Source organism: Dendrobates tinctorius, unplaced genomic scaffold, assembly GCF_039654945.1.
Source record: "Dendrobates tinctorius isolate UK_male_01 unplaced genomic scaffold, ASM3965494v1 ptg000063l, whole genome shotgun sequence".
Taxonomy (NCBI): Eukaryota; Metazoa; Chordata; class Amphibia; order Anura; family Dendrobatidae; genus Dendrobates; species Dendrobates tinctorius.
The window spans coordinates 21,330,906-21,402,994 of NW_027361731.1; positions in this window are offsets into that span (position 1 = coordinate 21,330,906).

Below are 72,089 nucleotides of genomic sequence, written 5' to 3' on the forward strand. Positions count from 1 at the left end.
ATATCTCCTATCTCCCCTCTAAAACCCCCATCACACACAGCGAGATCGCTGCTGAGTTACAAGTTTTGTGACGCAACAGCTATCTCGCCAGCGATATCGCTGTGTGACACTCATCAGCGACCGCCCCCCCGCCGGGTATCGCTGATCGTGCTCAAAAGCCCTGGACATTTTTTTGATCGTTGGTCTCCCGCTGGCCAGCACGCATCGCTACGTGTGGCAGGCGGGAGACCAGCGATCAGCGAGCTGGTATCCAAGGTAAACCACGGGTTACTAAGCGTGCGCGTCGCTTAGTTACCCGCTGTGTACCTTAGATACCAGCGTGCTGGTGCAGGGAGCTGATAACCAAGGTAAACAGCGGGTTTCTGAGCGCCGCGCTTAGAAACCTGCTGTTTACCTTGTTTTCCAACTCCCTGCACCAGCACGCTGGTATCTAAGGTACACAGCGGGTAACTAAGCGACGCGTGTGCTTGTTACTCGCGTTGTCGCTGGTCCTGATCGCTGCTAAGATCTGTCTGTTTGGCAGCTCACCAGCGATCATGTAGTGACACACCAGCGATCCTGGCAAGGTCATATCATTGTCGAGATCGCTGGTGCGTTGCTATGTGTGACGGGGGTCTAAGCTGAGAATCCAGGAGCTAAGGTGCCGGGATTGACACCTACCTCCAGCAAAAGCCCCTTTGTGCTTACAATACTGGTATATCCAGTTTCACCCCTTTTGTCAACTAAATGTAACTCTACTGCCTTATTGATTTCCCTTATGATTTCCTTCATACTCTACATGAGTTTTTTGATGATGAAGAAGATTCCCACCAATAACATTTCCCACATTCTGAACATAAAAAATGGTTTCTACCCTGTATGAGTTCTCTGATGTGCAACAAGCTTTGATCTCAAATTATAACATTTCCCTCATTCTGGACATGAATACGGCTTCTCTACTGTGTGGATTCTTTGATGTTTCACAAGATCTGATCTCTGAATAAAACATTTCCCACATTCTGGACATGAATATGGCTTCTCCCCTGTGTGACTTCTGTAATGTGTAATCAAAGTTGACTTCTGGTTAAAACATTTCCCACATTCTGAACATGAATACGGCTTCTCCCCTGTGTGATTTCGCTGATGCATAAGGAAATTTGACTTCTGGTTAAAACATTTTCCACATTCTGAACACGAATATGGCTTCTCTCCCGTGTGGATTCTTTGATGTTTAAGAAGTGTTGATTTAACCAGGAAACATTTCCCACATTCTGAACAGGAAAATGGCTTTTCTTCTGTGTGAATTCTCTCATGTGTGAACAAGCTAAATTTATGTTTAAAATATTTCCCACATACTGAACATGAATATGGCTTCTCTCCTGTGTGACTTCTCTGATGTCTAACAAGTGTTGATTTAACCATGAAACACTTCCCACATTCTGAACAGGAAAATGGCTTCTCCCCTGTGTGACTTCTCTGATGTATAAGCAATCTGGATTTATGTTTAAAATATTTCCCACATTCTGAACAGGAAAATGGTTTCTTCTCTCTGGGAATTAATTGATTCTCAACATCACTTTTGCGGCTTTCATTTTGCTTAACAGTCTGCGATGAATCCAAATAGGTGACTGATTGAAAAGGCTCCGATGACTGATTTTTGCTCTGAAGGGCTGGAGGTATAGCTGGAATAATGGCATGCTTTTCATAGGTATCTGGTTTGACACCACAGTCACCTGCCAAGAATAAAATGGATTTTATTATTTTTCATTATCAATGCCTTATATTTTATATCATTTCTATATACATAGTTCTATACAACTCAAAGATAATGAAACTATGACCTAAGACAGTGGTGAGCCACCTGTTCACAAATCCCATGGTACTGAACCTCTAAAGTACAATCAACAAACATAATACACAAACACACAAAAGTTTGAAGCAATAAAGGGAGGATTAAAAAAAGAGCTTTATTACATTACAATCTATAGCAACAGATACAAATATACACCATAACAACATGTAAGATTCTTAAATGGGTATTCCCATCTCTGATCATCTATCCCAGTATGTAGTAGGTGTAATAATAACAACAAGCAAAAAGGCAGCAACACTTACCTGCCCAGGTCTAGAACAAATGCACTGCAGGGTGCAGCCAGCCCATAAAGCAAGATGTTAGCAACACAGGTGCAAAATACCAGATTAAGGCTACTTTCACACTTGCTTTTTTTTGCAGCGCGTTTTTCCCGCAAAAAAACGCATTGAAAAAACGCATACATAAGCATACAACTGCTGCGTTTTTTTCAAGCATTTTTATGAGCATGCATGAAAAAAACGCAGCGTTTTTATGCGTTTGTATGCGTTTTTAGCGCGTTTTTACCGCGTTTGCGTTTTTTTCCAACATTTTTAGGTGGCCCCTCACACTACCCAAACCATGACTTTACTAACCCTAACCCTGACCCTAACCCTAACCCTGACCCTAACCCTAACCCTAACCCTGACCCTAACCCTTAACCAAATCATACTTAACCCTAACCCAAACCCTAAACCCTAAATAACCCTAACCCTAACCCTGACCCTAACCCTAACCCTAACCCTGACCCTAACCCTTAACAAAACAATACTTAACCCTAACCATGACCCTAACCCTAACCCTAACCCTGACCCTAACCCTTAACCAAACCATACTTAACCCTAATCCTGACCCTAACCCTGACCCTAACACTAACCCTGACCCTAACCCTTAACAAAACCATACTTAACCCTAATCCTGACCCTAACCCTGACCCTAATCCTTAACAAAACCATACTTAACCCTAATCCTGACCCTAACCCTGACCCTAACCCTGACCCTAACCCTAACCCTAACCCTGACCCTAACCCTTAACAAAACCATACTTAACCCTAATCCTGACCCTAACCATGACCCTAATCCTTAACAAAACCATACTTAACCCTAATCCTGACCCTAACCCTGACCCTAACCCTGACCCTAACCCTAACCCTGACCCTAACCCTAACCCTAACCCTGACCCTAACCCTTAACAAAACCATACTTAACCCTAATCCTGACCCTAACCATGACCCTAATCCTTAACAAAACCATACTTAACCCTAACCCTGACCCAAACCCCAACCCTAACCCTGACCCTGACCATAACCCTAACCCTAAACCCCCTTAACTAACCCTAACTCTAACCCAAACCCCTAAATTCCATGGTTTAAAAAAAAAACGCATATGCAAAAAAACGCATACATGAGCATGCCAGTGCGCACATATGCGCATCCATAGGCTATAATGGCCATTTTTAGCGCAAAACGTGCGCATATGTGCGCATGCGCTTTTTTGCAGGGCCAAAAAATGCAACATGCTGCGTCTGGAAAATCCCAACGCACACCCCAAAAAAACGCAGCGCATGAAAATCGCATACATGCGCTTACCAGCGCGCAGGTATGCGCACCCATGTTAAATATAGGGGAAAAAACGCATGCGCAGGTGTGCGTTTTTTTCCAGCGCTAAAAAACGCAAATGTGAAACCAGCCTAACAGCCACTCTCCACATACCCATTCCTGGAGGGGGTGACTGCCCAGTATACAATTGCACAATGAGGGTCCGCATAGGGTACCGTTCACACAAGGGAACTGCATGGTGTCTGGTTCACAGCCTATTAGTAACGCCCCTACTATTCGATTAGGCGGGCTGGCCAGTACCCTCTCAATGCGTCCCAGTGTGAACACCCCTCATACGAGACCAAACGTGTCTGGGCTTGGCTGCACCCCGAAAAATGTAGTGCAAAAAATTTTTTTTACCAATTAGTGAGGTATTAGCTGATATTTTGGCCAAAATTTTTGAAGACCTGAGTCTTCTTCAGTGGCTTTGCTATTTAGTTTAGTGTAGGGACCCATAAGCGTGAGGAACTTTGGCGCAGTTTACGGGCTCAAGTATTTTGGCCAAAATATCAGCTAATACCTCACTAATTGGTAAAAAAATTTTTTTGCACTACATTTTTCGGGGTGCAGCCAAGCCCAGACACGTTTGGTCTCGTATGAGGGGTGTTCACACTGGGACGCATTGAGAGGGTACTGGCCAGCCCGCCTAATCGAATAGTAGGGGCGTTACTAATAGGCTGTGAACCAGACACCATGCAGTTCCCTTGTGTGAACGGTACCCTATGCGGACCCTCATTGTGCAATTGTATACTGGGCAGTCACCCCCTCCAGGAATGGGTATGTGGAGAGTGGCTGTTAATCTGGTATTTTGCACCTGTGTTGCTAACATCTTGCTTTATGGGCTGGCTGCACCCTGCAGTGCATTTGTTCTAGACCTGGGCAGGTAAGTGTTGCTGCCTTTTTGCTTGTTGTTATAAATGAATTTTTGAAGACCTGAGTCTTCTTCAGTGGCTTTGCTATTTAGGTGTAATAATAATATTAGGAAATATGAAGTATAGTTCTTCTGACTCGCTGTGTTGCTCACCCCATGTGCAGAGCTTTTCACAAGCTTAGGTATCCATGGTTACTACCACTGATACAGTGACTGTTAGTTACTAGTGGTTATAACCATGGATACCCAAGCTACTGCAATGCCCTGGACATGGGGTAAGCGACATAGAGAATCAGGAAAACTATACCACATTTGTAATTTGAGGTATTTGCTATTATTACACCTCTTATACTTTGGGATAGGATATTGGAAATGAGAGTACCCCCTTAAGGCCTTCTTTACACGTCAGTGTGTCCAGTACGTGTGGTGACAGTTTTCATATGGTATGGAGACACTTAAACACGTAGACCCATAAAGGTGAATGGATCTGCGCACATGTTAGTGTGTTTCCACGGACCGTGTGTTTGTGGGCAAGGCACGCTGACATGACTGTTTTTAGCAGCAGAACGGGCCACAAAACGTCTCGCACACGTGCACACTAATGACACAAACAATTTCATGGAAACGATACCCATTCAAAACAATGTAATAAACTGATTCAAGAAAACACTGTGGTATATTTCTATAAAATGGGTCTGCGTATGGACATAAAAGGACAATCGCTGAAAACATTATTGTGATTTATCAGAAATCGGGAAAGCAATGGGATAAAAGTCAATTGACCACAAAAGCACATGGGCAGACTTGCGGCACACAAAGGGGGAAAAGACCATAGGGATACCAGGACAAGTAACAATCTACCTTATATAATATTGGCAAAAAGATAGCTATATATGTATACTATGTCCGGTCGCATTACTTTGATTTGGGATAGTGCAATATACTTTTGAACCATACCATTATGGCTATATTAAAGTCACTCTTATCCCTATGGTCTTTTCACCCTTTGTGTGCCCCATGTCTGCCCATGTGCTTTTGTGGTCAGTTGACTTTTATCCCATTGCTTTCCTGAATCCTGATAAATCAGAATAAAATTGTATTTTGCATTTTCTTAAGTGATTTTGGACTTTTTTGATCGCTCCTTTTTCTATCTATACACTAATGACACATTTATGACATCCGTGTGTCATCAGTGACACATACCGGCGAATGGGAATCAGAGGTACTGTTCATGCTGATCCCCAGCTCCAGGTGTTGAATACAGCTCACATTATTGTACCCTGCTTTGCCTGTGATCAGGGCCAGCAGGGGACAATATTGAGAGTTGTATTCAGCCCATGCTGTCTACATAATTTTAATCTAAGTATAAAAAAAAAAATCACATTATACTCACCTTAAAACCTAATCCAGTGAAGCCATTGTCCCCTGTAAAGAAACAAAAATGAAAAAACAACAATATCCCTCAACTGTCCAAAATTGAAAGAATCCAAAGTGTCCCAAGCCGGAATCCATCTGTGCAACATTTGCTTGTCAGCAGTGACCTGAGGCGACCACTCACATTGAAAAGCTGGGGAGAATGACTCATTGCATCCTGATTTCTCAAGGTGAACTGCAATGATCTCACGGAGGTCATCACAGTTCATAGGCCCACTCTCGCTGCAGGGAGTAATTTTCCTCTGCTCTTCAGCGGGAGTGGTTGCCTCATAACCCTGCATCAAACTCATCGCACCCAAAAGAACTACAAATATTGGCTGGTGACCTTTATCCACCCCCAATTCGTCAAGATGGTTGGACCATCATTGTAAATAAGCCCCTGTACTTTGCGTCACTCCCACCACATTGTAGCTAGTAAGCTGTTATGGGCAGGGTCGTCAATATCTTTGCACTAATTATTGTATTATCATTAACTTTGTTATGACTGTTGTATATGAACTGTTGAATTGTAAGGCGCTGCGGAAAATGTTGGCGCTATATCAAGATTATTATGAGCAAATGTCGCATAGATTGGATTACAGCATTGGTAATTCGATTCTTTCAACCAAATCCTTTTTTCCCCACTGTATTTGATGTAAAGCCGGAAATTCATCTGCCCCGTACAGTAGAATCACAGCGTGATGTGACAGAATAGAACAGATAGATATAAAGAGGTCAGTCACACATAATTAATACAGTGTGTGTACTAATTGCATGGGTTTAATTTTCATAACCATCACGAGGTAAAGCAGATGGCAGGGGGCTGATGTTTATAGCCTGGGAAGGGGGGTAATGCCCATGGAGCTTCCCAGGCTATTAATATAAGCTCTCAGTTCAATACTTAACCTTTACTGGTTATTATAATGGGGACCACCCCAAAAAATGACGTAGGGTCACCCTATAATAACCAGCAAAGGCTAGGCAGACAGCTGCGGACTGATATTATTAGCCTGGGAAGGGGCCATTTATAATGGCCCCATACTAGACTAAAAACATCAGCTCTCAGCCACCCCAGAAAAGGCTCATCCACAGGATGCACCAAATCTGGCACTTAATCTCACTCTTGGGCAAGTGGGTTGATGGTTGGGGGGGTTGATGACACCTTTGTATTGTCAGGTGACATCAAGCCCAGAGGTTAGTAATGGAGAGGTGTCTATAAGATGTCCCCTTTACTAACCCCATAGTCAAATTGTATATATAAAAAAAGCCTTTGTATTTGTAAAAACATACTGAGAATTAAGTCCTTTAATTGAAAGAATGACACAGACTCCTTTAACAAACCTAAATTAAACCATACTCCCATCATCCACAGTCCGCTGAAGCTAATGTCCCCTGTTACAGAATTAAAATAACAACAATATTCCTAACCTGTCTGCTAAGAAGATAATAATCCATTTATCCCACATTGCATCTTGCTCTGCTACATCCAGACTGCATTGTTGCATGATGCGACTGTACAGCATGCCATCTAGCAGAGAAACTGAGCTGCATGTGCATGCTCAGCTCAGTGTCTCACAGTGAACTCTTTTCACCTCACTAATGTCTCAGCAAGCATGACAAAGTGCTCAAGCTCGTAGTGACATCAGTGAGGTGATGAGAGTTCACCGCGAGACGCTGAGCAAGCACACACAGGTCAGTGTCTCTGCTGGATGGCAGCCTGCCATGTAGATGTAGCAGGGCTAGACCCTTCATGGGACAAATGGATTATCTTCTCGGTGGACCGGTGAGGAATATTGTTGTTTATTATTTTAATTCTGTTACAGGAGACATTGCCTTCAGTGGACTGATCGATCATGTGAGTATGGTTTATTTTAGATTCATTAAAAGGAGTCTGTGCCATTCTTTCAATTAAAAGCTTTATTCTTGGTGCGTGTTTTTTTATTCAATTGGGGGGAGTCTTATTGACACCTCTCCATTACTAATCTCTGGGCTTGATGTCACCTGATGATACCAAGGTGACATCAATCCTCCCATCACCCCACTTGCCACAGCACCAGGGCAAGTAGTAAGAGCGAGGACAAGTGTCAGAAGTGGTGCATCTTATATATTCTCCATTTCTAGGGTGGCTGAGAGCTGATGTTTTTAGTCTGGAATGGGGTCAATGTCCATGGTTCCTTTGTAGGCTATTAATATCAGCCCGCAGCGGTCTGCCAAGCCTTTGCTGGTTACTAATTATAGGGGGACTTTACATCATTTTTTTGAGGGGACTCCCATTTTAATAACCAGGAAAGGCTAAGTATACAGCTGTGAACTGAATTTAATATCCTGGGAAGATCCATGTGTATTACCCCCTTCCCAGGCTATAAATATCTGCCCCCATCTGTCTGCTGGTTAATAAACTGTCGCTGGACCCCACTCCATATTTTTCAGAAAATAATTTAGTAAGTAATAAAATACATGTAGAGCAAGCTGCACAAGCACTGTACTGATTCTATATGTAAAAACTTGCAAAACACAAGCCGCGGAGACACCATCACGTTTCTCAATGCAAGCAATGACTGGCCAAGTCTTTCCCCGGGAAGGAACAACCACGGGAAGGGCAGTCTCCAATGAAGGAAACCACCTATGCCAAAACATGGTATCCATCCACAGACAGCTGTTTCGGGATATTGCCCCTCATCAGTGTGGAGTTCAGCTAATTTCCAGGTGCTGGTATGTGATACTGATGCGGGCACATGGTTGCCACATGTATGAAACACAGACACATATCTCCGGGCCAGTCAAAATTGTTGGCACTATGCCAAAATATGCTTTCGGCCATGACGGTATTTGTAGTGTTGGATGCGTCCTTCTGTCTGATGCCGGTATAGACTGCGCCTGTGCAGTGTGTCCAGAGTCAGAAGGACGCATCCAGCGTTAATAGAGGTGACCCTGAGGATGACGAGGATGGAGAAGGAGTGTAGCGCAGGAGATTGCGGTATGCGTAGGGGCTGACCGAATACGTGAGGACTTGCCACGAGCTTCGGTGAGGCTGGAAGAGGAATGTTGGGCCGGAGTCAGCCCCTGTACATGGCGCGATCTCAGGAGCTATTTTATTGAAGACAAATTCACACACAGTGTCTTAAACAAAATGGTGCCGAATAGCACGGTATGACCATGCGCTGACTCCAACGCCATTTTATTTGCAGACAGTGCGTAGCAGGGGAGCGGGGGAAAGGTTTTTTTTGTTTCTTTGTGTGTATGTATAGAACAGCAGTGCATGTAGGATGGAGGAGTATATAATAGGATGGGGGATGCACATACCAGGCTGGAGGAGCATATACCAGGACTAGCTATTGAACCAGTTCTATGCCCAAATTGCGAGCAATTTTATTGGTACATTTTTATGCCATATTAACCCTTTCAAGACCTTACCCTTTTTCGTTTTTGATTTTCACTCCCCTTCTTTCCAGAGCCATAACTTTTTTATTTTTCCGTCAATATGGCCATGTTAGGTTAGGGCTTGTTTTATTTTTTTGCAGGACAAGTTGTACTTTTGAACGACACCATTGGTTTTACCATATCGTGTACTCAAAAATGGGAAGAAAATTCCAAGTGCGATGAAATTGCAAAAAAAGTGTTATTCCACAACAGGTTTTTGGATTTTTTTTTACCATGTTCACCAAAAGCTAAGACTGACCTGCCGTTATGATTCTCCAGGTCATTACGAGTTCATAGACACCAAACATGTCTAGGTTCTTATTTAAGAAGTGAAAAAAATCCTAAGTTTGTTAAAAAAAAAAATTTGCACCATTTTCCGAGATCCGTAGCGTCTCCATTTTTCGTGATCTCGGGTTGGGTGAGGGCTTATTTTTTGCGTGCCGAGCTAACGTTTTTATTGATACAATTTTGGTGCTGATACAATCTTTTGATCACCCGTTATTGCATTTTAATGCAATGTCATGGCAACCAAAAAAAAGTAATGCTGGCATTTTAACTTTTTTTTCCTTGCTACGCCATTTGGCGATCAGGTTAATCCCTTTTTTTTTATTGATCAACCGGACGATTCTGAACGCCAAATAGGTGTAAGTTTGATATTTTGTATTGTTTCATTTTGAATGGGGCAAAAGGGGGGTGATTTAAACATATGTTTTTTGTTTTTTTTTACTTTTGGCATGCTTTAATTGTATCCATGGGAGACTAGAAGCTGCCAAAACCTGATCGGCTCAGCTACATACAGGATGATCAGATCGTCTGTATGTAGCAGAATACCTCACTTGCTATGAGCACCGAGCACTGGGCGGCGCTCACAGTAAGCCGGCAATGACAACTAGAGGTCTCCAGGACACCTCTATGGTTGTCAAGCCAACCCTTCGATGACCCGCGATCATGTGACCCCCCATCACATGATCACACGTTAAATGCCGCTGTCACCAGCAGCTGTTCCAGGCACATGTCAGCTGTTCAAAACAGGAAAAGATGTGGGCTTCTGCGGTGAGCCCAAATCAAAGGGGGAGACACGACATGTGCAGTACTAGTTCGGCGCATGTTGCGAAGGGGTTAAAGGGAATCTGTCACCTCACCAGAAATAACTTTGTTAACCTGCAGATATGCAGTCAACCTGCAGGTTAACAGTGTTAAGCTAGTTTCACACTAGCGTTTATGTGCGCAGTGACGGCCTGCGCACGGCTGCCGCTAAGCCCCGCCCCTGCCGCGCCTCTGCCGGTAGCTCCGCCCACCGGCGCATGACACTGCATGCGCCCTGCGTCCCCTATCTTCATTACAGAGGGCGCAGGCCGTGCGCAGTATGCGCACAGTCTGCGTTTGGCGGCGCATGCGTCCTTTTGACGGTGCGCCGACCTGCGCCAAACGCAACCTGCTGCAGTTTGGTTGCGTCGGCGCACCGTCAAAAAGGCGCATGCGCCGCCAAACGCATACTGCGCACGGCCTGCGCCCCCTGTGATAAAGATAGGGGACGCAGGGCGCATGCAGCGTTATGCGCCGGTGGGCGGAGCTACCGGCGGAGGCGCGGCAGGGGGCGGGGCTTAGCGGCGGCCGTGCGCAGGCCTTCGCTGCGCACATAAACGCTAGTGTGAAACTAGCCTTATTATGAGGCCTGGTGCCCGCACGCAGCCAAATGTAAAGGGGGAGAAAATGATCTATGTTCTTAGCAGTATGGTCATTGCAAAAAAGTTTGCTCATTTCTGCATCAATATGTTTATTCTTCCCAAGTGAGCTCATCCAACAAACATATCACGTAAAGTAGGGTATCAATAATCAATTGTGTACAGAAGGTATAGAGAAACACCTTTGTACATAGAAGAACTTCACATGCTGCCATGTCACGTCTCACCATGACTACTCTGTAATGGTCTTGTACTGGCATGCTCCTGCACTGTCACTTTTCTAACCAGCCTTCCCAATACAGTCCATGGCTGCGCTGGTGGAGATGCTGCACTAAATTTACAGGGTCACTTAGTTCATTGTGTAAGAGTCAAATTAGCCAATCTGTTATTACCAGAGCTAAGTTGTTACCCGGTTTTGAGTAGATTATTACCAGACCCTACTTCTAAATCCTTTCCTGATCGGCCTACATATTTCTTGTAGACCTCAAACCTGTCTTGCTTCTCACTTAAATGTCATTCCAGGACCGGTGCGGCCAGAAGAAATTCAACATATACAAACGTGATCAAAATTATTGGTACCCTTCGTTTAATGAAAGAAAAAAAGCGTAGTTACTTACCATTAATGGTATTTCTCTGAGCCCACGACAGCACCACGGAGAGAGGGGATCCGCCCCACAGGGACAGGAAACCTACAGATAAAAATGGCAGTACCTCTCTCCCGCATCAGTTGTTTTACAGAGCATTAATGGAACTTCAGCTTAATAATAACATGAACAACTTTAAGAAAAAATGTCTATAATCATTAAACTGCATAGAGACACCACGTGACTATTTGCCTAAACTGTATTTACAATAAGTGCGCAACCCACACGTGTAGGGAGGGAATATACGGGTGCCGTCATGGGCTCAGAGAAATACCGTTAACGGTAAGTAACTACGTTTTTCTCTTTCCCCCATGACGGCACCATGGAGAGAATTGCAGAGACTATCAATTAGGGGGGACCACTGCCTCCAGCACCCTTCTACCAAAGGTTCGATCTGAAGAGGTGGCTAGGTCCAGTCGATAGTGGTTGAAGGAGAGTACCAAGTAGTGGCTCTACATAACTGCTCAATCGAGACGCCTGCTCTCTGCCCCGGAAGTTGACCCTGCTCTTGTAGAATGGGCTGTTATTCTGTCTGGGATGTCCACACTCTGTGACGAGTATGACAAGGTGATGGCGTCTCTTATCCACCTCACCAGCATGCTCTTTGATGCTTTCCGCCCCTTTCTTGGCCCCTGGAAGCACACAAAAAGAGACCTATCCTTTCTACACTCCCTGGTGGCCGCTAGATATTCAATTAGGCATCTCCTAAGGCTGTGTGCACACGCTGCGGATTAGGTGCGGATTCATCCGCGCGGATTTTGTAAAATCCGCAGGTGAAACCGCAGGTCAAAAGACCTGCGGTTTTACCTGCGGATTGCTCTGCGGTTTTGTCCTGCGGTTTTTCATCTCCTCAATAGAGGAGATGGCAAACCGCAGGAGAATCCGCAGAAAGAATTGACATGTCAATTCTTTCTGCGGATTGAAAACCGCAGATAATCCGCGCGGAAAATTCCGCACCGTCTGCACTGCGGTTTTTGATTCCCATAGGGAATCATGGTACTGTACACCGCAGCAGAAACTGCTGCGGGTCCGCAGCGGCCAAAACCGCTGCGGAACCGCAGCAAAATCCGCAGCGTGTGCACACACCCTAACATCTAATGTGTGTAGAGTTTCATCTCCCTTGTTTTTGGGATTGGGGCAAAAGGAGGGGAGGGAGATTTCTTGAGTTCTGTGGAATCAGGACGCCACCTTCGGCAAATAGGCTGGGTCTGTCCTAAGTACCACCCTGTCATCCAGGATTTTAGTGGTGCCTCTTGTAAAGGTTCAAAGGGAGGCCAAGTCAGTTGTATAGTGCCCCTAGTGCTGCCACCTGAACCTTTAATGTGCTGGTAGCTAGACCTTGCTCTAAGCCTTTTTGCAGGAACTCTAAGATCTTTGATACAGGTACATTCCCACTCGAACTTGCCCTTGATACCGAAAGGAATTTCCTCCAGATCCTCCCGTATAATTTAGTGGCTACCGGTTTTCTACTCCGTAGCAGGGTAGACACTAAATTTGGGGAGAAACCTCTGCTGCGTAACAGAACCCTTTCAAATTCCATGCAGTCATATGTAGATTCTCCACCAGAGGGTGCAGCACTGGGCCCTGTTAGAGTAAGTTCGGGATGTCCAGGAGAACCCAAGGGTTGGAGATTAACATTCTCCTCAACCAAGAGAACCAAATTCTTCTCGGCCGGAAGGGCGCTATTAGGATTACCCTTGCTTTGTCCTCCCAAATCTTCCTCAGAACTGATGGCATTAAGGCTATTGGTGGGAATGCATATGCAAGGGGAAAGTGCCAGGGGATCATGAGGGCGTCCAGGGCTACTGGATTCCTGGAGGGGTCTACGAAGCAGAAGGCTTTCACCTTCCGATTCGTCCTGTTGGCAAATAGGTCTATATTGGGTTTTCCCCATAGTTTCGTGATCTGGTTGAAAATTTCCTGGTTCAACTCCCACTCGCCCTGTCTCAGCTGTGTGTGACTTAGGATGTCCGCCATCACATTGTCTACCCCTTATGTGTAGTGCTGCCTCTGCAAACTGGAGAATTGACTTTGTCACTACCATTAGGGCGCTGGATCTTGTACCCCCCTGATGGTTCAAGTAAGCAAGTACCATGCGGTTGTCCGAAATCACCCTTACGTGGTGGGTCCTGAGGGAGTCCAGAAAATACAGGAGGGCGAGCTTTACCGCTAGCAGCTCCTTCATGCTTGAGGAGGCTGCCTTTTCATCCTCTGTCCAGACCCCTTGAGCTACTTGGTAGTCCAAGTGAGTCCCCCACCCCCTGGGGCTTGCATAAGTAGTAAGGACTCGAGATACCGGTATCACCCAAAGGACCCCCAGGATAGGTTTGATGGTTCCGTCCACCACTGTAGTGAGTGAGCTGTTTCGGGTGAGATGTCTAACCATCCTTCTAAATCTACGTTAAGGGACATTTCTGCCGCTAGTGTTTCCCACTGGAGGTCCCTTGTATGAGCTTGAGCTCACTGAACAGCTGGCATACAGGCTGTCAGTGATCCTCAGTGTTGCTACTGTATGAGCAATTGCTCCTGCTGCTATTTGTTTTATGTGTAGCATTTTCCCTTCCGGGAGACCACACTCTTGCCTGAGAGACTCTATGGTGATGCCCAAATACTCTTGTACTTGGCTCTGAACCATCCGGGATTTTGGCAGATTTAGCAGCCAACCTAGGCTGGTCAGGGAATTCATAGTCCTTTTCAACTGTTCCTTGCAGTGAGACGTGGAGTTGCCTATCACTAGGAAGTCGTCCAAGTATTTTTTAATCAAGTAGATTTTGATTAAAGAAAACATTAGAATACAAACTTTCAGAATACAATCGTTTTCAAACTAAACAGCCCCATATAACAACTCCCCCCACCCCCAAATAGATCGCTTGTATTGTCCATACAACCTTCTTCTGTAGAACAAATTATAGGTTAATTATATTATTCCACCTTTCGTAGCATTACAGGTGGCACCCCACATATTCAATTTCCCTTGAGGCTACAACCAACATTGTCAGCAACCCTATCCATACTCCAGTCATGGCGTCCATAACTTTTCATACAACACCAATTTTCCTGTTTTTTTGTAGACCCCCTTTTCTAACAATAGTATTTTTCACATATTTGAGATATTCTCCTCTAGACGGCGGTTCCTCCTTTATCCAACTTCTTGCGATCACCTTCCGAGCCATATAGAGTAGTCTGGCTATCGCTGTCTTCAGAGTTATACACTCTTATCTCCTCCATAACACCCAGCAAGCATACCACCGGATCCCTTGGAATCACACATCTGTACGCTCCCTCCACCCGACTCAGTACTATCCAAAAAGAAGACAGTCTTCGGGATATCCACATCATGTGGAATATACCTGCACATTAATTTCGGCACCGAGGACATTCAGACGTAGGTTTAAGGCCAGCCTTAAATAAGATGTCCGAGGACCTGTACACTCTGTGTATTATATAAAGCTGAGGCAGTCTATACGGCTCGCTTAATGACAATTATAGTATCCACTCCAAAGCGGATTCCCAGATCTCATCCTCCAAGGGGCCCAACTCACTTTCCCACTTAGCTCTTGCACCTATTGGAAATTTTAATAGAAAGGTATGTAGCAGATCTCCATACAGAGAGGATATAACCCCCCTTGTACACCCATTCCCACATACATACTCCAACACTATATCCCCCTGAATTTCAAGGTGGCCACTCCTATTCTGAGCAATAAATGCATGCTTCATCCGTGCATAATGGAACCCACCCAAAGCTCTAAGCCCAAATTCCGATTGTAACTGAGTAAAAGATTTCAGCCCTTGTGGGTCCACAATCTGGGAAACATATTGAATCCCTTGGCCTGCCATTCCACCACCCCTCCCATAGCCCTGAATTCTGGTAAATTATCCCATATCGTCGAGAACCGGGTCAAGCCAGTAACCCCCCGAATTTGCTTAATCCTCCTCCATAATTTATGTATCAGAGACAATGTGGGGTATATTTTCCCAAGCATCCTCAGTGAGCCATCCTCCAAGCATTGAACCACTGGACATCGATCTGTCAGTTTTTCCAATATGTGCTGTATCACCTTGGAAGTCGCCCCAAGCGCCCACCCCCTCAGGTGCTGACACTGGGCCGCAAGGAAGTATATTTCAGGATTAGGCAAAGCCAAACCCCCATCATCTTTAGGGCACTGAAGGGTCTCCAACCTAATACAAGGGTGTTGCTTCCCCACACCAAGCCCCTGAACAGGGCGTTTGTCTAAATTTCCCCTGAGATATCCAGACAGGCGCATTATGCAGGATATACAATATTTTAGGCATCAGAATCATTTTAATTAGGCCCACTACCGACAAGTGCAATTTAATCCAAGCTCCTATTTTAACCTTGAGGGTTCCCAACATGGGGGTCAAATTTTTATGTAAGTAATCTGTGATTGGCAGCGATATCCATATTCCCAAGTACTTAAATTGATCCACTACTTTAAGTCTGCCCTCCTCTACTGTTCTTCTCAATCCCTCTATTGCAGGGTTCCCCAACTCCAGTCCTCAAGGCCCACCAACAGGTCATGTTTTCAGGATTTCCTTAGTATTACCCAGGTGATAATTCCATCACCTGTGCAATACAAAGGAAATCCTGAAAACATGACCTGTTGGTGGGCCTTGAGGACTGGAGTTGGGGAACACTGCTCTATTGTACCATCCACCGCAAACAGATTAGATTTGCTCCAGTTAATCACCAATCCTGACATCCTCCCAAACCCCTCAATAAGCTTTATGGCATTACCCAAAGATGTTTTTGGGACACACAGATAAGACATCATCCGCATACAACGCAATTTTTTCTTCTAACAGACCATATCTGAACCCGGAAACCTCCCTTGATTGTCAGATTTTTGCGACTAATGGTTCCACCGCCAGCGCAAACAGAAGAGGAGAGAGCGGATACCCCTGCCTCATCCCTCTATGTAATTCTACAGTATGGGATAGCACTCCATTCACTCTAATCCTAGCCAACGACTGCTTATATAGTAGCTGGACCCAAGATATGAATTGCGGACCAAATCCCAAACGAAGAAGGACCTGCCATAAATAGCTCCATTCCACACTGTCAAATACCTTATGGGAATCTACTGATGCAACCACCCTCTGGCCAGAGTTATCAGCTTGCAACTGTATATTCATAAAAAGCCTTCTTCGATTGACAGCCGTAGACCTGTCGGTCATAAATCCAGACTCGTCCGGATGTATTAGCTTAAAAATAATACCCGTCAGCCGAACCGCCAACACCTTGGCCAGGAGCTTCACATTCGTTGTAAGCAGCGAAATTGGTCTGTATGATTCTGGCATTTGAAGGTCATTATTCTCCTTTGGGAGTACGACTGTTATAGCTTCTCTCATAGACAAAGGCAAAATACCCTTACTTTTTGCATTCTCCAACACAGCCCTAAGTCTTGGTATTAACACCTCTTCCATCCCTTTAAAAATATCCACTGGAAGCCCGTCCGCCCCAGGTGCCTTTCCATTCGTCATTAACCCCAAGGCTCTACTCAGCTCCTCATCAGTGATGGGAGCCTCCAAACATTCCTTATCCTCATTCTCCAGTCTGGGGAGTCTAATCCCTTCTAAAAATACCACAGTATTCTCAACCGATGATGCCGTCCGAGAGGAATACAGATGTGTATAGAATTCAGTGAAAACATTCAAAATGTCCGAATTTTCAGACACCTTGGTGCCACCCTTTGAATAGAGAATGCACGTGTGAGGTACTCCTCTGGGCCGAAGCCACCAGCGACAACACGCGTCCCACCCTTTCCCCATACTGATAGAAAGCCAGCTGCTGAAATTCCCTTCTCCTCTCGGCTCGTTCCAAGAAGATTTTATCCACATTCTTTTGGGCTTCCTTCATTCTATTCCTAGCCTCCGCTGTATTGAGTGTCACCATTTCGTCCTCAGCTTTCTTTAACTTTTCTATAGCTTCTTTCTCCGACTGCTTTGTCCTTGTCTTACATCTACTAATACCTATAAACAGTAACCCGCTTAGATACGCTTTCATAGCATCCCAGACAACAGACATTTCAGCGCTTCCCTCATTTATGGTAAAATATTCCACCACCTCCCGTTGTATTCCCGCTAAATCTGGGCTAAGTATCCAATAGGGCGAATTTTCCACTCTCCCTTGCTCCCGGCCAGTGTCTCTGCCGACCGCAAATCCACCTCTACCGGACAATGGTCTGAGACTGCCCAAGGTAAATATCTCACCTCCCTCACCATTGGATCCAACATCTCATTTCCCAGAGCCATGTCTATTCTAGACAGGGTGTCATGTGCAGGTGAATAGCATGAGTACCCCCTTTCCCCAACATGTCTAACCCGCCACAAATCTACCAACCCAATCTCCTGTATATAAGTGCCAAATGGGGTGACATGACTGTGTCCTATTTTGAGTGTTTTTGTTTTTGTCCCAGAAGTCATCATATATGTTATTAAGATCCCCGATAACCAGAAGAGGCATACCCCCCCCACATCCAGTCAGCTCCATCACTTCTTTGATTTTCCTACTCGAATATGGAGGTGGGACATACATGGCGGCCACACACAACAGCACCCCAAACATCTTACATATCACAACCACATATTGTGCGTCCGCATCAATATGCACTTCCACTTCCTCATACCGTGTCCCCATGGAAATTAATACCGTCACCCCCCTAGAGTACATAGAGAAGGTAGAAAGATAAACCTTTTGTATCCAGTTCCTTCGCAGTATATCGACCCTCTCTCGCACTAAGTGCGTCTCAAGTAAACATATCATCGAGGCCCTCTGATCCCGAGCATACTGAAGAACAGCCACCCTCCTGGCCCTATTTGCCATGCCTCTTACATTCCAACTAAGAACTTTCATATGGTCCCCCATAACACCACTTAATAGACTGTAAATTAACCTCTTTCCCCCATACAAGCAGTCCTTTCCCCCAGCTCCCACCACCCCACCCTTCAAATTCCCATTTCCCACCCAATTCCCCTCCAAAACATATTATTCTCTCCCTCATCGAGAGTGGGGCCCCTCTAGCCCAATGCAAACACTCTATTGTCCTTTAACACTTACTCTCGCAGTAAGTCTTCCTCCGCACTCAACCTCTCCTCCCGCCTTCATGCAGATTGTACAACTTAACATTATTATAAACATACTTAAACCACTGGCATTGTAAATGTACAACAAATCACAACCACATTACCCCCCTTCAACCCATCCACCCCCCCAACACTTTATTCTAATGCAGCGTCCTCCGACCGACCACATGGCGCAGGCATATTCAGCTCAATCATGATACAGATCAATGCATAACCGCATATATACGTATAGTTCCGACTCCCATATTTCAGATGAAAGAAAATGACTCGAATCCGGAACACCGCAGATCCTCAGTTTCCATTAGCCTGAAGTTTCTTGGCATTGAGGTCAATCCACTGGGTAGCATCCTCTGGTTCTAGGAAAAAAATGGACCCTATCGAAGGCCACCACCCTGAGCTTCGCAGGGAACAGCATAGAATATTCCACACCCAGTTCCCTCAAACGCTTCTTAATACCGGTGAACCTCATTCTCTGCTTTTGGACTGCAGCAGAATAGTCCGGGTATATTGCAATCCTCTGTCCATTAATTGTGAGATCCTCTGATTCCCTGGCTTGCCTGAGGATAATGTCCTGATCCCTATAGTTCAGGATTTTAGCAAGCATAGTACGGGGATTGGAACCAGGGGCGAAGTCGTCCAAGTATGGAACTATTAGGACGTCCTGCTCTCTTAAATGTGCCATGACCTCTGCTAAGACTTTTGTGAACACTCTCAGGGCGATGGCCAGCCTGAATGAAAGAGCTTTGAATTGGTAGTGCTTTATTTCTCCCCCCATAGTAACTGCTATCCTGAGAAATTAGCGGTAGTCCATGTGTATGAGGACGTGGTAGTAAGCGTCTTAAGTCGAGTACAGTCATGTAACAGGATGGAAACTGCATTTTTACTGCAGACTTTATTATTTCCATTTTGAACGGATGAATTATCAGGCACTTGTTTAATTTTTTCAGGTTCACTATTGTCCTGAATAGAAGCCTTCTCCTCTTTCTTGGTGAGGGACCTCTTGCAACACTGATTTCTCCACCAGGGTCTGAATCTCCTGTTGAATCGCAGCTTGCTCTTCCACTGACTGCATCTGTGGGCTCACTACAAAAGAGGGTTTGGGTGAGGTGTGGAAATTTAATTTGAGGCCTGTTTTATGATGTTTAAGATCCAGGGACTGTTTGAGATCTTTTCCCAGGTTGGGAAGAAGAGGGTCAATCTTCCTCTTACCTGAGAGACACCTTCATTGGGGTTGCTTTTGTCTGCTGGTTTCCCGAACATGAACCCTTTTCCTCTCCTGTCCTCCCACTTATCCTGGGAGTTTTTAGGCGGCTTTCTCTGGATAAATTTCCTGCTCTGAAACCGTTTGAAGGGAAAATTGAACGGGTTGGGGAAAGACCTTTTTTTCCCCTGCTTTGTCAAGGATATCGTCCAGTGTGGGACCGAAAAGAAACTCGCCTACACAAGGAATGGAGCAAAGATTGGATTTGCACAAAAATTGAGCTTGGTTTGAGTTGGTACACATGCAGCATATAAATGCATGTTCACATGGCCAAAAAGCATACAAAACCTACAAAAGACAAAATGAAAAAACCCCTGCTATAATTAAATAAGTAAAAAGCAAAAGTGCATTTAAATCATACAGAGTTCTTAGTAATACTGTATTTGATCAAACATAGCATAAAAGCCGTCCCACCATCGACAAGGTGACTCTGTGGTCGGGGCGGTCCTACACTGTCTAGTATTAATAACCTTATCATGTGTCAAAGTTGACATCTGTGTGAATAAGGGCAGACAAGGACCGGGTCCCAACCACTGGACACCAGTCAGGGGAAGCCTTTAAATACAATTTCCAGCTCAGGAGAGGGAGGCCACACCCCAGCTTGCACAGAATGCAAAAATACAAAGAAAAAACATGCAAAAATACAAAGATTGGATTTGGTCTGCAGGTCCCCCCCGTCCAGCATTTGAGCCAGAGTGCTTTCCTTGCTGCGTTCGAGAATGGGGCCGCTCTAGCTGTCAGTCAGATCGAAGCCGCGGATAGATCCGCCAAGAAAGCCGCCGCTCCTCTCAACAATGGAACGGAGTCTAGAATTGTGTTCCTTGGGGGTCTTATTCTTCAGTTGGTCCTCCAACTGATCTAACCATGCCATCAGGGCCCTGACTGTACATGTGGCGGCTATAGCGGGTTTCAGTCCTCCTCCGATTGCCTCCCAGGAACCCTTCAGGAATGTCCTTCAATGTTCCCATGTCCTCGAACGGCAGGGTGAATTTTTTTTGAGGTTTTTGCTATGGTCACATCCACCTTTGGTGTTTTCTCCCAAAATGAGCAGGTTGGATCTTCGAAAGGGTATTTCCTTTTAGGAGCTAAGAGGCCCTTTTTTTCCCATCCTTTTCCACTCCCTCTGTATTAGCACCTGAATTTTATCGTTCATAATCTACTGAACATGGCATCCTGAATGGTTCTTTTGGGCCTGGTGTCTACCACCCCCATCGTGGCTCTAATTGCCTTTACCAAGTTATCTGTTTCTTCTATGTGGAAACAGCTGCGACCCTCCTCCTCCGAGGAGTCGCCAGACGGACTTCCTGTACCTGAAGAAGGTTTGTTCTCCCTATCGCTGTGGTCTGACTCGGGGTCCCTGCTCTTAGCCTTCCTATGCGGTTTATTTTTTCCCTGTAGGGATTTGAAGGTATTCTCTACTTGATATTTGATCAGGTCGCTAAGGTCAGAGGCGAAACTTGGGGATTCTTTGCATATCGTGTGCTCAATGCACGCTTGGCAGAGCCTTTTCCCCCACACCGTGGGAAGCTCCTCTTTACAAAGTGGGCAAATCTTGTGGTTGGCCTTTTGCGTGCACTTCTTCCCCTATAAGAGAAGGAGGACAGGCCCTAGCTACAGTATATACATTCACGTAGTTCACTTACCCAACAGGCCAAAGAAGGATACCGAGTTTGAAGGTGTCACCGGATCTGCTGAAGGCTTGTCTTTTGGGTCCCCTGCCCCACTGGACTCCTTGCTGCGCCGGGACCCCAAGGAGCTGCTGCTGTGTCGCTGACTCTGGCCCTCCGAATCCTTCTTCCGGTGTTGCTGCTGTTGCGGTGATTGCTGCGGTTGCTGCTGGTGCCCCGTGTCTGAGGACATGTCCCGTAGCGGTTGCTCATCTAGAGGCTCGGTGCTCATGCTTCCAGTGGATGCAGCATTGTGACCTGCTATGTGCGTTTAAGTATTCCTGCTCCACTTCTGGCCACTGCCATGTGGGGGAGCTCCTTCCGGGGGCGCGAGGCGCTTCTGCATCTCTTTTCTCCCAGAGATGCTTAGCGCCGCACCCGACGTCATCTGGTGGCGCATGCGCCCTGCCGCCCCCGGTTCCCAGGGATGCATTGCGGCCCGACATCATCTGGCGAGGGCCCTCCCCCCACGGCGTGCACCATACCGCCGCTGGAGTACCCGGCTCCCAGGGATGTATTGCGGCCCGGCATCATCTGGCGGGACCCTCCCCCCTGCAAGTGCGCCATGCCGCCGCTGGCGCACCCGGCTCCCAGGTATGCCTTGCGCTCCGGTCCGGTGTCATCTGGCGGCGCATCCCCGCGGGAGCACACCACCGCTGCCGCGGGGATCTCTGTCGTGGCGACACGCTACCTGGATGGCAAGTCCTGGGGGAGCCCACCCTCATCTCCTGGTAGAGGCGGTCTTCTGGAACAGCTTCTGCCGCCTCTTCCCCGCACACCCTGGAGGCCCGCTGACCCCAGCGGTGGCTCCTCGGGTCACCACCCCAGCTGGGACAAGGAACCCCCGCTGTCATCATCCAGACTGGTAGGCCCCGGCATCCATGGATGACAGCGAGTCCGTAGGTTCCCTATGGGGACAGGAAACTGATGCAGGAGAGAGGTACCACCTTTATCTGTAGGTTTCCTGTCCCCGTGGGGCAGATCCCCTCTCTCCGTGGTGCCGTCATGGAGGAAAGAGAAACCCACAATGGTCACAGAAATAACTTGAATCTGACAAAAGTAATAAATCAAAAATCTATGAAAATGAACAAATGAAAGTCAGACACTGCTTTTCAACCATGCGTCCACAGAATTTAATAAAATAAAACTCATGAAATAGGTCTCACTACAATCAAACGATTCCTGTAACTGTCAATGACACTTCTGCTCCTCTCGACAGGTATTTTGGCCCACTCCTCAAGAGCAAACTGCTCCAGTTGTCCCGTGTTTGAAGGTCGCCTTTTCCAGACGGCATGTTTCAGCTCTTCCCAAAGATTTCAATAGGATTTAGGTTAGGGTTCATAGAAGGCCACTTCAGAATAGTCCAATGTTTTCCTCAGCCATTCTTGGGTGTTTTAGCTGTGTGTTTTGGGTCAATATCCTGTTGCAAGACCCATGACCTGTGACTTAGACCAAGCTTACTGACACTGGGCAGCACATTTCTATCTAGAATCCCTTGATAGTCTTGAGATTTCATTGTATCCGGCACAGATTCAAGACACCCTGTGTCAGATGCAGCAAAGCAGAACCAGAACATAACAGAGCCTCCTCCATGTTTTACAGTAGGGACAGCGTTCTTTTCTTGATATGCTTCATTTTTAAGTCTGTGAACATAGGGCTGATGTGCCTTGCCAAAAACTTCCATTTTTGTCTCATCTGTCCATAGGACATTTTCCCAGAAACTTTGTGGCTTGTCAACAAGTAGTTTGGCAAAGTCCAGTCTGGCTTTATGATTTTTTTTTCCCAACAATGGTGTCCTCCTTGGTCGTCTCGCATCAAGTCCACTTTAGCTCATACAATGACGGATGGTGCGATCTGACACTGATGTTCCTTGAGCTTGACGTTGACCTTTAATCTTTTTAGAAGTTTTTCTGGGCTCTTTTTTTACCATTCGTATTATCCGTCTCTGATTTGTAATAAATTTTCCTCCTGCGGCCACGTCCAGGGAGGTTGGCCACAGTCCTATGGATCTTAAATTTCTGAATAATATGTGCAACTGTAGTCACAGAAACATCAAGCTGCTTGGAGATGGTTTTATAAGTTTTACGTTTAACATGTTTGTCTATAATTTTCTTTCTAATCTCCAGAGACAAATCTTTCCTTCGCTTCCTCTGGTCCATGTTGAGTGTGATACACACCATGTCACCAAACAGCACAGCGAGTATCTGTAGCCCTCTATACAGGACACTCACTGATTTCAAGATTGTAGACACCTGTGAAGCTAAGTAGTGGACACACCATGATTTATCAAGTCCCTTTTGTCACATTATTCTCAGGGGTACCATCATTTCTGTCCAGGCCTATTTCATGAGTTTTATTTTTTTTTAAAAAAGCAAGGTCTGACTTTCACTTGTTTACTTTCATAGATTTTTTATTATTACTTTTGTCAGATTCAATTTTTCTTGTGACCATTGTGGGTTTTTCTGTCATTAAATGAAGGGTAGCAACAGTTTTGACCACGTGTGTAATTACAGTAGAATCTGTGACTTCTCTGCATTTAGTGGTCACTACTCACCTGGGTAGTCATATGTAGGAATCTCCTCTTTACACCGCTCATCACCCCTCACATATGTCTCTGTAGTATTAATATGGGTCAGATCTTCACCCTGAAACAAATATTGTAAAAGTAACAGACAGATGGAGAAGTCCCATCTATGATCAGCTCTAATCCTGCCATCTCCACCGCTCTCATTACACAAGTATAAAACATATAATACTGGTGGATAAAACAAGACTGAGCACAAGACCTTCACAGCCGCCTACACATCATAGGGGAGATCTCATGGCACCTTCTCTCCATCTACCTGATGATCCTGAGGAACATTGGGATCTTCTTGGTTACAGTCCTGTGGAAGAAGAGGACGGGGACATCTCTCTGGTGTTGTCCTCTTACTGGATAGATCTGGAGGAAACACATACAGGGACTGAATTCATTCTTTACATACAGATAATTATAGGCCGTGTGTATTTAGTCCTGTCTATTACCTGGTGATGTGAGGGGCTGGGGAACCTCCATCATGACGTCCTTGTATACATCTTTGTGTCCTTTTAAATATTCCCACTCCTCCATGGAGAAATAGATGGCGACATCCTGACACCTTATAGGAACCTGACACATACAATGATACTGTCATTCCCCCAATCCCTTCATAGTGTTACTGTATAATGTCCCAGCATTCCCAGCAGTGTCACCTCTCCAGTCAGCAGCTCAATCATCTTATAGGTGAGATCTAGGATCTTCTGGTCATTGATATCCTCACGTATCAGGGGGTGAGGTGTAGGCCCCGTGATTGGGCTCAGGGGTCTTCCCCTTCCCTCAGACACAGGGTCCTGACAGCGCTCACTAGAGGTCTTCTTCACTACTGTGTAATCCTGTTATGGAGAGACACATTAATAAATCTCACTACAGATATTTCCAGAGTCCTCACCTCTCCAGTTCTGTCCATCTGTAATTCCCATAGATAAGAATGATGTAATGTGACGTCATCAGAATCTCTCACCTCTCCAGTAAGCCGGAAGAGGATCTCTAGGGTGAGGTGTAATATCTTCTCCATCTTGTCTGTAGCCATCCGTTAAAGTTTAAAGTAAATCGTCTAGAAGATAATTATACCGATTGTGTCTGCCAGGATCCTAAATGGAAGGAAGATCAGCTGATGAAGAATCATACAAAATACCATGGGAAAACAAGATACAGGAGCAGTGATGCTGGTATAGTGTAAGGACATGTGCACACCGTGTCATGTCAGGTGGACATGTCCTGTAACCAATCCGAAAAAGTGCAAAAGTTGGACCATAATGCACAAAAATGAAAAAACAACTCACTATTCATACTTTCAGTTTTTCAACTTCTATTAACCCCTTCAGGTTTCTAAAGCTGCAAAACAGTTACAAGAAGTGACCTGAAAACAGCAGATAAAACGCCAAGAAATGGCATCTCAGGACCCCGTTCGTTCTGAGGACCAGAGAGGGTGTCTATAGTGAGGTCACAGGACTCATTCTGTTAAGAGTCCATGAAAGAAAAAAGAAAAAGGATTGTCCAGGAAGACATCAATGTCCAGTGTACAATACGGGGAGTAGAGATGTGCAAACTTGTCGGAAAAAGTTCGCCAACCTCAAATTCGGCACGAACGTAGCACATTCAGATTAGTGTTCTAGAGCAAAGTTCGCACACATTTTGGTAAATGATCGCGTTTCAAATAATGCTTTTGATAGGTGTCACGGGGTTACCGCAACAGAGAGAGTATCCAGAAGACCGCAAGGTCTAATTGCTCCTACTCCTGTTCTGAAAAACATTTTAATGGTGTTTTTTTTCTTTTGGCAGAACAGGGGTTAATTGACCATGTTGGAAACTCTGAGCTCTCAGCTGTGCTCAGTTAGCCATTCCAATCTGGGTCCTGATTCAAACCCATGACAGAGCTAGCATTTTTTCATGACTTAGAAGAAGAGGTGTTCACATGACAAGGAGTTTTGGAGGAGTGATCTCTGACTGTTGCATGGTTTGTAAGTGTGGTAATTTCCTTCCCTCCTCTACTTTGTTTTTTTCACCATCCTCCACTCCCCGGTGCATTCCTCTGTAATATGTGAGTGAATATTTGTATGCATGGTGTTTTCAGTTTACCCTTATTTGTGTAGCCTATTTTGTAGGGTTGGTGTATTGCGGTGCACAGTAGCGCCCCTCTTCCCTGGGTGGGTGAAAAGAACAGCTGGAGGGCTAACTCTGGAGACAAGGCAAGGGTGGCCACCCCAGCATCTTCACCCGCAGAAATATACCAGGGAAAGAGGGTGTGATAGGGCACCTTTAGTGTTAGGAACTGGGAAGGAGCTCATTGACCCGCGTCACCTTACAGATGAGTCGTGACATTACGACTTTGGTTAGGTGGGGGGGCCGTGTTTGATGATGGAAAGGGGTGAAGAGTGGGGAGAGGTTAGATTAGTGGCGGTCTGTACGTTTTATAATGAGCTTAATGTGTGTATTCCAGCAGCCAATCAAGGCACAGAAACCATTAACAACGTCATGACACAAGGGCTTCTATCATTGGTGAAGTCACATGTCCCTCTCCATATAAACAGCGGACATGCTTTGCTGCCGCTATTTTCTCAGTGTAACAGTGATACAAATGAGACAAGTATGAGTGACTGGGTTACGATAGGTATCCAGTTTTCAGAATTGGTGATTATGGAAGTCATGCTGATCACATGCCACCATCTTAGAGCGTTATGCTATGATCATAAAGAGTTAACTTTGTGACCAGCAACATATGGGGGGAACTTTGAACAGTGACAGACAACCTTGATTGTTAGAGGACTTGCCAGTGGCAAACAGATCTTGGGTTGTAATCAGTAGCAAACAACCTTCAAACATTGTGCTATTGTTAAGAGACATGCCAATGGCAAATAAATCTTGGGTTGGTGCAAACAAACTTTAAGATTGTAATAGTCTATAACAAACAGACCTTGAAGTCTTGTGCTGTTATCAAGACAACAACCAACTGTGCAATTGCAAGATACTGATGATTCAGCCTAAACATACTGCACAGATGTAATAGGGAGGATGTGGGAGTTATGTATAAAAAGGCGACCCTGTGTCAGCGAGGTAGGGACATTTCCAGAAGGTATCATGGATGCACGGCTTCTGTGATGACAAGACCAGAGTACTTCCTTCTCGCTGACACTGTGGTCCCTCCAGTGGAGAAGTGATGTTACAATACTTGGTAATGTATTGATGCTTATTTCTCTATGTACTATAATTCATATTAATTGTATGATTCACATGAAATGAATTCAGCATTATCCTGATGTAATCTTAATAAATTGTTACATTATTGTTTTACCATAAAACTGTATTCAGTGTGCCTAATTTGTATATTAGTGAGCGTTACGTAAGTAAGGGCGTACCCGCCCTGTCACTTTGATGTGGTAAAACAAACAGCACAGAGAGGTCGCTCCTGCAGGTTAACTTGTCATATACTTAGATACGATCCTGTCCTGTGTGAAATCGACCTCTCAGCATCAAACAAGCTTGTGCCAATAGTGTTGTGCATTCAGTAGTCCACATTTCCTACTCAAGATCATTTGCAACACAGATTTAGCCCAGTTAGGACTCAAGAGACCCCATTTGCTAATCAAAATCATTATAGCTAATAGGGTTGTGCAGGCCACAGTCCACATTTCCTACTCAAAATCATTTGGGCTAATAATGTTTTGCAGTCCGGACTCAGGAGGCCCCATTTGCTAATCCAAATTGTTTAGGCAAATACTGTGTTGCAGTCAGGACTCCAGAGGTCACATTTACTAATCAAAATAGTTTGGGATAATTCTCTGATGCAGGCACCAGTCCACATTTCAATATATTAATCTTTTGTGCTCATTCAGTGGTCTAGCCACACTATATCAGACAATAAATACTGATTTTTAAATTAGTGACAGGTGACTTACAGGTCTTGGCCCAGGGTTGTCAAACAGCTAATTAAAAGAGGTAAAGGGTACAGCCAACATGAGTGGGAAAAAGTAAGGTTGTAGTGGAAGGGGGAACAGGCTGGGTGTTCGAGGTTTATGTGGAGTAGGTGGTAATGTTGCTGAAAGCTCTACTGAACAAATATCGTCCTATCCAAAGACAACTGACAACTTGTGTTACTGGACAGAATACTCAACTCCCTTTCTTTGGCAGCCACACAGTGGTACGCCTTGTAGATGAGAGCCAGAAAGAGCATGTGCTCCAGTAGATGGCAAGTGCTGCATCAAGTGGCCTCTCCTCCTCTTCCTCCACTTTAACATGACACACAGTACAGGGCTCAGAGGTGGCACCAGAATTACCCTTGTTTTTCCCCCGCAATAAAACTCTCCAACCGCCCAACTCACCCAGAGTACTAATCATATAATTGCAATGCAATTGATCAGGTGGATGAGTGACAGGTGTAGGCCTGGTGCTGAGCCCTGCCAAATTCACGCAACAAACATGTTGGGAGTCCAAACATTTCCAAAAAAATAGGGGCAGCCACCACTAAAGTGTCATCAATTTCCCCAGAGTAGAAATTGTATAATGAGGCTCTGACACTCCTTCCACTACAGGCAAGCCACCAGATGAAAACACAACTTAAGAATCGCCACAATTCCAAAATTTGTTAGCAACAACAGAAACAATAGCAACAGCAGGCACAGGATCCACGACAAAGGTGTCACATACTACAGTAACGCAAGATCAATGCAGCCCACTGAAAACTACACAATTGCCCAGTCTGCGATTGGGGTGCACAAGTCTTTGGAGATTCAAGACTTGTTCATCTTGACGAAAGTTAGGCCACTCAGCCATTTTTGAAGACCAAAATGCAAAAGGGTCCAAATTCCCCCTGATGGTATTGATGTTGAGCTGAAGATACTCCTGCACCATCCTCTCCAGTCGCTCAAGTGATAGACTTGCACTCTATTCTGCTGGTGCACGTGCTGGTCTAAAAATGTATGAAATGAGTCACAGAAATTGCTTATGCTGTTTACACTGCTGTTGCTAATGTTCTTGCATGTTCCCAGTGTTGGAACTCTGTAACTGTGATGCACCAATTGTGCGTGACTGCTGTCTTGGGGAAAACCACTCAATTTTGTGTACAAGCATGTTTCGATACTCCAGCAGCATATGCGCATACCATTACAGGGGGGAAATCATCTGGCAAAATTTACTCTTGTACCGTGGATCTAACAGAGTGGCAACCCAGTAGCCAGCACAATTGCTAATCCTAAAAATATGGGCATCATGTTGTAGTGCAGCAAAAAGGTGCTCATATGTGGGGCGCTTCCATGAGGTCTGAGTCTATGGTGTCTTGCTGGCAGGATAACACTCAAGCTTGCTTCCTACATCCTCTCCCACCAACCACAAACAACAGAGAGGGGATCATTATTCTATTCATCTCCTGACTGTTGCATGCACATCACCTCTTCCTTCTTGTCCTCCTCCATTCATTCCTCAGCTCCTGCACCTTCACTAACAGTTTGTCTGGTACCATGACCCCCTCTCCTCGAACGCTGTTATCCACCCTCCCATGGCACCCGCTTGTTCGACAACAGTCCGCAACTTTGAGATATTGACATCACTTCCGCATCTTCCTCCCCTTCCTTTGGGATCACAACTTCCCGCAGACTATTGAATGTGTGCTCCAGCATGTAGATGACCGGAATAGTGATGCTGGTGATGGCATCATCAGCGAAAACCATCTTAATAGCCATTTCTAAGAAGGGTGCAAAGGTCCTTCATCTGTGCTCACCAAGCATGCGTGATTTTCACCACATCTGTACTACGCTGGACCAGGCTATGCAAAAGGTCATATTGCAGCAGGGCTTGTCACTGCTGCCACAGTCGCTGCAACATGAGGAGAGTGAAATTCCACCATGTTGGCAGATTGCATATAAAACATATAGTTAACCGGTAGGACGAAAGACGTCTGTAGCGATGCAAGTCGTTGACCTGCATGGTGCAAATGACGGAAGTGACAACAAAGCGACCGTGCCTGCTGCAGCAGCGCATACAGGCCAGATAATAGTAGCGATATTTCTGTACCTCCAGGTTGAGGACGTAAGCCATGCAAGGCATGTGTGTAAGGTTGATCCCGCAGTGGGGAAGGCAACATGTTCGCACCGTTATCGCAACACCATTTCCTGCATCCAGTTTGTGTGGAGACTTACATTGTTCAAACTCGGCCTGGATAGCTGTCCAAAATTCTTTAGCTGTGTGACTGCGATTTCCAAGACATATTTATTTTAACACTGCCTGATTTTGGAGAGACCCGGCTATGCAGTACGGAGGAACTCTGCAATGTTGGAATAATAAACTTTATTTTTATATAGCGCTAACATATTCCGCAGCGCTTTACAGTTTGTACACATTAGCATCACTGTCCCCAGTGGGACTCACAATCTAAATTCCTTATCAGTATGTCTTTGGAATGTGGGAGGAAAAAGGAGTACCCGGAGGAAACCCACGCAAACACCGGGAGAACATACAAACGCCTTGCAGATTTTGTCCTTGGTGGGATGCGTGTCTCATTGAGAGAGGTTGAAGGCGTAGGTGGAGGCCCTACAAGAGGTCGAGAAGACAATAGCAGTGGAGGAAGTCTTAGATACAGAGGTTTGTCCCACAAGCCTTGGTTATTGTATAATATTACAGGGTATATACACTAGTTTCCTTAATATTGCGTTGATCCAGGGACCTAGTCTGATTGCCGTATGTGGAGTCGGGAAGGAATTTTTTTTCCCCAATGTGAAGCTTACTGTTTGCCACATGGGTTTTTTTGCCTTCCTCTGGATCAACATGTTAGGGCAGGTTAGGATAGGATATGGGTTGAACTAGATGGCCTTAAAGTCTCCCTTCAACCTTAATAACTATGTTACCTTGGCTTCTAGTGGTTTAGTTCACCATCCCTTATAGTGGTTCATTTCTCCATCCCCTGGTGTGTAGTTGTTTAGTTATCCAACTCTAGGTGTTTAGTAGTTTACTTTTCCAACCCCTGTTGTCTAGTAGTTTACTTCTTCATCCCAAAGAGCCCTGCAAGCCTTGGGGATTCCAAGACTTACAGAGCAGCCCCTTCCCCCACAGCCACTTAGTACCTAATCAACAAGATGTAAAGACTAGCGTAGAACAAAACGGGTCGGTCAAATTCATAAATCGTCGACTATCCAGGTTGGTGACCAGAGCGCCAAAGTCGAGTTTCAAATGATGCTTCCAGCGCCCTTTTTCAGCCAATGATGGAGGACGCACACTGTGGGCAACGCGATGACATGGGCATCAGTCACCACCATCTTTGCGAAAGGCATGCAAGTGATTGGCTTGCTTTGTGTGGCGTCACACAGGCTATACAAGGGCGTGCACGCCGACCGCCAGCTTACTTCTGCCGATATTAGCATTAGGGAGAGGTTGCAGTTGCTGATTCTGAATAAGGGAGAGCGTTAGGCAGGGAAGAACAAAAAAACTGCTTCTGCTGTTAGCCATTTCCACTGTACAACCCAACAGTTTGTGTGCAGTGACAGGGGATGCTATATTTTGTGTGCATCAGCTCTGTTGGTTATTAGGCTGCCTTATAAGGCTCCCTGATAGCTGCATTGCCGTTTGCACACTGCTTTTTTAAAAGCAAAAATACTTTTCTTCCTCTTTTCTGCACAGTTACCAAACGTTTATTTTTCCACACTTGTGTGCAGCAGTCCTGCTTATTAGGCTGCCTGCTGCCATACTTGGACTGAGAGCATCATTGTCAGCCTTCTAAAATCTCTAGGGAGATTCAAATTCTCCACAATACTATATACACCTTGTACAGTGTTTTCCAGTACCATATAGCTGGTGGTATTTTGGGTACATTTTTCCAAAAATGAGGAAGTATGGTGGAAGAGGCCGTGGAAGTGGGCGGGGGTTGCCAGCTGGTACTGATGGTAGTGGGGGTGGTGGTGCATCTGCTGGTAGTGTGCAAAAGCACAATAGCACCTAAGGCAGGTGTTGAGCCTGCGTCATCATCTGGCTCCACAAGGCCTTGAAGGCTCCCTTTTCTGGGAGTAGGTAAACCGCTTTTAAAGCCGGAGCGTCAGGAACAAGTTTTGGCTTACATTGCTGACACAGCCTCCAGCTTTATCGCCTCCTTTTCTGAAGTTTCAAAATATAAAAGCACTGAGTCGTCAGTGGAGGCTCCTGGTCAGGAACAACACCTTTCCTTGTGTCCTTCACCCCTAGCAAAAGTGATGGATGCGGCAGGTCACACTACAGATTACTCCATGGAGCTGTTTTCACATACCATGCCTGTGTTATCAAGTCAAATCATGAATTCCCCAGTCCAAGATGAATCTGACATGGAGTACACTGATGCACAGCCACTGCTAGATTTTTCTGCTGGTACATTCACTCAGAGCACTACATTGTCCTCGCAGTGTACTGAGCCAGAATCTGACCCTGATGAAACTCAGGTGCCCCTTCCCGCATACTATACCACCATACACGTTGACACAGAGGAAGGTGCACATGAAATTGAAGAGGAGGTGATGGATGACCCAGTTGTTGACCCAGATTGGCATTCATTGGGGGAAGAGGGTGCCGCTGCCAATAGCTCAGAAGAGGAGGATCCGCAGCAGGCATAGACATCGCAACAGCTGTTATCTGGCAGGCCCATAGCAGTCCAAAAACAGTTTACAAAAACCCAAAGAGTTGCAGGACAGCTTGGCCAGACGGTCAAATTAGCACAGCGTACAAGGCCTCAAAATGTCTTCCATAGTAGGAAGAGTGCAGTGTGGCACTTTTTTTAAACAAAATCCTAATGATCAGGCAAAGGTTATCTGTAAGAAGTGTACAAAGACCTTTAGCCGAGGGAAAAATCTGAGAAATTTGAATACCAGTTGCATGCTTAGACATTTAACCACCATGCACTTGCAAGCGTGGACGGACTACCAAACCTCACGTACCACATGTGCACCTGCTCCGAATGAAGGTAGTCAGCAACCCTACATCGCTTCCCCACCGTAAGCCCACCGGTTAGCACACCACCAGCAGCAAAGGCCAAAGCAGTCAGGGAATCACAATGTTATTGCTACGAAAGACTGAATCTAGGCCATCAACAAGACCACCAACGCCATCACCAACCCTCATCACAGTCCGCCATGTCCACCGCTAGTTCCATCATATGCAGCTCTCAAGTCCAGCTCACCCTACCAGAGACTCTCAGTAGGACAAGAAAGTACTCATCCTCTCATCCGCGTACACAGTGTTTGAACGCCCACATTGCCAAACTAATCTCGTTAGAGATGATGCCCTACCGGTTGGTTGAAAGCAAAGCTTTCCGCGAGCTCATGGCCTACGCAGTACCATGCTATGACCTACCCAGTCGCCACTTCTTTTCTCGAAAAGCCATCCCAGACCTCCACCTGTATGTGTAAACAAACCACTATGTATGGACAATTATGTTATAAAAACGGGAAGACTAAATATATATAAAAACAGCCTTTAATAAATCGGATTTGGCAATCGTAAACAATGTGCAAGAAAAAAGTGCCTAAGGCATACCAATAGTTAATGCAGAATCACAACATACATATATAAGGATAATTCCTGAGATCTGTCAAAAAAATATTTAACATTGTGCAACGATATCGTGCATATAATTCATATCATCGCACAAAATATAAATAAAAATAGAAATAAATATAAATCATCGCACAATTATAGATATGAATTATATATATGCACGATATCGTTTACGATTGCCAAATCCGATTTATTAACGGCTGTTTTTATATATATTTAGTCTTCCCGTTTTTATAACATAATTGTCCATACATAGTGGTTTGTTTACACTAAAGAATCGAATGGGTTCCATTCAATCTTTATGACACATCAGGAGGATTGGTCTCCTTTAAATTGAATGTATGCACTATTTGATTCGAATATAATTATTTGATTATATGAACATTGGTGCATGGTTTCTATTCATTATTAACTTTATTTCCTCTCTGCTGTGTCTATTTTGTTACTAATACTCCACCTGTATGTGAAAGACCGCATTGTCCATGCACTCAAGAAATCAGTGAGTGAAAAGGTGCACCTCGCAACAGATGCATGGTCCAGTAGGCATGGCCAGGGAAGTTGCGTGTCCATCACTGCGCACTGGGTTAATGTGGTGGATGCAGGGTCCACAGGGGACAGCGGCGGTGGGACAGTGCCGCCTAGCCAACGGTATAGGAAACAGTTGGCTGTAGGGGTTCGACCCTCCTCCTCCTCCAGAAGCAAAAGCTCGTCCACAGAGCGCAGTCGCATGAGCACTCCATCCGCAGCTTCCAGTATTGCACACGAGGCGTCCCACTATCGAGCAGCTAGTGGTAAGCGTCAGCAAGCCGTGTTGCAGATGAAGTGTTTGGGCGACAACAGACACACAGCGGAGGTACTGGCCGACTACTTGCAGCGACAAACTGAGTCATGGCTGGGCAGTCTACATCTTGAGGCAGGCAAGGTAGTTAGTGATAACGGCCGGAATTTTGTGGCAGCCATAGCCCTTTCAAAACTCACATACCTTGCCTGGCTCACACCTTGAATCTGGTGGTGCAGTGCTTCCTCAATTATCCGGAGTTAACAGCCCTGCTCCATAACGTGCGAAGACTGTGCTCGCATATCCGCCGGTCGCCCGTACACTCCAGTCGTATGCAGAAGCTGCAGCGATTGCTCCACCTTCCCAAGCACCACCTAATTATCGACGTTGCAACATGGTAGAACTCCACCCTGCACATGGTTCAGAGGCTGTGCAAACAGAGGCAGGCTGTAATGCATTTGTGCAAAGATACACGGGCAGGCAGTTTGAGGGCAGACATGGAGCTGTCTGGTGTGCAGTGGTTGAAGCTGAAAGACCTCTGTAAAGTCCTTCAGTGTTTTGAGGAATGCACACGGCTGGTAAGCGCAGACGACACCATCATAAGCATGAGCATCCCACTTATGCGTCTGCTCATGCAAACTTTGACGCACATTAAGGAGCAGGCATCTGCAGCCGAGGAGGAAGAGGAGGGAAGCCTTGATGACAGTCAGCCATTGTCTGCTCAGGGAACTCTCCTGGACGAGGTGGAGGAAGAAGAGGAAGAGGATGATAGGGATGATTATTTAGGGGAGGAGGATGCTTCTCAGGGGGCAAGAGAAAATGTTGGCGTGGCAAGGTCAGGTACAGGCTTTTGTGCATGACTGGAGGGATGTTGATTTGCCAGAAAGTGCTCCTCCACCCAGCACTCACAGTGCATCATTGACACCTGGAACATTGGCCCACATGTGTGATTATGCCTTGCAGATCCTAAAAAGGGACCCCCGCATTGCCAAAATGATGAACGACGACGACTACTAGTTGGCCAGCATCCTGGATCCATGCTATAAAAGCAAATTCCAAAACATCATGCCACAGGAGAACCTAGAGCTAATATTGGCTAACAAACAAGCAACTCTGGTAAACCATTTGTTTGAGGCATTCCCAGCACACAGCGGCGGTGATGGCTCTCCCACGAGCCGTAGGGGGCAACATGGAAGAGGTGTTCGTGGTGCACACAGCCGAAGAGGCGTTGGACACAGGGGTTTCATGACCATGTTGTGGACTGATTTGGTTTGAGAGAAAGCAGTGGAGACTTCTAACGTGGCCAGCAATGAGTCCAGACCTGAATCCCATAGAACACCTGTGGAGGGATGTAAAAATGGCAGTTTGGAGAAGGCACCCTTCAAATATCAGGGACCTGGAGCAGTTTGCCAAAGAAGAATGGTCTAAAATTCCAGCAGAGCATTGTAAGAAACTCATTGATGGTTACCGGAAGCGGTTGGTCGCAGTTATTTTGGCTAAAGGTTGTGCAACCAAGTATTAGGCTGAGGGTGCCAATACTTTTGTCTGCCCCATTTTTGGAGTTTTGTGTGAAATGATCAATGTTTTGCTTTTTGCTTCATTCTCTTTTGTGTTTTTTCATTTAAGACAAATTAAATGAAGATAATAATACCAAAGAATTTGTGTTTGCAATCATTTTCAGGAAGAAACTGAGTATTATCTGACAGAATTGCAGGGGTGTCAATACTTTTGGCCACCACTTTATATACCTGTTATCCGGCGATACTGTACCCTTTCTCAACTTTCTACAATCTTGTCGAATCCATACTGGGTCTGAGACCATCTGAGTATGCCTCCTGATTAGAGATGAGCGGTGTTCGAGTCGACCTGTTCGCCAAGTTCAAATTCGAGCTGTTTTGGGCAGTGTTCGAGCCATTCGTTGAACTCGAACACTTTGCTTAAAATTCGGCTGTTCGAGAACGGTTGGATCACCAAAAGCGTAACTTTATTTTCACATTAATAATGGTTTTCAATGTTAATAGTCAGTTTCATGGCATAGTAGCGGTGTCTGGTAGCCAGCGGTGTAGTGCACCTGTCAAGTAGCTACACCGTGTGTGTTTCTAATAATTTTTTACCGCATCTTGTCCAGAAAATCCTTTTGAACCTTGTAGCACTGTCTGCTACTCAGCAGTTGGAGCCCACCCATGAACCTAGCTATGCCGCCTGTTAGGAAAGAACAGGTTTTTGACTGCATTTAGCCCAGTTAATACTTTGGGCCTAGTAACTGTGTCTGCTACTCAGCAGAGGAGCCCACTCGTGATCCAAGCTGTGCCGCCTGTTTATGTAAGAACCATTTTTTAACTCCATTTAGCCGAGTGAATACTTTGGGCCTAGTACCGGTGTCTACTGCTCAGCAGAGGAACCCACCCATGAACCTAGCTATGCCACCTGTTTATGTAAGCACTGTCTGCTACTCAGCAGAGTTGCCCACCTGTGAACCAAGCTATGCTGCCTTTTTATGTAAGAACTGCGTGCTACTCAGCAGAGGAACCCAGCTTAAGCAAGCTACAGCACCTGTGGTTTGAACACTTAATTTTTTCACATTCTTTCTGGAATGCCGGTTAGGCCTAATTCCAGTTGACCTGCACTTACTGGGAATTCCTCGTTCACGGGGAAGAATTGGAATCCCAGATCCCCATCACTAATGGGGTTCAGCGGGTTATCAACACCTGTAAGCGACACACCCTGGTCCCTTCAGTGTAGCGCGCATGCAGCCCCGGACATGTAAGGGCATGACAGACCTGTTATTGCTCGATCTCGCGTGCCAGAGCCTTGCGTGTCCCTCTAGTAAGCTGGACGCAGACCACGGGGGCATGCCGGAGTCTCGTTCGTTAACGGAATTAAGCTGACAAATCGCTAGCACAACTAAAAGCGGCCATGCACCACCACCCACAGAATCGACAAAGCTTGCAATCTGTCCATCTTTTCCGTGGCTGGCATGGTTGAGGTTGCCCGTGTGGAGTCCAATTAGGCCGCAGGCTCCACTCCTGGTGGTGCCCTTCTGGACATTCCTTTAAGGTTCAGCTTTAAAACCATACTGCCCCCGGAAACCAAACACTTTGCCTTCATGGACGCTGTTCGGAGGTTCGTGGGAATAACGCCGCCCAATCAGCATTTGGCATAATTTATGGTGGGAAATCCGACGGTATATGATCGGCTTCGATTTTAGAATTTTAGTCCAGCCTTTATAAGGGCAAGACATGCATATATCTGTGTCTCCTCCTCCTCCTTTTAATCCTCCACCTCTTTTCTATATGTAGTTGCCCTTTTCCATATGTTATTTTTGTCTTCTGAGCATTTTGTCTGCTTTGGAACACCTTTTAAGGTGTTTTGTAATTGTTTTCTATGTGTTTGTATGTGTTTGTGCTTGCCTGCCATTGTTTTCAATGGGGCTCGATGGTGTTCGTTATATTGTGGTGTTATCCATCCTGAGCGTGTGAGAGTCTGTGGGTTACTCCTGCAATTTATATGTAGATTTAAAAATTACCCCAACACTGTATACAGCTCTACGCTTGTGATACATTACCCATTTACTGCTTTTTATATTCTGGTCTAATCCAAACTGACCAAGTGAGAATCTGTTTCTGACTGTGGAAATATACTGAGATTGACAATGACCCCTACACTGTGTACAGCTGTACACTTCAGATCCATTGCCGTTTTACGGCTTTTTATATTGTGTTGTAATCCATACTGAGCCTGAGAGCGTCTGTCTGCCTCCTGAAATATATACGGAGATTTAGAATGTTTAAACAATACTATATATACCTGGTATCTGATGATAATGTACCCTTTTTCTACTTTTTATATTCTTGTCTAATCCATACTGAGCCTGTGAGTGTCTGTGTGACTCATGAAATATATAGGAAGAATGACAATTATCCTTTGACTGCATAGAGCTCTACGCTTCTGATACAGTACCATATATCTGATGTTATTTTGGGTACATTTTCTCCAAAATTTGGAAGTATGGTGGAAAAGGCCGCGGATGTGGGAGGGCCAGCTGGTACTGATGATGGTGGTGGTGCATCTGCTGGTAGTGGCAAAAGCACAATAGCAGCTAAGGCAGGAGGTGTTGAGCCTGCGTCATGGTCTGGCTCCGGAATGCCTGGAAGGCTACCTTTTCTGGGAGTAGGTTAACCGCTTTTAAAGCCGGAGCATCAGGAACTGGTTTTGGCTTACAATGCCGAAACAGTTTCCAGCAAATATGCCCTCCTCTTCTGAAGTTTCAAAAAAATGCAAGCACCGAGTCGTCAAGTGCTGGCTCCTGGTCAAGAAGAACCCCTTTCCTTGTGTCCTTCACCCCCACCAAAAGCGAATGATGCAGCAGGCCACACTTCACATTAGTCCATGTAGCTCTTTCTCACATACCATGCCTGGGTTATCAAGCCAAATTGTGAATTCCCCAGTCCAAGATGAATCTGACATGGAGTGTGGGTGGCCAGCCAGGGCAGTGGGGTTAATCGGTACCGGGCCGGTGTCTCACAGGGATGTGTCACGGTGGTGGTGACCCAGTCCGTGGGCCTGGGCGTCCATGCAAAGGGGTGAATAATGTTTATAGGTGAATGATACGTGACGCCACCTGTGGTTTCTGATCAGATTGACCAGTGCTGCAGTGTCGCTTCTCTGGGACAGATGTTGTGGTGCAGCTAAGATGTAGAAGCCCTGCACAGGTAGGGCCGTAATGGCAGGGCAGATGAAAGAGTTAGTAGATGGTGTGCAGTGCAGGATGTAGCAGAGCCGTGTGCCAGGCGCAGGAGAAAGATGACAGACACAGTCGTGCAATTCCTTTACCTGTACTTGGTAAGTGCCGTCCAGGACCCAGAGTACAGATGGAGAAGGAGTTGGTCAGCCTGGAAGCAAATTAGGAATTCTCTCTCTGCAGATAGGTAGTGTGGCCTCCGTTCTAGCTCTTATCTGAGGTACTCGCAGTACTGAGTTCACTGACATTCCCCCTGTTGACTCTCTATTGAAACTTTCTCGTATGGCAGGCAGCCGTAGCCTGTTCCTTCTGGCTCACACAAGTCGCTGCTGGGGCCTCCGAGCCTTAGTTGGGAACAGAGCATTTACAGCTGCTACTTCCTCCGGTTTCTGCTGCAGGACCGTCAGTGTCCCTACAAACTCGGAGACCGGAATCCGGAACATGCGCTCCAGCTAGGAGTGAGCCTTAACTCTGCTCATCCTCCAGCTCCCCTTCTCACGTCCACACACTTCCCCTTCCCTTCACAAACTGCCCTAACTTCCCTCCTCCCGACCACAGAGAGCAGCTCCTCAGCAGTCAGGTTCAGAGCTCTCCCTGCTGGCCTGGAGGGGGAACGGTGTTGTGTGTTGGTTTAACTGCTAGAGAGATCCTTCGTTGCTCCCAAGCATGACATCACACTCCCTAGGAGGAAGGTAATGCCACTGTGGCGACCGTACTCCTGGGGGCGCCACAAGTGCACTGATGCCCAGCCACTACTAGATGATTCTGCTGGTACATTGACCCAGACCACTACAATCCCCTCGCACTCTACACAGCCAGAATCTGACCCTGATGAAACTCAGGTTCCCCTTCCCGCATACTATACCCCCTTACACGGTGACACAGAGGAAGATGCAGATGAAAGTGCAGGTTCCTTGAGCAGGTGGGGGGCATACTCATGGGTGACGGCACTGGCACAGGGCCCCTCATAGACACACCGCTGTACTATGAGGGGCCCTGTGCCAATGCCATCGCCAACAAGTGGGCCCCCCCCCCCCCCCCGATTTGTCAGGATCACAGCACTTGCAAAGTTGAAATACTTACCTGTCCCTGTTCCACCGCCGTGACATCTTCCGCGTTTCCTGACAGTGACATTCTGGTCAGAGAGCGCGATGACATCACGTCTGTACGCCTACCGAGGAGACTTATTTGTTTTAAAGGTTGGGAGCAATTTTTGGGAGCACTATACTCTGGAGAATGATATATGGGGCCCACCATACACTGGAGCATTCCAAAGGTGGACATCAGACACTGGAGCAGCATTTACAGGGCCCATTATACACTGGAGCATTAGAAATGGGGTCCATTATATATGGAGCATTATTTGGGCCCATAAGACAGTGGAGCTTCATCCATGGGGACCAACATATACTGTAGCATTATGTGGAGCTCATCATATACTGTATGGAACATTATATGGGACCAATGATTCTGTATGGGGAAATATATGGGCCTCATTACTCTGTATAGCGCACTATGCGGTGGCCATAATACTGTATGGAGTAATATACTGTCCGTTTTTGGAGCTATTGGAGAATTTAAAATGGATATCAGTCATGTGATGTATGAAGTGAAATATTTTTCATTGTACTATACCGCTATTTCTCTGCCGTATCAGTGGATCATGAATTGTGGCATGTGTTAAAGGAGCCCATTGACACTCTTTGGCCCTGGGCCCACAAAAATCTGGAGCCAGCCCTACCCCCCCCCCACAACTTTAGCCAAATAACTACCGGTTTTCATTGCCTAACAATTATTATAAAGTAAATTAAGGTTGACAAGCTTAAGTAATAAGAATTGATGTAAATTGACATTAAAATGGGCACTGTAGGTGTGTTTCCTGTCCTCCACTCCCTGCCGACTTTTCTTCCCTATTGACTTGCATTGGGTTTCGTGTTTCAGTCGGCCTTCAACTTTTCACGAATATCGGCCGATTTCGTTCGACCCGACTTTTGCAAGTCGGGTTTCATGAAACCCGACTCAACCCGAAAAAAGGCAAAGTCGCTCATCTCTAGTAAAGACCCCTGGCCTTGCTTACTCATCTAGATGTCAGTAGTGAAATGCAGCCTGGCAGACATTGATTTTTTCAGGGAACAGATGACATTGCCTGCAACATGCTGGTGTAGCACAGGCACAGCTTTTTTACATAAGTAAAGGAGACTGGGCAACTGGTACTGTGCGACTGCGATGGCCATCAGCTTTCGGAAAGTGACTGCATACACCAGCCGGAAAAGCAGCATTTCCATGGCAAACAGATTGGAGATGGTGAAGTTCAAGCTGTTAGCTTTGCCATGTGTAGGAGTAAACAATCTTTTATGCGACTACAACTGCGGGACCAAGGGCTGGCTGCAGTGCGGAGGGAGGGTGGAGTATGGAGAACACGACAAACTGCTGGACTGTGAATGAGGTGCAGACGGAGATGTTATGGTGCATTGAGAAAGATGTGATGTGTTTGGTCACTGAGATCTGTCAAAAACAGCAGGCATGTCCACTTCCGTAACAGCTGATGGGCTGTCACTCACCGCAACTGTAGTGGGTAAACAAGTGGAGGTTGTGAGGCCAAGGACTGGTGTGAGAACATTTACCACAGTGAAGGAGGAGGAAGAAGCAGCAGATGCAGTTGATGGGGGTGAAAGGTGGGTGGAGAGGTACACAAGACCACATTTTAGCGCAGTGAGCTTCCCAGACTAATGCATGCTGATCGCTCGTGTGATTCATGCATGCAGCAGTCAATATATTGCAATTTTTGCCACTACTATTTTATATATATATTTGGCAGATTACCTGCAGTTGGGTCTCAGAAAAGGCCCAGGCTAGGCAACTCTTTCCACTCATGTGAACTGCACACCTGCCACCATTGCTGGCCACAACGAGAATTGTAGTTGAGGATGCAGTGCTTCTCATGGCTGCATCGCTCGCACATCTGTGGTTCCCCACAGTCAGGTGGTTGGAGAGTTGTAACAAGGGGGAAAACAAGGGTGTTTGGGGTGCCAACTTTGAGGACTGTACTGTGTGCGATGTCAAGGTGAAAGAAAAGGAGGAGAGACCACTTGAAGCAGCACTTGCCATCCACTGGAGCACATGCTCTTTCCAGCCCTCATCTACACGGTGTAGATGAGTGCTTCCCACAAGCTCTGTGTCTCGAGGTAACCCTGGACTCTGATCTCTCCTTCAAAATACATATCCATGCCATTTCCTCTTCCTGCAGACAACAACTCAAAAATATTTCCCGAATCCATACATTCCTTTTCAAGAATCTGCAAAAACCCTAGTCCATGCATTCATCATCTCCTGTCTCGACTACTGCAGGCTCCTGCTTTATGCCCTCCCTTCTAACAGTCTTGTACCCCTCCAATCCATCAGAAACTCTGCTGCCTGACTAAACCACCTATCCCCCACTATTCCCTGGCCTCTCTTCTCTATCAGTACCTACACTGGGTCCCCATTACCCACAGACTCCAGTTCAAAACCCTAACCATGGCATACAAAGTGTAAAATAGCGCTCACTGAGTGCATTGGGGGACACTCACTTGGCTGTGATATTGATGCATACAGGAACACTTTCCACTTAAACAGTCTAGTGCAGTTTATTACGCCTTCATAAACCGCTGAGGAACATGTTACACGTCACATGCTTACACATAGTCCATCACAATCCTTGGTACACGGCTTTAACACGCTGTCACTAAACACGCTGGACCTCTTTGTCCAGTTACCGTGGGTGACCGCACGCCAAACAGTTCATTAGTGTCCATAGAACATCACAGGCACCAACAGTTATATCCCCATGTCCGGGGTTACCTCGCAGAAGCTCTTGCTCCAGATGCCGACTCTTTGGTAGTCCTCCCTCTCAGTGAATCTGCTGAACTGGGATCACCGTCCCGGACAACACCTTGCTCACCAGGCCACCTGACAGTCCAAATCCACAGACGGACGGTAGCTCCCCCAATGCAGTGCCGTCACTGACTTTGCAAACATACGTACCCTGTCTGTGGGCTATTCAGGACGTCCGTCCCCACTGTGGAACCGTCCAACACACAGGCCTCACCGGCTGCTATTCAGGGATCCGACCCTACTCCCAGTGTCCCAACACTGGCCTCACCAGGTTCAAGGTCGCAGCAGGTGCTATTCAGGAAGGCAGCATACCTTCCAACACCTAAGCCTTCCAGGACCTTCCACATGAACCAATCAGGTCCATGAACTCTCTCCCATGTGACCAGACCTCAGGCACATTATATGGTACATAACCACACCCACAGGTGAGGTATGGATCACATGGTCATGCCCTCACCACAGGTCCTATTACACACACATACAGGCTTTACTTTGGGCGTTCAGACACACACCCCTGGGTGTGTTTGTAGGTGACTGGTCCCACCCATCTCACCAAGTCACCTGGAAGCTTCCCTCTTGTAAAACAGAAACCATCATAAGTACCTCTGCTGACCAAAACACGTTCCAGCTTCCATCACAAGGCACCCACCCTTGTGATACTTATCGGCCATTTACAATCCTGCCGCTCACCATTTCTCCATCACAATAAAGGAAACGCCTGCATGCATGTCCTGGGAAACCCATACAGCGCCCCCTAGCTGTCACTGCATCACAAAAGCCATTCAAGATCTGTGTTCTCCATACATCTGTGACCTCATCTCCCAGTACTTACCTGCAGGCAACCTCCGATCCTCATAAGATTTCCTTCTCTACTCCTCTGTCATCTCCTCTTCCCACAATCGCATACAAGATTTCTCCTGCGCATCCCCCTAGTCTAGAACTCTCTACCCCAACATACCATGCTCTTGCCTACTGTAGTAACCTTCAACAAAGAACCACCTCTTCTGACAAGCCTACAACCTGCAGTAACCATCTCTCCACCATATCGCTGCACAAGCAGCTCTACTCTCCCCTATTGTATCCTCCCTCAGCCCTTGTAGACTGTGATCCCTCACGGGGAAGGTCCTCTCTCCTTCTGCATCAGTCGGTGACTTGTGTCGTAACAAGTACCACAGCATGGATAATGCAAATAACATTTTAATGACAGAATCATATTACAGCATATGACACATCATGAATAGGGAGGGAACTACCTGTGCTGTCAGGATGGACTCCTAGAAACATAATTACCAGGAAGTCTAATACCTATTTTTCAGGATGTCCCTCCTGACAGCACCTCCTCAGGGTGGGATTACCGCCTGGAGAACTTTTCTACCAAATGCGGTCTGTTGACCAGAAAGTACATCTAGCTTGTAGTGCCAGCAAAATGTGTCAAGCCTTGCCCAGGTTGCTGACCTACAGATCTGCTCTACCGAGGCACCTGCTCTCTCAGCCCAGGAAGCTGATCCCGCCCTGGTAGAGTGGGCCCTTAGGCCTTATGGAGGGATAACGCCTTCAGCTTTGTAGGTGTTTGAGATTACAGCGGTAATCCATCGTGCGATGGATGCCTAAGGCTAGTTTCACACTTGTGTTAGAAGGCGCAGCGCATGGTCGCTGTGCAGCTCCACCCCCAGTTCCTCCTATGGGCGCATGACGCTGCATGCTACCTGCGTACCCCATTGTTGGCACTGGGTACGCAAGCCGTGCATTGGTATGATTTTGGCGCCCTTGGTGTGCTTTTGGTGTGCTGACATGCAAACGCACTGTCGCATTTTGGCGCGCTCAGCGCAGCGTCAAAAGGGCGCATGCGCCGTCAAAATCATACCAGCTCACGGCCTGCGTACCCAATGCTAACAATAGGGTATGCAGGTCACATGCAGTGTCATGCGCCCATAGGAGGAGCTGACTGGAGGGTGAGCGGCAGGGGACGGAGCTCCACGGCGACCGTGCGCTGCGCCTCCTAACGCAAGTGTGAAACTAGCCTTTTTTCCCCCGAAAAAGATGAACATGTTTGGGTCTATGTGCCAGCTACAGGTGGCCTCTAAATAGTCTATAACGGCACATCTGACGTCCAGAGAGTGGAGACTCTGCTCTCTCTCATTGGAAGGGTTGTCGCAGCAGGAAGGTAACACGATCTTTTGGTTTAGATTCTGACTAGAGGCTACCTTCGGTATGAATACAGGGTCTAATCTTAATATTATACAGTCTTCCCTGATCAGGAGATACAGGTCTCTGGTGGACAGGGCCTGGATTTCCCCTACCCTCTTAACCGTGGCAATGGCCACCAGAAATGCAGTTTTCCAGGTGCTGGTCGAGATGGGCATCTCTTTGCTGGGGACATATGGATCCCTACAAAGAGACCTGAGGACCAGGTTTGGGTCCCAAGGTGGGGTGAACTGCCTGATTGTAGGGCGCAGCCTTTGTGTTGCTCTTATGAATCTACTATCCATGGAAGAGATGCCAGAGGGTAGTCAAAGAAAGAGCTCAGGGCTGAAATTTGGACCTTCAAAGTGCTAAACCCTGCTTGAAGGAAGTCTAGGACCCTAGGGATGTCAGGGGTACCTGCTACAAAGTCGGACCTGCCACCCTCCAGACAGAGCCTCTTCCAGATTTTTAGGTAAATTGCTGATGTGACTGGTTTTCTGCTGTCCTGGATAGTGGCTATGACCTGGTCTGATAAGCCTTTAGCCCTCAGGTTGTCCTTTTAAGGATCCAGGCTGAGAGGTGTAGTCTTCCTGGGTTGGGTGGTGGACCAGGCCCTGGTGGATGACATCTTCCCTTGGAAGGAGCTTGATTGGGTTCTCTACCGCCATGGCCCCTAGCAGGGGGAACCAGCTTCTCCTCGGCCAGCATGGGATGATCAGTATCACCCTTGCTCGATCATCTTGGATCTTCCTGAGGATGGCTGGGATGAGAGCCAGCGATGGAAATGCATATGAGAGGCTCTTCCCAATTCTGACTCAGGGCACCTATTCCTTCCGGAGTGTCCAAGGGGTTCAGAGAGTAAAATCTGGAAACCTTAGAGTTCTTTCTATTTGCGAATAGGTCTATCTTGGGAGGTCCCCCAGCGCCGACAGTTGTCGGAATATATCCTGGTTCAGCTCCCACTCGGTTGGGCAGACCCGTTTGCTCAGGTAGTCTGCTACCGTGTTCTGGGAACCTTCCAGGTGTATTACTGTTATGGAGGACTGCACCCTCTGCCCAGAAAAGCATTCTTCCTGCCAGGTTCTGAAGTGGTCGATGTCTGGAACCTCTCTGATGCTTCAGAAACGGAACCATTGTCACATTGTCCAACAATATCCTGACGCGTTGATTCCTCAGCGTGGTCCGGTTTCGTCTTAGGGCCTCCCAAACGGCATATAATGCCCTGAAGTTGGAGGACCTGCTGCTGATGTCTTCCGGCCATCAGCCCTGAAAGATTCTCCCTTCTACGTGGGCTCCCCATCCCTACGTGCTGGCATCCGTGATGACAACTACGTACGGGGAGCTGGTCCATAGTATGCCCACCTGCAGGTTCCTGGGCTGCGTCCACCAAGAAACGACCTCCTTACGGCTCTTGGTAGCCACATAGACCTGTCCACTGAGGCCTGACGACGGTCCCATATAGACAGGATCTCTCTCTGTAACGGTTTTGAATGGAACTGTGCCCACCTGACATACGGGATTGCACTCCGTCATTTGGCCTAGCACCTTCATGGCGAACCTTATGGAGGTGCGGTGCTTCAGAAGGTCTTCGACTCTGCCGCGTAGGGCCTCCTGCTTTTCCTCTGGTAAGAAGGATATTCTGCGCCTGGAGTCTAGAAGTACGCCAAGGAAGATCTTCCTGTGCTCTGGTAAAAAGGTCTGACTTCTGCCAGTTTATGGCCCAGCCCAAAAACTCCATTACTGAGATCGTCCGGATTCTGTGTACGACCAGCGCCTCTTCTGATCTTGCCACGAGGAGAAAGTGATCCAGGTATAGTATAATCACAATTCCCTGGCTCCTCAGGTAGGCCACTACCTCTGATACCAGCTTTGTGCATACTCGGGGGGGGGGGGGGGGGCCGAAGCCAGCCCAAAGGGGAGGCATTGGAACTGAAGTGGCAGGTCCGGGTTGGTAGTTCAACTGCGAATCCATCCCATCCGTAGGACCATAGACTTCGCCACCGAGGTGGCCGCTATGTTTGTCCTAATTAGGGCCACGGAAGCTTCCCAAACCCGTTTTAGGAGAATGTCAGCCTGTCCATCAGGTCACGCAGGCTTGACAAGTCCCGGAATGGAAGCCTTTTTGGTGACCTTGGGTACTGGGACATCAATCTTAGGTATCTCTTCCCACAGTCTGACTTCCTCGGGGCCGAAGGGTAGGCAACCTTTAAAGTCCCGGGACAGTACTAGCCGACGTTCCGCATTCTTCCATTCCTCTAGTACCATGGCCCGGATATGTTCACTTATAGGGAATACCGTCTGCTTCTGTGACGCAAGTCCCCCAGAAATTAGGTCCTGTCTGGACTGTGGCCTAGGGACCTCCTCAATTTGCATTATACTCCTTATGGCCTGAACTAACTCATCAGTGTCCTCGGCCTGGAATAGGTATTTTCTGCCCCGGTCGTGGCTCTGCTGGAAGCTCCCCTTCCTCTTCAGGGTCGGAGTCCAGTAGGTTGGACCCTTCGTCTGGGCTTTGTTCCGACTCCCTTAGTTCCGTCTCCCACCTAGTTCGCTTGCGGCCTGGACTTGGGCTGGGAGGCTGTTTCCGTGAGAGGCTGGACATAGAGGCTTGAACCTCCTCACATATCAGGGATCTCATTTCTGACAGAAGGGACAGCTGCTCATCTCTCATGACCTTTGATGCGCAGGGTCCGCAGAGGGTTTTGCCGTGGGTGTCTGGCAATTTCACATGGCATACGGGGCATCTGTTAGATTTTGCCAAAGCCTTGCCGAACCTTTTGGCTGTGGCCAGGAGAGCAGCTGGGGTTCCCTTACCCTAAATGGCATAAGATGGGGAATAGTCAGGCTAGTTCAGGGAGGTTAGGAGTGACTTCCGGGATGACTGAGGTGGGGGTGGTCTGCGCCAGGCGCACTTACCCCTCCATCCTCCGCAATGTCTGCTTCGTGGTTGGTGATTCTCTGCGCTGGACACTGCCGTCTGTCGCTCCCCTGCATTCCACCGCTGGAACGCATGCTGCTACTCGTCTTGGCCATTTCCGCGTTCCACACTGGAACGCAGAAGTCCGGCGTATGGAAACGCCTGGAGGCGTGACGTCGGTACCCCGTCCCGGAAGTTCCACTGCCTGCAGGGTAATGCGCATTCGATCCCATGGAGTGCACCCCAGATCCGGGCAGCAGTCTCCACCGCGATCTGGCGTCATGAGCCGAGAGCCTCCCAGCAGGAGGAGCAGCTCTGGCTCACTGGCCTTCGGGGCAGAGGGACCGCCCACGGGGTGTTTCGGCCCTGGGCCGCTTACCAGGGGGAAGGATATTGGCCCGGCCACACGATCCCCCTGAGCCCTCTGGCAAGCTTGCGCGGTGCTGCTCTCGTGTGTCCCTTCATGCAGGGACAGGAAAACACTGAGGGAAAGGGAGTGGGACAGGACCTTATAACCTCTCGGGTGTTTTCCTGTCCCTGCAAGGAGGACGACGTCCTCCATGGTGCTGTCAGGAGGGACGTCCTGGAAATATATTGTTCTTAGAGTTCTACATAGCATAATAGCCGCTAAATCAATTGCCAACTCCTGTAAAATCTATACAAAACCCGACATGAAATGACACATGGTTTACATACAGTAATCCATTTCATTTGACTTAATTGTTTATATGTCCTTGACTAATAATTAGATTAGGGTATGTGTGCAAAATTTTGGACATGTAGGTGTTAAATTAGACCTCCACCCGCACTCCACATAGAGAATAATGGAGCCTCCAGCACTGACCTCCACCCGCAGAGCCGCACTCCACATAGAGAATAATGGAGCCTCCAGCCCCGACCTCCACCCGCAGAGCCGCACAACACATAGAGAATAATGGAGCCTCCGGCACCGACCTCCACCTGTAGAGCATCACTCCACATAGAGAATAATGGAGGCTCCAGCCCAGACCTCCACCCACACTCCACATAGAGAATAATGGAGCCTCCAGCCCAGACCTCCACCCGCAGAGCCGCACTCCACATAGAGAATAATGGAGCCTCCAGCACCGACCTCCACCCGCAGAGCGCACTCCACATAGAGAATAATGGAGTCTCCGGCACCGACCTCCACCCACAGAGCCGCACTCCACATAGAGAATAATGGAGCCTCCAGCACCGACCTCCACCTGCAGAGCCGCACTTCACATAGAGAATAATGGAGCCTCTGGCACTGACCTCCACCCGCAGAGCCGCACTCCACATAGAGAATAATGGAGCATCCGGCACCGACCTCCACCCGCAGAGCCGCACTCCACATAGAGAATAATGGAGCCTCCAGCACCGACCTCCACCCGCAGAGCCACACTCCACATAGAGAATAATGGAGCCTCCAGCACCGACCTCCACCCACAGAGCCGCACTCCACATAGAGAATAATGGAGCCTCCAGCACCGACCTCCACCCGCAGAGCCGCACTCCACATAGAGAATAATGGAGCCTCCAGCACCGACCTCCACCCGCACTCCACATAGAGAATAATGGAGCCTCCAGCCCCGACCTCCACCCGCAGAGCCGCACTCCACATAGAGTATGGAGCCTCCAGCACCGACCTCCACCCGCAGAGCCACACTCCACATAGAGAATAATGGAGGCTCCAGCACCGACCTCCACCCGCACTCCACATAGAGAATAATGGAGCCTCCGGCACCGACCTCCACCCACAGAGCCACACTCCACATAGAGAATAATGGAGCCTCCAGCACCGACCTCCACCCGCAGAGCCACACTCCACATAGAGAATAATGGAGCCTCCAGCACCGACCTCCACCCACAGAGCCGCACTCCACATAGAGAATAATGGAGCCTCCGGCACCGACCTCCACCCGCAGAGCCGCACTCCACATAGAGAATAATGGAGCCTCCGGCACCGACCTCCACCCGCAGAGCCACACTCCACAGAGAATAATGGAGCCTCCAGCACTGACCTCCACCCGCAAAGCCGCACTCCACAGAGAATAATGGAGCCTCCAGCACTGACCACCACCCGCAGAGCCGCACTCCACATAGAGAATAATGGAGCCTCCAGCACCGACCTCCACCCGCAGAGCCGCACTGCATATAGAAAATAATGGAGCCTCCAGCCCCGACCTCCACCCGCAGAGCCGCACTCCACATAGAGAATAATGGAGGCTCCAGCACCGACCTCCACCCGCACTCCACATAGAGAATAATGGAGCCTCCAGCCCAGACCTCCACCCGCACTCCACATAGAGAATAATGGAGCCTCCAGCACTGACCTCCACCCGCAGAGCCGCACTTCACATAGAGAATGGAGCCTCCAGCACCGACCTCCACCCGCAGAGCCACACTCCACATAGAGAATAATGGAGGCTCCAGCACCGACCTCCACCCGCAGAGCCGCACTCCACATAGAGAATAATGGGGCCTCCAGCCCCGACCTCCACCCGCAGAGCCGCACTCCACATAGAGTATGGAGCCTCCAGCACCGACCTCCACCCGCAGAGCCACACTCCACATAGAGAATAATGGAGGCTCCAGCACCGACCTCCACCCGCACTCCACATAGAGAATAATGGAGCCTCCAGCCCCGACCTCCACCCGCAGAGCCGCACTCCACATAGAGTATGGAGCCTCCAGCACCGACCTCCACCCGCAGAGCCACACTCCACATAGAGAATAATGGAGGCTCCAGCACCGACCTCCACCCGCACTCCACATAGAGAATAATGGAGCCTCCGGCACCGACCTCCACCCACAGAGCCACACTCCACATAGAGAATAATGGAGCCTCCAGCACCGACCTCCACCCGCAGAGCCACACTCCACATAGAGAATAATGGAGCCTCCAGCACTGACCTCCACCCGCAAAGCCGCACTCCACAGAGAATAATGGAGCCTCCAGCACTGACCTCCACCCGCAGAGCCGCACTCCACATAGAGAATAATGGAGCCTCCAGCACCGACCTCCACCCGCAGAGCCGCACTCCACATAGAGAATAATGGAGCCTCCGGCACTGACCTCCACCCACAGAGCCGCACTCCACATAGAGAATAATGGTGCCTCCAGCCCCGACCTCCACCCGCAGAGCCGCACAACACATAGAGAATAATGGAGCCTCCGGCACCGACCTCCACCCGTAGAGCATCACTCCACATAGAGAATAATGGAGCCTCCAGCCCAGACCTCCACCCGCACTCCACATAGAGAATAATGGAGCCTCCAGCCCCGACCTTCACCCGCAGAGCCGCACTCCACATAGAGTATGGAGCCTCCAGCACCGACCTCCACCCACAGAGCCACACTCCACATAGAGAATAATGGAGGCTCCAGCACCGACCTCCACCCGCACTCCACATAGAGAATAATGGAGCCTCCGGCACCGACCTCCACCCACAGAGCCACACTCCACATAGAGAATAATGGAGCCTCCAGCACCGACCTCCACCCGCAGAGCCACACTCCACATAGAGAATAATGGAGCCTCCAGCACCGACCTCCACCCGCAGAGCCGCACTCCACACAGAGAATAATGGAGCCTCCAGCACTGACCTCCACCCGCAAAGCCGCACTCCACAGAGAATAATGGAGCCTCCAGCACTGACCTCCACCCGCAGAGCCGCACTCCACATAGAGAATAATGGAGCCTCCAGCACCGACCTCCACCCGCAGAGCCGCACTCCACATAGAGAATAATGGAGCCTCCGGCACTGACCTCCACCCACAGAGCCGCACTCCACATAGAGAATAATGGAGCCTCCAGCCCCGACCTCCACCCGCAGAGCCGCACTCCACATAGAGTATGGAGCCTCCAGCACCGACCTCCACCCGCAGAGCCACACTCCACATAGAGAATAATGGAGGCTCCAGCACCGACCTCCACCCGCACTCCACATAGAGAATAATGGAGCCTCCGGCACCGACCTCCACCCACAGAGCCACACTCCACATAGAGAATAATGGAGCCTCCAGCACCGACCTCCACCCGCAGAGCCACACTCCACATAGAGAATAATGGAGCCTCCAGCACCGACCTCCACCCACAGAGCCGCACTCCACATAGAGAATAATGGAGCCTCCAGCACCGACCTCCACCCGCAGAGCCGCACTCCACATAGAGAATAATGGAGCCTCCGGCACCGACCTCCACCCGCAGAGCCGCACTCCACATAGAGAATAATGGAGCCTCCGGCACCGACCTCCACCCGCAGAGCCACACTCCACAGAGAATAATGGAGCCTCCAGCACTGACCTCCACCCGCAAAGCCGCACTCCACAGAGAATAATGGAGCCTCCAGCACTGACCACCACCCGCAGAGCCGCACTCCACATAGAAAATAATGGAGCCTCCAGCCCCGACCTCCACCCGCAGAGCCGCACTCCACATAGAGAATAATGGAGGCTCCAGCACCGACCTCCACCCGCACTCCACATAGAGAATAATGGAGCCTCCAGCCCAGACCTCCACCCGCACTCCACATAGAGAATAATGGGGCCTCCGGCACCGACCTCCACCCGCAGAGCCGCACTCCACATAGAGAATAATGGAGCCTCCGGCACCGACCTCCACCCACAGAGCCGCACTCCACATAGAGAATAATGGAGCCTCCAGCACCGACCTCCACCCGCAGAGCCGCACTTCACATAGAGAATAATGGAGCCTCTGGCACTGACCTCCACCCGCAGAGCCGCACTCCACATAGAGAATAATGGAGCATCCGGCACCGACCTCCACCCGCAGAGCCACACTCCACATAGAGAATAATGGAGCCTCCAGCACCGACCTCCACCCGCAGAGCCGCACTCCACATAGAGAATGGAGCCTCCAGCACCGACCTCCACCCGCAGAGCCACACTCCACATAGAGAATAATGGAGGCTCCAGCACCGACCTCCACCCGCACTCCACATAGAGAATAATGGAGCCTCCAGCACCGACCTCCACCCGCAGAGCCACACTCCACATAGAGAATAATGGAGCCTCCAGCACCGACCTCCACCCGCAGAGCCACACTCCACATAGAGAATAATGGAGCCTCCAGCCCCGACCTCCACCCGCAGAGCCACACTCCACATAGAGAATAATGGAGCCTCCGGCACCGACCTCCACCCGCAGAGCCACACTCCACAGAGAATAATGGAGCCTCCAGCACTGACCTCCACCCGCAAAGCCGCACTCCACATAGAGAATAATGGAGCCTCCAGCACCGACCTCCACCCGCAAAGCCACACTCCACATAGAGAATAATGGAGCCTCCAGCACCGACCTCCACCCGCAGAGCCGCACTCCACATAGAGAATGGAGCCTCCAGCACCGACCTCCACCCGCAGAGCCACACTCCACATAGAGAATAATGGAGCCTCCAGCACCGACCTCCACCCGCAGAGCCACACTCCACATAGAGAATAATGGAGCCTCCAGCACCGACCTCCACCCACAGAGCCGCACTCCACATAGAGAATAATGGAGCCTCCAGCACCGACCTCCACCCGCAGAGCCGCACTCCACATAGAGAATAATGGAGCCTCCGGCACCGACCTCCACCCGCAGAGCCACACTCCACAGAGAATAATGGAGCCTCCAGCACTGACCTCCACCCGCAAAGCCGCAATCCACAGAGAATAATGGAGCCTCCAGCACTGACCTCCACCCGCAGAGCCGCACTCCACATAGAGAATAATGGAGCCTCCAGCACCGACCTCCACCCGCAGAGCCGCACTCCACATAGAGAATAATGGAGCCTCCAGCCCCGACCTCCACCCGCAGAGCCGCACTCCACATAGAGAATAATGGAGGCTCCAGCACCGACCTCCACCCGCACTCCACATAGAGAATAATGGAGCCTCCAGCCCAGACCTCCACCCGCACTCCACATAGAGAATAATGGAGCCTCCAGCACCGACCTCCACCCGCAGAGCCACACTCCACATAGAGAATAATGGAGGCTCCAGCACCGACCTCCACCCGCAGAGCCGCACTCCACATAGAGAATAATGGGGCCTCCAGCACCGACCTCCACCCGCAGAGCCACACTCCACATAGAGAATAATGGAGCCTCCAGCACCGATCTCCACCCGCAGAGCCGCACTCCACATAGAGAATAATGGAGCCTCCAGCACCGACCTCCACCCGCAGAGCCACACTCCACATAGAGAATAATGGAGCCTCCAGCACCGACCTCCACCCGCAGAGCCGCACTCCACATAGAGAATAATGGAGCCTCCAGCACCGACCTCCACCCGCAGAGCCGCACTCCACACAGAGAATAATGGAGCCTCCAGCACCGACCTCCACCCGCAGAGCCGCACTCCACATAGAGAATAATGGAGCCTCCGGCACCGACCTCCACCCGCAGAACCGCACTCCACATAGAGAATAATGGAGCCTCCGGCACCGACCTCCACCCGCAGAGCCGCACTCCACATAGAGAATAATGGAGCCTCCGGCACCGACCTCCACCCGCAGAGCCGCACTCCACATAGAGAATAATGGAGCCTCCGGCACTGACCTCCACCCGCAGAGCCGCACTCCACATATATGGCTGCTCTGTGTGCACAGGACCTGTGATGAGGTCACAGGAGGGGAGGAGTCAGGGGTCACATGATCAGGGGCCTCAGTGTGTGCAGGACTCTGCTGTGCTGGTTGTCATGGTGCTGGATGAGGGGAAGTTTATGTGTGGGGTCAGGAGGGGTTTACAGCGTGGATGTAGCAGAGCCGTGTGTGTACGAGGTGTGCGGAGCGGAGCCGCGTGTGTATGAGGTGTACGGAGCTGAGCCGTGTGTGTACGAGGTGTGCGGAGCGGAGCCGTGTGTGTACGAGGTGTACGGAGCGGAGCCGCGTGTGTACGAGGTGTACGGAGCGGAGCCGCGTGTGTACGAGGTGTACGGAGCGGAGCCGCGTGTGTACGAGGTGTACGGAGCGGAGCCGCGTGTGTACGAGGTGTACGGAGCGGAGCCGCGTGTGTACGAGGTGTACGGAGCGGAGCCGTGTGTGTACGAGGTGTGCGGAGCGGAGCCGCGTGTGTACGAGGTGTACGGAGCGGAGCCGCGTGTGTACGAGGTGTACAGAGCGGAGCCGCGTGTGTACGAGGTGTACGGAGCGCAGCCGCGTGTGTACGAGGTGTACGGAGCGGAGCCGTGTGTGTACGATGTGTACGGAGCGGAGCCGTGTGTAAGAGGTGTACGGAGCGGAGCCGCGTGTGTGTACGAGGTGTACGGAGCGGAGCTGTGTGTGTACGAGGTGTACGGAGCGGAGCTGTGTGTGTACGAGGTGTGCGGAGCGGAGCCGCGTGTGTATGAGGTGTACGGAGCGGAGCCGCGTGTGTACGAGGTGTACGGAGCGGAGCCGCGTGTGTACGAGGTGTACGGAGCTGAGCCGCGTGTGTACGAGGTGTACGGAGCGGAGCCGCGTGTGTACGAGGTGTACGGAGCGGAGCCGCGTGTGTACGAGGTGTACGGAGCGGAGCCGCGTGTGTATGAGGTGTACGGAGCGGAGCCGCGTGTGTACGAGGTGTACGGAGCGGAGCCGTGTGTGTACGAGGTGTGCGGAGCGGAGCCGCGTGTGTACGAGGTGTACAGAGCGCAGCTGTGTGTGTACGAGGTGTACGGAGCGGAGCCGTGTGTGTACGATGTGTACGGAGCGGAGCCGCGTGTGTACGAGGTGTGCGGAGCGGAGCCGCGTGTGTACGAGGTGTGCGGAGCGGAGCCGCGTGTGTACGAGGTGTACGGAGCGGAGCCGCGTGTGTACGAGGTGTACGGAGCGGAGCCGCGTGTGTACGAGGTGTACGGAGCTGAGCCGCGTGTGTACGAGGTGTGCGGAGCGGAGCCGCGTGTGTACGAGGTGTGCGGAGCGGAGCCGCGTGTGTACGAGGTGTGCGGAGCGGAGCCGCGTGTGTACGAGGTGTACGGAGCGGAGCCGCGTGTGTACGAGGTGTACGGAGCTGAGCCGCGTGTGTACGAGGTGTACGGAGCTGAGCCGCGTGTGTACGAGGTGTACGGAGCGGAGCCGCGTGTGTACGAGGTGTACGGAGCGGAGCTGTGTGTGTACGATGTGTACGGAGCGGAGCCGTGTGTAAGAGGTGTACGGAGCGGAGCCGCGTGTGTGTACGAGGTGTACGGAGCGGAGCTGTGTGTGTACGAGGTGTACGGAGCGGAGCTGTGTGTGTACGATGTGTACGGAGCGGAGCCGTGTGTGTACGAGGTGTACGGAGAGCAGCCGTGTGTGTACGAGGTGTACGGAGCGGAGCCGTGTGTGTACGATGTGTACGGAGCGGAGCCGTGTGTGTACGAGGTGTGCGGAGCGGAGCCGTGTGTGTACGAGGTGTGCGGAGCGGAGCCGCGTGTGTATGAGGTGTACGGAGCGGAGCCGCGTGTGTACGAGGTGTACGGAGCGGAGCCGCGTGTGTACGAGGTGTACAGAGAGAAGCCGCGTGTGTACGAGGTGTACGGAGCGGAGCCGTGTGTGTATGAGGTGTACGGAGCGGAGCCGTGTTAGTAGGAGGTGTACGGAGCGGAGCCGTGTGTGTACGAGGTGTACGGAGCGGAGCCGTGTGTGTACGAGGTGTACGGAGCGGAGCCGTGTGTGTACGAGGTGTACGGAGCGGAGCCGTGTGTGTACGAGGTGTACGGAGCGGAGCCGCGTGTGTACGAGGTGTACGGAGCGGAGCCGCGTGTGTACGAGGTGTACTGAGCGGAGCCGTGTGTGTACGAGGTGTATGGAGCGGAACCGCGTGTGTACGAGGTGTACGGAGCGGAGCCGTGTGTGTACGAGGTGTACGGAGCGGAGCCGCGTGTGTACGAGGTGTACGGAGCGGAGCCGTGTGTGTACGAGGTGTATGAAGCGGAGCCGCGTGTGTACGAGGTGTACGGAGTGTAGTCGTGTGTATACGTATATGGGGGTGAGATATAACATCTTTCTTGCTTCCCTTCCTCTGATTGCCTTCCGGTTGTTAATGCTTACATATATGTTTTTGATAATTGTCTGCGGTACTGCTAAATATAAAATATGTATTATTGCTCATTGTTTATGGTATTGCCACATGTATGTGTTACCATTCTGTAGAGAGCTGTAATATATTGTCTTGTGTTCCTGTGTTATATTTTTGCATAATATAATTTGCCTGTTGTGCATGTACAGTTAGGGTAAGATAGTGCACCCTTTTGGGGACATTAGAGGAGGACACATTTAGTATATACAGTGCCTTGCGAAAGTATTCGGCCCCCTGGAACTTTTCAACCTTTTCCCACATATCATGCTTCAGACATAAAGATACCAAATCTAAATTTTTGGTGAAGAATCAACAACAAGTCGGACACAATTGTGAAGTTGAACAAAATTTATTGGCTATTTTAAATTTTGGTGGAAATTCAAAAACTGAAAAGTGGGGCGTGCAATATTATTCGGCCCCTGTAACTTAATACTTTGTTGCTCCACCTTTTGCTGCGATTACAGCTGCAAGTCGCTTGGGGTATGTCTCTATCAGTTTTGTACATCGAGAGACTGAAATTCTTGCCCATTCTTCCTTGGCAAACAGCTCGAGCTCAGTGAGGTTTGATGGAGATCGTTTGTTGTTATAATAATTGTAATAAAGTCCTTTTGTGTGTGTGTGTGTATATATATCCATACGTGTATGTGTGTGGGTATGTATATACACATGATTGCATATATGCCATTTATTTTGCCTAGACTTTAAAACTCTTTTTAGCTTACGTATTGTGAACATATGGGTGTTACCTTTGGGTGTTACTTTTTGTGAACGTTAGCTGGTTTTCCTTGTCTTGCATGACTTCTCTGGTAACGTAGATAAGGATTGCTAACAGCTAAGCATATTGTATGTACTATTTCTGCAAACGCAGTAGTTTAGAACACCCTTTCGGCTCTGCTATTTAAACTCTTAAGAATATGTAGAGTCAGACAGAGGACGGCCCACACCTAGTGTGGTCATCATTCTCTCTCCGTGTCGGCATGACAAAATAAAGATCTTACTTATTCAGGTCTGGACGATTTCTAATTGGAAGACTAAATCTCCACTGACATTTGGTGCGTTGGCCGGGAAATCCAACACCTTTCCCTCACTGGTGAGTACTGTAAACCGTGCACGGGGGAGTCTGGAACTCCTTAATTAAGTCCTCCACCTTGACATTAGTCGTCAACAGGGGCATTATCAGTTATCCTGGACTGAGGGAAAGTGACGATTTCGTATAGTCTAAGGATCTCTGGGAATCGTCTGTATCTGAATACAGGTAAGAACATTTAATAATTTTCATTATATTCGGTAACCTTGCTAATCCAGTATGAATGTTATTCTTGGAATTGAATGGGTTCTGTGATTGTAGACTTTTCCAATTGGGGTTTGTGAGAGGCTCCTGTAAGTTGGAAGTTTACATGCAATTGGAGTTTGTGAGAGGCTCCTGTAAGTTGCTAAGCTCCATGGGAATGGGGTTTGTTTGTTCTTGTAAAATATTCCGTAAAATAATAATAGTCTTTATATTTTTTTTAATTTTATTTTATGACTGTTATTCTAGGAATTGAATGAGGACTGTGATTGTGGTCTTTTCCAATTGGAGTTTGTGAGAGGCTCCTGTAAGTTGGAAGTTTACATGCAATTGGAGTTTGTGAGAGGCTCCTGTAAGTTGCTAAGCTCCATAGGAATGGGGTTTGTTTTTCTTGTAAAATATTCCGAAGAATAATAGTAATCTTTATTTTTTTTGTTTTTATTTTTGAGTGGATACAAAGCCAGTGTGAGAAGGCTACTGTGGAATAAAAAACTCCGTGTGCACGTTAAATTGATCTAGATGGGAGAATCAAGGGAGATTCTCGTTAGATTAACCCCTTAATGACTGCCAATATGTCTTTTTACTGACCTGAGATTTAAGAGAATATCATCCCCACACAGGTGACGATCCAGCAGCTGTCGGCTGTCCACTATAGCTGACAACTTGCTGTATCCGGCTATACCACTTTGCATTAATTCCTGAAAATCACCTGAAGGGTTAATAAACTACCTGACAGAAGTTTTCAATATGTCAGGGGGTGCTGTTTTTAAAAAATGGGCTACTAAGGGGTTAAGGAATCCGGTATAAGATGAATTTTTGCCGGTATTCTGTTTTGTCTTCCGTACTTTGCTGAATGTTGTTTTCTGGTAAGTGTGCTGTTTTGTCTGTCTTTAAAATTATATAGAACTAAAACGCCATAAATATATGTTTTATGTTACACATGAGACTCCTTGAATGCTATCTTGAGTGAATGTATGAAGATTTAAATATAAAATCCTGAGTGTGTAAGGGAGTCCAGTAGGCGGGGTTGACAGTCACCTGTGGACTGGAGACAACTCATAGGTTATTATAGTGGTATAAATCACCTAGGTACACGTCACCTGACCCCCATAGAGAATATTCTATGTTGTATTGTTATATGTTTTTCTGTTAATAACACAGAGTAACTGAACCCTCCTCGTGTCACTGAGGAGAGTCCGCCCCGGTGGTGCTCTGAAAACCTGATATTAAGAACGGGAACGTCTCTGTATATAAAGAGGCGGTGTCATTAGACTTTATCTCAGCACTTCAGGTCTAGGAGTACAAGGGAACTTTAATAATCTCTTGTCTTATATGTCTCTGTGTACGTGTGTCTGTCCAGTCCCTAACAATGGAAGTTGTTGTACCTTGTGTGTTTGCACTGTGATGTTAGTCCATGTGAGCAGATTTATCTCGTTCATATCAGTGACCACATTTATCATTGTGACCCCATTCATTGGGGACCTTTCATGTTTGTTACATTGCGTTGTCACACTTGCCCCTTACAGGCCTTCATTGGATGGAGGCGGCAAGATATAGAGATACAAGCTGGTAAATACCTAGGACATAGTGTAATCAGTGAGGATTATTTAGATCCTGGATATTAGTAGCAGTAATTGTATTGTTGCTATTGGTTTTTTATCTTCTTGTTGACATATGAATTTCACTGATATTTGTCAAACTTCTTATCAGTGGGTAGAAATCCATTGTGCTCCAGGGTTTATATTGTATAGTCCTCAACTTGTTTGTCTTTTTGTATTTAAGAATTTTATGTAACATCCTTATGGGACTTTATCCCATAGATAAATATATTTTAAGACCTTGTCCTCATTGTAAGGCAGGATTGTTATTGACCATTTCATCTGAAGGCTGGAAAGTTATTAAGATTGTACCAAGAAGGTATCCCTGGAATGAAACCGGATATCCTTTCTCATCAGGTACCCAGAGAGAACAGTCTTCAGATCAAATGTGCAATGTGTCCTTATTGGTAACTTATAGGCCTAACTCTTATATATTATAACAAATAGAGAGTAAAAATTCTATATCGCTGACATTGTCTTTTTAGTCTTGACAAACTAGGAGTAGGCACCACCCAGAGCAAACAGTCCTGAGGTGGGGAGATAAGCTGTGAGCATGAGGATTGTTGTGGAATGTGGTTGTGGTTTTGAGATAAGAAGGGTGTCCTTTGACAGATGGGTTGTATTTTATGATAAACTTAGTTTCATAAAATGTGAAAATTTGGTACAAGAAATGTGTAATGAGAGGAAATATTTAATTTGGCTAAAGTAGAAATACATTTATAAAACACTGTATTTCCAGAAGTAACTCTCCTTGTGGGAAGCCATGAGGTCACTTTTCTTGTTGACTCAGGAGCCACTAGAACCTTAGTACATCCAGAAGAGATACCTATTATTGGACTGTCTGCTGCCTGCATAGTGGTAAAAGGAGCAAGTGGTGAGACACAGAGAACCATTGTTTACGCCTGTGGAGACACCGGGCCCTCAGCACCGGTAAAAGTGCAATTACACAAATTATATTATCAATTGTGTGGGAGGGATATGATGCAAGCCCTGAGCCTGGGAATAATTCCTACTGCTGCAAGACTGTAGGTAGCATCCATGGCTGAGACAATGGTGCTCCAGGGGTATGGAGAATCTAGATATTATTACAGTCTAGATCTAATAACTGCAGGACCATCCTTTATTACTGAGTCCTTCATCAAGGAAGCAATAGATAAAGGTATACAAATGTAGATGTTCATGTGGCGCCCCTGAGGCTTCAGTCGCCACAGAGGTACTGCACCGTGGTCCCTGGCTTCGTAATTCTTGGAGAACAGGAGACGTCCCAGAAGACTGGAGAAGAGCAAATGTTGTTCCTATCTTCAAAAAGGGGAAGAAGGAGGACCCAGGCAACTATAGGCCGGTGAGTCTGACTTCTATACCAGGAAAGATCTTTGAACAAATTATTAAACAACATGTATGTCAGTACCTGGATAAGAATGAAGTGATTAAACAGAGTCAGCATGGGTTTGTAACTAGTAAGTCATGTCAGACTAACTTAATTTCCTTCTATGACGGAATCACTGATTGGGTGGATCAAGGAAATGCTGTAGATATAGTATATCTTGACTTCAGCAAAGCATTTGACAAAGTATCTCATACAATCCTTATTGAAAAAATGACTAAGTATGGAATGGACAAGGCAACTGTTAGGTGGATTCATAACTGGCTTAGTGATCGGACCCAAAGAGTGGTCGTAAATGGCTGCACATCCAGTTGGAAGAATGTCTCAAGTGGGGTACCACAGGGCTCTGTCCTGGGCCCTGTATTGTTCAACATCTTTATCAACGATTTAGATGAAGGAATTGAGGGTAAGCTGATTAAATTTGCTGATGTCACAAAGCTAGGAGGGATTGCTAATACTAGAGAAGAGAGAGAGAGGATTCAAAAAGATATAAATAAACTGGAGAAGTGGGCAGCAACTAACAGAATGGTTTTTAACAGGGAAAAATGCAAAGTACTACATCTGGGCAATAAAAATGAAGAAAGCATATACAGAATGGGAGGAATAGGCCTAAGCAACAGCACATGTGAAAATGACTTGGGTATACTAATAGATCACAGACTGAATTTGAGTCAACAGTGTGATGCAGCAGCAAAAAAAGCAAATGCAATTCTAGGATGTATTAACAGAAGCATACAGTCTAGATCACGTGAAGTCATTATTTCCCTCTACTCCTCTTTGGTCAGACCTCATCTGGAATATTGTGTCCAGTTTTGGGCACCACATTTTAAAAAAGACATCAACAAACTGGAGCAAGTTCAGAAAAGAGCGACCAGAATGGTGACCGGTCTGCAAACCCTGTCTTATGAGGAAAGGTTGCAGGATTTGGGTTTGTTTAGTTTGCAAAAGAGAAGACTGAGAGGAGACTTAATAGCTGTCTACAAATATCTAAAGGGCTGTCACATTGTAGAAGGATCAACTTTATTCTCATTTGCACAAGGAAAGACTAGAAGCAATGGGATGAAACTGAATGGGAGGAGACACAGATTAGATATTAGAAAAAACTTTTTGACAGTTAGAGTGATCAATGAGTGGAACAAGCTGCCACGAGAAGTGGTGAGTTCTCCTTCAATGGATGTCTTCAAACAGAGGCTGGACAGACATCTGACTGGGATGATTTAGCGAATCCTGCTTTGAGCAGGGGGTTGGACCAGATGGCCCAGGAGGTCCCTTCCAACTCTACGATTCTATGATTCTATGATTCTATGTAACATGAGAGGTGCTGGGGAAGCGGGTGGAGTTAGATATAAAAGAGAGGGAAGGTGTAGGATTTCAGGTCAGTCTGGGGTGAGTCCCAGAGGAGAAGGTTAGTTGGTTAGAGGAGAGAGAAGAGAGAAGATGGGTGTCTGAAGGACGTGCTGCAGCAGGTCCCAGTGATCTGGGCTGCTGGCACAAGAAAGACCAAAGAAAGAGACTGATATGATTGATAACCTAACGTTCCATAAGAGAGAACACATCAGAATCAAGGAGAATAGAAGGACGGTGGGAAGCTGGTTGAAGAAAGATAGAGAACCCTTCCAGTTCAGAGAGCGCAAAGGCCGGGGACCGGTCCCCGAGGTTGATTGGATCTTTATGTCCGGCAACAGACACCGGAGGAGTAGTGAGCCACTAACGCCTTGCTCCCATCAGACTTGGGACACAACAGCAACTGAATAGAGAGCCGGGACGCAGAGTGGAGTCCCCGAAGCAGGCTACAGCTGTCTGTCATACAAGTAAAGACTAGGAACACCTAGAGAGAGGCATTCCAGGGTAACTAAGTACTGGAGTGCTTCGCACCTAAAGGCGCATTGGAGGAGTCGTTCAGTAAGGAACATGTTGGCGGAGTGTGGAGGGGAGAATCCTATCCTGCCTGGAGGTTGGCTGGAGCCCTGACCTGGAGAACACAGTATGGAGGCAGGCAGTTGTGTGAACTGCAAACAGTGAGTAAAGCTTTGGAACCGCATACTCTGGTGTACTCCAGTTATTCCCGCACTACTACACCTGGGTACCAGCCTCCATACCATTCTGCGCCTCTCCTCACCCATTGCACCTACACTGCAATGGGACTACAGCTCCACCTGTGGGGAGCTATACCATCTCTGCTGCACCACACCATCAGTCCCAGCGGATCTGTATGCAGCGTTGGCTTACCATCATACTTGCCAAACACCACAGGTGGCGTCACAAACTATTCATATAATCTTTAACACCATTAACATCACCGCCATTGATATTGGGCGCCCAGGGCCACGGACCGGGTCACCGCTGCTGTGACACATTCCCGCCTTGACACTGGCCCGGTACCGAGTACCCTGCTGCCCTGGGTGTGCGAGGGCGACCCAATTTTGGAGTCACGAACAGGATGACGAGACCGGATGCCATCGGGTTTTGTGTGCCTTGGATTTACAACTTTTGAAAATGTGCAAAAGACCAAATTTAATAGACTGTAAAATGGACATTAGAAATGGCCGCTGACGCGGAGAAGGGCGTGAAGAGATGGGAGGTTCTAAGAAAAGACCGCGAAGAGCCTTGGGCCGTCCCTGCCTGAATTACTATGTGACTGATGCATGGCCCACCCCCCGAGGGGTTCGTATACTGGCTTGGTATGGAGGCGCTGGAAGAAGACTCTGCCCCCCAGAAGGAGGGGCAGAGAAAGCCAGTGGCGAGCAGAAGGGCGGAGCAAGAGGAAGAACGCCAGAACGCCATCTTGGAGAGCAAGGGAAGGAGGCCTGCGGAGCGCGGGGAACTGAATCTCCCCGGCGCCATGGCTGACGGCTCCAACCCTGATTCCGGAATGAACTGCCGGCAATTAGCCGAGGAAATTAAGGAACTGACCACCCGCCTGCAGCAGAAGAAGGAAGCTTTGGAGAAGCTGAGATGGCAGCGCGCCCCGGCGTGGCCTACATCTGCGGTACCCTCTCCACCGGTACCCGCCGCTGTGGCACCGGACCTTTTCTGGGCAGACCTTGCGGAGCTTGGAGCCGCTACCATGCCATCAGCAGCATACTCTGTCCCTTCTTTGCCGCTAATACCGGAGGACTTGCACACAGCCCAGGGAGCTGAAGCGGAGGGAGAGAAACTCATGCCCAGACCTGGCGTGGCTGCGCAGGTCCCACCAGCGACCCCCGTGGACCCGGAGCTGCTGCTGGACCCACCGCCTTCACCGGTGTCTCGCCGGGCAGCACCCGTTGCCATCACGCCTGCACTGGAACAGAGGCCGCACCATCGGGAACTCCCAGGTATTTACCCCGGCCTTCCTAATGGGTTGATGGGGAGGAGGAGGAACATGCTGGTGGGGGTACGGCTAGAGCCAGCATGCCCAATCCGACATCTACAGGCCAGAGGGGGGTCTGGATCGCTTTGGGACGGTGATCTCGAGATTCCTTCACTGCCAAGTCCCCAGGCAGAGGCTTTTCAGAGCCGACAATCTGTGGAAGCCTTAGGAGCTAGACCTCGTACCAGACAAGACCCCATAGCAAGGAACCAGAATCAGGATGAGAACAGTTCCAGTTCAGCTTCCAGAACCCCAGGAGGGGATCACCAGTAGAAGAATTATAATTTTCCAAATCTCGTTACCCAGGAGGGTTTGTTGCACCAGTTATGCCTTTGCCTTTTGTTCATCATGTTGCCCAGTTTTTGATTGGCAGCGTTGTTTTTGAAATGGAACTGTGGAGATCATAGACGCTGATTGATCCAAAGACTTTTATTGTAAATATTTGCACATCTCTAGGTGCCCTTTCTTGGTTTTACATATAAAGACACTTTGCGAAGATAATGTTTTTGCACGGACACTTTTCGAAGAATGATGTCTACCTCAAGGGACACTGCAAGAAAGCCCGGCTGGGAGCAGTGTTCAGCACATTACAAGAATTTTGAATGTTTTATGATAACGTATTTGATAATGTTGTGTCTTGTGAAAAGTAAATGTCTTTTATAGAATATTTGATACAGAGAATTAGAATAGAATGTGAGAATTGAATAAAGACTGAAGAATTGAAAGTGACAGGTGACAGGCCAAGAGTAGATGGTCAGTGTCTTGCGTCCAGTAGTAGAAAGAAAAAGAGAATAATTGATATGAAATGTACTAAAGAAAATGTGTTGAGCATAGCACTTTGAATTAAGAATTGCACTTAAGTAAATTTTTGATACTAAGATAGGAAGTTAACCTGTTTGTAACGTTTAAGAAATGTGCCTCCTACATTAGGAAGATTAGATAAGTATTGTTGAATAGCATTTAAAAATTTTTGTGCATTCCTGTATTGTACCTTTTGTTGTCTTACAGCCCGCGGACGTGCTGTGTTTAACGGGGGGTATGTGGCACCCCTGAGGCTTCAGTTGCCACAGAGGTACTGCACCTTCTCCTAAGGTGTAGTGCCCCACCATCCAGGTAGGCTGGGAACTCCTTTCTGCATTCCAACACCTGCACCCCACACACAGGATAGTTCAGGGACCCATCCATGCTTTATGCTGGAAAGGTCATAGCGTGCCTTTTGTGGTCCCTGGCTTCGTAACACGAGAGGTGCTGGGGAGGCGGGTGGAGTTAGATATAAAAGAGAGGGAAGGTGTAGGATTTCAGGTCAGTCTGGGGTGAGTCCCAGAGGAGGAGGTTAGTTGTTTAGAGGAGAGAGAAGATGGGTGTCTGAAGGATGTGCTGCAGCAGGTCCCAGTGATCTGGGCTGCTGGCACGAGAAAGACCAGAGAAAGAGACTGATAAGATTGATAACCTAACCTTCCATAAGAGAGATAGAACAGATCGGAACGAAGGAGAATAGAAGGATGGTGGGAAGCTGGTTGAAGAAAGATAGAGAACCCTTCCAGTCCAGAGAGCGCAAAGGCCGGGGGCCGGTCCCCGAGGTTGATTGGATCTTTATGTCCGGCAACAGACACCGGAGGAGTAGTGAGCCACTAACGCCTTGCTCCCATCAGACTTGGGACACAACAGCAACTGAATAGAGAGCCGGGACGCAGAGTGGAGTCCCCGAAGCAGGCTACAGCTGTCTGTCATAAGAGTAAAGACTAGGAACACCTAGAGAGAGGCATTCCAGGGTAACTAAGTACTGGAGTGCTTCGCACCTAAAGGCGCATTGGAGGAGTCGTTCAGTAAGGTACATGTTGGCGGAGTGTGGAGGGGAGAATCCTATCCTGCCTGGAGGTTGGCTGGAGCCCTGACCTGGAGAACACAGTACGGAGGCAGGCAGTAGTGTGTACTGCAAACAGTGAGTAAAGCTTTGGAACCGCATACTCTGGTGTACTCCAGTTATTCCCGCACTACTACACCTGGGTACCAGCCTCCATACCATTCTGCGCCTGTCCTCACCCATTGCACCTACACTGCCCTGGGACTACAGCTCCACCTGTGAGGAGCTATACCATCTCTGCTGCACCACACCATCAGTCCCAGCGGATCTGTATGCAGCGTTGGCTTACCATCTTACTTGCCAAACACCACGGGTGGCGTCACGAAATATTCATATAAACTTTAACACCATTAACATCACCGCCATTGATATTGGGCGCCCAGGGCCACGGACCGGGTCACCGCTGCTGTGACACATTCCCGCCTTGACACCGGCCCGGTACCTAGTACTCCGCTGCCCTGGGTGTGCGAGGGCGACCCATTCACACACCTGAAGGACTACACTGCATCATGTACTACAGGTATTTTAGGGGTCCTGATGTAAAATATGAGAATTTTCATGCTCTAGATTGTTCTTTGCACACCATATACTGGAATTATAAGGGGAACTGTGCCGTCAGTTATAAACTGTCAGAACAAATTAAATTGTTGTTTTTGCTTTTTAGAGGCACCGTGCCACATATTTCCCTCTCCAGATGTAAAGTAGATCATGGAAATTCCTTGGTGATTTTGTTGAAGAATGTAAGGAAAGTAACGATGGGAGGATTTGGATGATGGCTCATTTTACAATGCCAGACTGCAGGCATATTCACAAGTACTAAAGTGGAACACCATTTCTAAACCCAGTGTCCACCTGGAGCGAGGCAGGGGAACGAGTGAGAAATGCTGATCCTTTCCTAGAATTAGAGGAAGAATTGACCACATACCCAGAATTTTTGGGATTGATAAAAGAGGTGATTATATCCTGTTCAGCTCACCTTGTAACACAACCTTGTTTCCAGTAGGGAGGGCGCCCCCATCTGTAAACAAGGCTGTGATTCCAAGAGCCCCCACAGTACCAGACCCCCATACTCTGCTGAATGACTGGAGGCTGGAAAATAAGGTCTTTGCAGTGATAGATATCAGTAATGTCTTCTTCAGCATCCTGGTACATCCAGATAGCCAGGTTTGGTTTGTATTCACATATAAGGGGAGAAGGTATACAGTCACCAGCATCCCACAAGGGTACTGTGAACTACCTAATATTGTTTTCCAGGTAAAATCGGCTAACCTAGCTCAGTGTGAGTCACCAGAAGGTAGCCAGATACTCTTATATGTGGATAACATGCTATTGGCATTAAAAAAAAACAAATTGGTAACCAAAGGGGTTATCTCAAAAGATGACCTATATGTATAAACTGCCCATTAACCTTCTAAGATATGTCACAGTATTGAGCCATGGCATAAGCTATGTCTCAACAGGAGGGAGGGTAGAGGTCATATCTTACGTATTTATGATGTATGGCTTTACTAACTGTTAAAATTTTTTGTATAATCTGAATTACTTGTTCAAAAATAATTCCTAAGGGAATCTGAGACCAAAGAGAGGACAATGTCCTCACCCTGAATACTTATTCCAACACATTTGTATGGATTTTATTGAACAAGTGTGAGGGAAAAAGTACGGGCTTGTTATAGATGCTTTCAGCAGGTGGATTGAAGCTGTCCACCCTGATGCATTAATGGTACCGAAGGCCCTTCTAAAGGAAGTCATACCCAGATTTGGGGTTCCAGAAAATATATAGTAAACTAAGTAATGTTATTATTACCAAAAACATTGTCAATTGAGTTGGGAAACCACTGTGCCTGTCATCCTCAGTCAGCCGGACTGGTTGAGAGACACAGTGGGATCTTGAAAAATAGGTTGACAAAGACCATGCAGGAAACAGGAAAAATTGGTTGTACTGTCTCCTATTGGTTGTACTAAATATGTATGTCACACCGACATCTGTAGTGCTGACAGCCTTTGAAGTCATATACGGGAGATCTTTTCTGTTACCTCAGCTAAAATCCTTTAGCAGGATAAATGAGGAAGTTGATTGTACATTAGCAGAATATATGGCTAAGATATTAACTCACAAAGAAGTTTCTACTCGTAGTTTTGTTCCAGGAAACCCACTAACAAAACCTGAGATCGTGAAACCTGCAGACTGGGTCCTTGTGAAGGTGATAAAGAAGAAACACCAGCACCATCCTAAGTAGGAAGGTCCTTACCAAGTCCTGTAGACTTCTCCTACTGCGGTCAAGATTGCTGAGCGCAGCTCCTGGATCCATCTCTCATACTGTAAACTTGTCAGACAGGTAGGGACAGAGTAGGATCTGACTTGCTTGTCAAAGTCCAGCTACAAAGGGAGGTATTCCATAAGGGAAAGGTTGTCTCAAACTGGTGAAGTCTCCCATTCATCCCCCTACCCGGACAAGACGGTCAGATCTAGGATGTGTACATCAGGGTTAGTCACAGGTATATTCTTCGCGACCATGGTGATGGGAGATTGGAGGGTAATAGACCCAGCAGGAGAGGAAAGTCCAGGGTGGTAGAATGGTTTCAGATTTAAGACTTTAAATCTTACTTTTGAAATTGGGCAGGAGGCTGCTATGTTACTGTACCGTTACACCTAGCGACTCACCAGCAATCCTGACCAGCGATATGACGCGGTCAGGATCGCTGGTGCATTGCTAGGTGGTCGCTAGTGAGCTGCCACACAGGCAGATCTCACCAGCGACATCGCTGGGGATGGGGGTCGCTACTTACCTGTCATACGCGGCGATCCTGCGTCCTCCCGCCGGCGTCCACGCGTCGCTCATCGTCACAGCAGGAAGCGCCGCAGGAAGTGGCCGACGAGGAATGGTCCAGGAGCTTCTCGCGCGATCAGCGATAACCAGCGGGGGGAGCCGGTCGGAGGTAAGTATCACATGCAGCGATATCGCTAGCAATATCGCTGCAACGTCACAAAATCGGTGACTTTACAGCGATATTGCTAGCGATATCGCAGTGTGTAACGGGGGCTTTAGTGAATTTCTGTCTGTTGTATAAATGATGCAGAGATAAGGGAACAAGCTGTGAAACTAGCAGAGTCTGATAAGTATGTTTGCGTTATGAGCTCTAATAGCAAGGGAGATTGAATGTGTGTGACTGGAGTAAAGCAGCATGGACAATTGTAGCCCGAGACTATAGGTATAAGCATTGTGGCTACATAGATTTTAATGCCTGATTCTCCATTAGGAAAAAGGAGATCCCCTTACACAAATAAGAATAATTGTAATCAGCTACTGAGAACTTTTAAAAAAAACCCTAAGATGAGGGATCAATGGTTATAGGAGCTGATATATCAGGAACAGACCCAATAGGACATTTCTACATAGAAGTTCAGAATAATAGCATACATAGACCCAAGGAAGGTATGCCAGAGAGAATCCATAACAGAGTCCATAGGGTTCATAGTTAGATTGTCTAACCTAACTTATGAAGATAAACTAGCTTTAGAGAGAGGCTGTGAGAAGAATGAATGGATAGAATGGCTTAAATACATTGCAGAAAGCTTAAAAAATTAAGTTATATAGTAAAACTTATGTCTGCTCAGAAAGGGAAGGAAAATGTAAAATGTTATCATTTTTATATCCTCCACTTGAGAAACCGGATATCCACCACAGGTGATTGCTAATCCTGGTAACTATACTTGTTTTAGTCTTCCAGGGCATGGGCAAGACTTCGGAGAGCTCCAAGGCAACTCTTGTAGAGAATGGATCATTGTCTCCCACAGGGCCAAGTACTCAGCCATATGGTCAGACCACACTACCCTGAGAGCGGATATATGGTGGTTATGCGGTGATAAAAGCATAAGAGCGAGACGACCACATGGTTCCCGAGGGGATTGTGCGGTGGTCCAGCTAATCATGCCGTTCCACCTGTTGTCAACAGGGATATGGACAAAGGTACGCAGTGGGAAGAGACAGAAGCGTGAAACTCCGCAAGGATCCTTCCATTCTAGTATCTACAAAGATTACATTGGAGTTCACAGGGGAGTGACCAACGAGTACAAGGCTAGGATCCAGGTAGCAGCCGGTGGGAATCCATAATTTTGTGGGTGATTATAAAAATGAATGTAGATTGGATAAACTACTTATACTATAACCAGCAGAGATTTGGTAATTATACCCGGGATGCAGTTAAATGGATAGCTGAGCAATTAGGACCAACTTCTCTTATGGCTTGATAGAATAGGATGGCATTAGACAAGATCTTAGAAGAAAAGGGAGGTGTATATAAAATGTTTGGAGGATTTTTGTTGCACCCTTTATCCCTAATACAGATCCTGATGGGAGTATCTCCAAAGCTCTTGATGGACTGACTGCCCTGTCTAATGAATTAGCAGAGAACTCTGGATGTGACATATTCACTTCCTGGACTGAAGGATGGTTTGGGAAATGGTCCGGATTATTCATTTCTGCGTTGACATCTCTTTCCATCGTGGCCGGAGAGCTGATTGTTTGTGGATGCTGTGCTATTCTATGCATTAGAGGACTTGTTCAAACACTGATTGACTCTGCCATAACAAAAACTATGCATCAAGGAATGGAGACCTTGGAATCCAACGAAAGAATGAAAATTTTGGGACTTAATGATAAATATACTGAACATATTACTCTCCCTCTAGATTATATGAAGATCTTCTGTGAAATCTGACAAAAAGAAATCTGTCTCCAATGTGTACAGATAAATGATTTTATTACAAGATGAGGGAATGTTATAATAATTGTAATAAAGTCCTTTCTTTTGTGTGTGTGTATATATATATATATATATCCATACGTGTATGTGTGTGGGTATGTATATATGTATATACACATGATTGCATATATGCCATTTATTTTGCCTAGACTTTGAAACTCTTTTTAGCTTATGTATTGTGAACATATGGGTGTTACCTTTGGGTGTTACTTTTTGTGACCGTTAGGCTACTTTCACACATCAGGTTTTCGGCGTCAGGCGCGATCCGGCGTCGTGCCGGAACGCCGGATCCGGCAAATGTTTCGTAAAACCGGATGTGACGGATCCGGTTTTCTGCCGGATCCGTCTTTTTCTTGACAGACAAAACCGGATCCGTCTCATCCGGTTCATCCGTTTTTCTATCCGTTTTTCGACGGATTACGCCGGATCCGGTTTTTAAAATTGACCCTTGTGGCCTTCCGAACGGGATTAGCTACTGGAAAACTATATATAGCATGTTCCTACAGCCCTTCTTTGACAGGTTGTAGAGGAGAAAGTGCAGGTTGGAGAGAAGAGCAAGTTACTGGCGAAGATGGATGTTGTGATTGGAAATATTTTGAAGAATTTGGCGGATTTTATAGCGGAGGCGAATCATTTGAGGGTGATTGTTCTGGAGAAGGAGAGAGCGAGACAGCAGCGCATCAGGCATCGTAGACGACGTTTGTGGATCCACCCCATCACAGC